This window comes from Camellia sinensis, chromosome 8, assembly GCF_055761805.1.
Source record: "Camellia sinensis isolate YWXY chromosome 8, ASM5576180v1, whole genome shotgun sequence".
Lineage (NCBI taxonomy): Eukaryota > Viridiplantae > Streptophyta > Magnoliopsida > Ericales > Theaceae > Camellia > Camellia sinensis.
In genome coordinates this window covers 187,936,348-188,008,436 of record NC_138968.1, presented here as the reverse complement: position 1 = coordinate 188,008,436, position 72,089 = coordinate 187,936,348, and the positions used below count along the sequence as shown (strand labels likewise).

The 72,089-nt window shown below is 36.7% G+C and overlaps 4 protein-coding genes and 1 long non-coding RNA gene across 7 annotated transcripts; 2 read left to right on the top strand and 3 right to left on the bottom strand.

The window, feature by feature from the left end:
- Positions 1–601: 601 nt before the first annotated feature.
- On the bottom strand, positions 602–1,015 carry LOC145798353 (uncharacterized). The gene has a single exon (XM_082885880.1). The coding sequence runs from the start codon at positions 1,013–1,015 to the stop codon at positions 602–604; it is 414 nt and encodes a 137-aa protein (XP_082742006.1).
- Positions 1,016–4,104: 3,089 nt separating this feature from the next.
- On the bottom strand, positions 4,105–4,638 carry LOC114321358 (uncharacterized). Its single transcript, XM_028268528.2, has one exon. It carries the CDS (start codon positions 4,636–4,638, stop codon positions 4,105–4,107), a length of 534 nt encoding a protein of 177 aa, XP_028124329.2.
- A 3,917-nt stretch (positions 4,639–8,555) lies between these two features.
- On the bottom strand, positions 8,556–10,607 carry LOC114321211 (F-box/FBD/LRR-repeat protein At4g26340). Its single transcript, XM_028268375.2, has 3 exons — positions 9,638–10,607; positions 9,027–9,212; positions 8,556–8,944 (listed from the first exon to the last, which is right to left on the bottom strand). Exons 1-3 carry the CDS (start codon positions 10,502–10,504, stop codon positions 8,690–8,692), a joined length of 1,308 nt encoding a protein of 435 aa, XP_028124176.1. The 5' UTR covers positions 10,505–10,607; the 3' UTR covers positions 8,556–8,689.
- Positions 10,608–46,435: 35,828 nt separating this feature from the next.
- On the top strand, positions 46,436–49,798 carry LOC114275147 (uncharacterized). 2 transcript variants are annotated; one of them, XR_014339077.1, is made up of 3 exons: positions 46,436–47,007; positions 47,597–48,462; positions 48,549–49,798. It is a non-coding gene; the product is annotated as an uncharacterized LOC114275147 (long non-coding RNA). The 2 variants fall into 2 exon arrangements; XR_003633633.2 differs by having other exon boundaries at positions 46,436–47,018.
- Positions 49,799–56,856: 7,058 nt separating this feature from the next.
- Positions 56,857–67,198, top strand: LOC114275130 (AP-5 complex subunit zeta-1). 2 transcript variants are annotated; one of them, XR_003633626.2, is made up of 17 exons: positions 56,857–57,405; positions 57,496–57,636; positions 57,894–57,985; positions 58,136–58,232; positions 58,618–58,661; positions 59,756–59,844; positions 61,348–61,439; positions 61,517–61,663; positions 62,633–62,780; positions 62,927–63,003; positions 64,507–64,578; positions 65,353–65,400; positions 65,502–65,629; positions 65,739–65,895; positions 66,247–66,457; positions 66,604–66,708; positions 66,803–67,198. XR_003633626.2 is itself a non-coding variant. In XM_028217130.2 (16 exons), exons 1-16 carry the CDS (start codon positions 57,298–57,300, stop codon positions 66,850–66,852), a joined length of 1,701 nt encoding a protein of 566 aa, XP_028072931.1. In that variant the 5' UTR covers positions 56,857–57,297; the 3' UTR covers positions 66,853–67,198. The 2 variants fall into 2 exon arrangements, 1 of the variants encoding a protein (XP_028072931.1); XM_028217130.2 differs by lacking the exon at positions 66,604–66,708.
- The last annotated feature ends 4,891 nt before the right edge of the window (positions 67,199–72,089 follow it).

Here is a 72,089-nt window from a genome sequence, read left to right as displayed (position 1 = left end):
GAGTTTTTGATGGCCCCTGCTGAGCATGAGCTCTGTGGCTCAGAAGGCTGTTTGTTCGGTCAGACCACGCTTCATGCCTTAGGAGATAAAAAAATTGTGAAAGTTTTCTATCATGTTGTTCGACCGCTACCTGACTTGGTCAAGTGTTGGCTTAATTTAACCCATCGTAGAGTGTAATTCGGTCCTTCTTTGAGCGCAGATTGTGAATATGGACCGTGCTCCAAGTAACGATACTCGGCACAAATTCCACCAAGTTATACCACCTGGCACCCCGCTCCAACCAAAGGGTCGAGCATCCGGGCTTGGCTTGAGTTAAGACCCGTGGCCAATTTGCTCTACCGAGCATAAATGTACAACACAAGTAAATAAAGACAAATTGTAAAAAAAAAAAAACTCATTCATTGATATTTAGAACTTTTGGTTACATCAAGGCATGCTCTGAGAAATATATTACTGAGAATACTTCATTCTAAGAATCACATCACTGGAAGTGCTTCTTTAGGTTGGCAATGTTCCACAGTCTAGGGATTGTCTTCCCTGCTAAATCGGCCATATAGTATGTGCCATTGCCAAGCGCTGAAGTGACCTTGTAGAGCCCTTCCTAGTTAACACTGAGTTTCCTTTCTCCTGGAACTTTCTCGTGATCCATCACCTTCTTAAATACCAAGTCACCTGGTAGGAAATGCCTCAGACGCACATTCTTGTTGAAGCTCTTAGTGAGCTGTTGTTGGTAAGTCACCAATCGAACGAGGGTAGCTTCCTTGCGCTCTTCGGCCATGTCCAAAGCTTGGGAAATGGCTTCATCACTGTCTGCTAGCTCAAAGATCTCAGAACGGATGGTAGGAAGGCCAACCTCTAAAAGGATGACTGCTTCCAGCCCATAGGTAAGAGAGTAAGGTGTCTCACCGGTCGATCGGCGAGGAGTAGTTCGGTAGGCCCATAGGACATTCGGTATCTCTTCCACCCATTTGCCCTTGGCCTTTTCAAGATGCTTTTTTATCCCATCAATGATCATCTTGTTAGATGCCTCAACCTGGCCATTACCCTATGGGTAGGCCGGAGTGGAGTTTTGGAACTCTATCTTCAAGTCAAAGCAAAATCTCCTGAAGATCTTGCCATCAAATTGTGTGCCATTGTCAAAGAGAAGGACTCTGGGAATGCCAAATCGAGTCACAACATTGCGCCAAACAAACCTCTTAGAGTCTGCTTCTTTGATCTTACATAAGGCCTCCACCTCCACCTACTTAGTGAAGTAATCAGTTGCAGTAATGAAGAACCTTTGATTCCCAGTTCCCCTGGCTAATGGTCCAACAATGTCTAAGCCCCACTGAGCGAATAGTCAAAGACTGATGAGGGGAGTCAGAGCTTTGGCTGGCTTGCTGGTGAATAAGAGGAGCAAACTTTTGGCACTTGTCGCACTTGCGGACATACTGTTGGGCCTCTTTTTGCAGGCATGGCCACCAATACCCGTGTGTTTGGGCTCGGTGTGCCAAGGACCGACCACCAGTGTGGCTCCCACAAATTCCATCATGGATCTCGTAAAGCACATTCTCCACCAGACATGGATAAACACAAAGTAAATAAGGGCCCATATAGGACTTCTTATAAAGCTTGCCAGATGGGGAGACCCAAAACCGAGCAATTCTGTGCCTTATCTTATGCGCTTCTTTTTTGTCCCCAAGAAGGGTGCCATTTTTCAAAAAGGCCAAAAGTGGGTCCACCCAGCTTGGGCCCAAGTCAGTGCAGAGGACTATTTTGACTAGTTGAATACTTGGTTGGGGTACATATTCCACCCATATTTGCGACCATCTCTGAAGTCAACTGAGGAACCCAAGCAAGCTAAGGCATCAGCGTGACCATGTCCCTCTCGGCCAATCTTCTCAACTCTAATGGCCTGGAACTTTCTGATCAAGTTTTTGGCTTGTTCTGCATAAGTGGTCATCCGCTCGTCGCGAGCCTCATAAACTCCAGAGAGTTGGTTGATCACTAATTGGGAATCGCTAAAGACGAGTAGCTCCTCAGCGTTGAAGTGTTCAACACTTCATAGACCGGCTAGTAGAGCTTCATACTCTACTTCATTATTAGAAGCTTTCCAGCCCAATCGGATAGTCTGTTTCCACATGAATCCTTTAGGAGAAATAAGGACAATTCCTGTCCCTGAGCCTTTTTGGTTAGAAGAACCATCCACAAATAGCTTCCATACGTCTCGAATAAAAAGTTTCCATGCTTCGGCTGGGGATTGCCCCTTGTGCTAGACAGTTATAGTGACCAAGGCCGAGCTCCCTTCGGAGGGAACAGCTGATCTCGGAGTGAATTCTGTAACAAAGTCTGCTAGGACTTGGGCTTTGATGGTAGTTCGAGGTTAGAACTTGATGTCAAACTCTCCAAGCTCCACCGCCCATTTTGCTGTTTGGCTTGAGAAATCTGCTCAACTGAACACCGACTTGAAAGAGAATTCAGTGAGGACGTTGATGGTATGTCCTTGAAAGTAGTGAACAAGCTTCCTAGAGGCAATTAATAGGGCATATGCCAATTTCTCCAATGGCAAGTATCTAGTTTCGGCGTCTAAGAGAGTCTTGCTAACATAATACACTAGTTTTTGCTCTTTTCCATCCTCTCTGACCAGCATTGAACTAACAGTATGATTAGAAACAACCAAGTAAAGAAAAAGCTCTTTGTTGGTGACAGGGGTAGATAGAAGAGGACGAGAGGACAAATATTTCTTCAAATCTTCTAGTGCTTCGGAGCACTGGCTTCATCATTCAAAACTAGCTTTCTTCCTTAGAAGTTAGAAGAAGGGCGTCATCTGATCAGAGGACCGACTGATGAAACGGTTAAGTGCTGCAGCCATGCCAACAAGTTCCTGGAGTTCCTTAGCCTTTGTAGGCACTTTGAGGTCTTTGAGGGCTTTGATTTGGTCGGGGTTAGCTTCAATGCCCCGCCTAGTCACCATGTACCCCAAGAACTTCCCTGATCCTACTCCAAAGGCACATTTTGAGGTGTTCAGTTGAAGCTTGTGAGTCTTTAGAATTTCAAACACTTGCTCAAGGTCCCTCAGATGGTGCTCGGCCAACTTGCTTTTGATGACCATGTCGTCAATGTATGCTTCCATGGTTTTACCGAGTTGGTCTTTGAACATTTTTGTGACCATTCGCTGGTAGGTCGTACCAGCGTTTTTCAAGCTGAAGGGCATCATTTTGTAGCAGTAAGTGCCTCTAAGGCTGATGAAAGCCGTTTTCTCCTGGTCAGGGTCGAACATGGGGATCTGATGGTAGCCACTGTAGGCGTCTAGAAAGCTCATATGTTCATGTCTAGCCATTGCGTCAACAAGTTGATCTATCCGTGGAAGAGGAAAGCTATCCTTGGGGCAAACTTTGTTAAGGCTAGTGAAATCAACGCAGACTCTCCACTTGCCATTCTTCTTCTTCACTATGACAGTGTCGGACAGTCACTTTGGGTACTGCACTTCTAAAAGTTTGTCCATCTCTTCAATTACTGCATCGGTGTGTTGCGCGGATGACCGTTTACTCTTCTAAACAACCGATTGTGCTCCTAATTGGACGTTAAGTTGATGACAGACATAATTGGGGTCCAACCCAGGAGTGTCATAGGTCGACCAGGCGAACACTTCGATGCTTTTACAGAGTAGAGCCAATAATTGCTCTTTCTCTCCAACAGTGAGGGAAGTGCCGAGCAGGAAGAACTTGTCTGGGTTTCCTTCTTATACCAAGACCGTCTCCAAGTCTTCTACCATCTTCTCGGTTGGCACTCTACCAACGTCTTCCAAAGCTGGCTGGTCAAGTACTTCCACCATCTACACTTGGTCGCAGACTTGTTTGGTTTTCAAAGCGGCAATGAAGTAGTGTTTGGCTGCCACTTGGTCTCCATGATTCTTCTTTACTCCATACTTGGTTGGAAAGCAAACGAGTTGGTGATAAGTGGAAGGGACTGCCTTCATCTGATGAATCCAGGGTCAGTCGAGGATGGCATTGTAAGGAGATGGGATGTTTACCACCAAGAAGTCAACAGAGACCACCTAGGACTTAGCTATGACATGCAGAGTTATTCGGCTGAGCGGCCATTCTGTTTACGAGTTAAAGCCAACTACAGGGGAGGTGACAGGTATCTGAGGCCAAGCTTCTTGAAAAGTTCATAATACATGATGTTAATTAAGACTCGTTTCACATCAAACTTGTTGGCTACACCAACTGTAATGATGAGGGCGTCGGTATGGGGGTGTTGGATTCCTTCTAGGTCCTTCTCGGTAAACATGACGTTTAATCGTGAAGGCCTGGTTTCTGTCTTGGACTTTTTGGGAGGAGGTCCCACTAACATGACTCGTTGAAGGTGAGTGGCTCGTTGGATCTCGCCTCGAAAAGCATTTTCCCTTTCGGGGTCAGCCATTCCATGGATAACGTTGATGACCAACCTTGGGGCACGGTTCTCTTCAGGAGGGGTTTGGTTTTGTCCTTGCTTTTCCCTCGTCTTATCAACGTCTATCCATTGTTGGAGGTGGCCCGCCGTAACTAAGTCCTCCAAGTATTGTTTGAGAGCTCTGCAATTTTGCGTCTTGTGTCCCTTCTCTCGATAATAGGTGCAACGCAATGTTTGATTGTACTGAGCAGGGTCTCCACGCATCTTAGCGGGCCAGACAAAGAAGGCTTCCCCTTTAAGTTTCTCGACAAGCCTGCATATTGGCTCTTTGAAGACGGTAGTGATGCCTTCATAAGACTTGGCCTTTCCTCTTCGTTTTCCACTATAGTGCGGTTCTTCTAGCCATAGTTCTTGCGCTGCTCATCCCTCCTTGGCTGCTTTGTCCTAGATGGTCGGAGAGATCTAATTTCTTTTTCAGCAACTGCAACATGTATTGAAACAACGTCATCCTCCACACGAGCTTGTTGCTCTATTCGGGCCCTCAGATCTTTCATGGTAGGGGCAGGTCGTTTCGTCAACAACTGTCTTAGCTTGTGCGAAGGAGCTAGGCCTTGCTTGAAGTATATCATGGCCAATTGTTCACTGCAAACATTTTCCTCTAAGTTGCCATATTCCTCCCAATATCGTCGCACATACTGGCGCAGGGTCTCTTTCCTGTCCTTTCGGATATTGAACAAAGTATCCAACTGCTTTGGGACTCTGCTGTTAGAGACAAATCGGGCTAAGAATGCCTTAGAGAGCTACATCCAGTCAGAAATTGAACCAATGGGGAGTTTTTCAAACCATCAAAGGCCAAGTTCTCCAAGGCTAGAAGGGAAGACTTTACACATGAGCACATGGTCGCGGTTCTAGAGGGACATCATCTGGCAGTAATGGCTAATGTGTGCCAGAGGGTCCGTCTTCTCGTCATAGAGAATGAATTTTGGCGAGCTATACTTCCACGGAGGTTCTACAACTTCTATCTCTAGAGAGAATGGGGTGGATACCAACCGGTCTAGAGCGCGACACTCTTGTTGGTGTATGGATTGATCTAACTGGTCCCTTTCCCTGTCAAATCGGTGTTCCTCCTTCCTATCTCATCGATGTTCGTTTTCCCTGCGTAGTTGTCGTGTCTCTTCTCGGTTATCATTCAGCCAACTTCTCAAATCGTACGGTTGCTTGTCGCGGTAACAATGAAGGTTTCAGATAGGCGGCTAACAGTCCCCTGCCTTTTATGAGAATCCTCTCGTGGGTTATTTTTTTGGAGGTTATTTGTCCTACTGCTGGCCCCTTCACTACTTACCGATCGGCCGTCTACGCTCTCTACCAGTAGGGCAACGGCTGGAGTGCTCTTTATGAGGCGGAGGGAGAGGAGGAGTATGTCTCCTTTGCGATAGTCCACCAACGGACTTTCTTAGCTCCGCTGGGGTCGCCATGAACTTCATCAGTTGGGTGCGAAGCTCAATGATCTCCAAACCCATTGAGTCAATGATGTGGTCACAATGGTCCTTCTCAACAAAAAGATGTTGAGACGACTCAACGGCAATGACATTGCGTCACTCCGCCACGTCGGGTGTCTGATCGTCGTGGTCCATAGGGTCATCGTGCGCTGAGGGAAATGCCAGACCCTTATCTTCGGTCCTTTCTATCATTGGAGTCCTCTCTGCTAGCCTAGAATAGGATGTATCTTCGATTCCTATCGTCGGAGTTTGTCACGAAGCGAGCAGTGGTATTTCCACAAACGGCGCCAATTGTGCGGAGGGTGATTTCTGCACTATGAAGAAGGGTTGAACTTCGTAGATGAATAGCGTGGTCTGAGAATTGAAGATCTGCACAGAGTAACAAACGGTGAGGCTGCCCGACTGGGGTTTGGTCGGAAACCCCTCTGATGGTAAAGTCAGGGACTCAGGGAAAGGAAGAAGAGAGAACACAAAAAGTGTATATATGTTAAGTGTGTGGATTTTCGATCCCTTGAGAGTGAATAGTGTTCACCTTTTATAGGAGAAGGTTGTTTGTCCTTTAAGACTTTCTCGCTTCGCAATTTGTCCAATGTGCTTTATTCATGGTCGTCTCCCATTGGATGAGGACAACCACTCCACCTAACACTCGGGTGCAGGTCTGTCTTATTTGTCTCACTAGTGGTCGTCTCTCATTGGAGGAGGACGACCACTTCGCCTGACACTCAGATGCAGGTCTGTCATGTATGTACCTTGTCCCTCTGTATCTCCGTGTCTCCACATTTTGTTCAGACAAAAGGAGAGGAGTAGAGTTGCTTATCTCTTGTGAGCCTAAGAAAGATCTTCAGTGAATTGGTCCTCTTTAAGTTGGTCTACTCCAGAGTGATTGTCCAACCAGAAGGTCCAACATGTTGCTTGGCCCACTTTGGAGTGGTTGTTTGTCCAACATGTTACTCAGTCCATTTCGGATTGGGCCGAGCTACCTCGATTGCGTTGATCGGGAGCAAGTGTTTGGTCACTGGGCCGAGCCCTTAGCTCCCCTACTAGTTCGGGTCCGGCTTTGGGCCGAACACCAAGACTTAATTTTATCCCACTTTAGTGTTAATAGTTGTATTTTAGTTCAAAATTATATGGGAGCATATGACTAGTTTTAAAAGACAAGAGTAAATGCTATTAAGCCATAATGAATTTTACCCAAAAAAATTAGGTGATATTCATATCATATAGGACTCATAATAAAAATAAATAAATAAAATTTAGTTGTGCTAGGGGCCCAAATAATCTATCAAACCTTTTACATGGATGTGAGACCCACACACATATGAATTTGTGTGGTCTCATACCCATGTAAGAATTTTGATAAACAATTTAGTAAATTACTTAAGAGTACATAACATTTTCTAAAATTTTAATGTGTCTTCTTCTACCTACAACGGTTGGTACCCCTCTTCTTCATCCTCCTTTTCCCGTTCCTCTCACAATTTTTTTTCTTATCATTTTACTGCAAAAGAACTTTAAAAGATCCACACATTTTTTTTAGAGTCTTGCATTTTTATTTTGTTATAGAAAATTGTTATATTATATCAATTTTTTGAATTAAAAAAATTCGAAATTTACGGTTTTATAAATTGACATATAATGTAATAATAAAATTTTAGAATTTAAAACATGATTAACTTTAATAATACAGGCTATGTGTGGGTGTGTGCTATCAAACCTATAAGAAATTACAAATTTTGATTTAAATTTAGAGAAAAGTTACTCTCCCAAACATAACTATCCAGACTTTTCTAGATAGTGCGTTGTGGGGGAGATTGAACCTGAATCATAAATTGATATTTCTAATAAAATTTGAGATAAAATTTTTGAATTCGTAATATTACTCTTAAATTTAATTTAATTACATAATTGCAAGTTACATGAGGGTATTTTGAAAAAAAAAAAAGAAAAAAAAGTACACCTAACAATGTAGACTTTATATAATAAAATAGATCATATAGATGATAAATAAATAAATAAAATGATAAGGGTCGCATTAATTAGTGAATAATTTTTTTTTATAAAATCTTTAATGTATAACATTATCTATATTATATATGTTTATTTCATGAATTTTTTAGTTGGAAGATGCTACTATATATTATTGTCTTTCATAACATATAAATTATAAAATACTGTAACTTTTCTTACATATAATTTTTTGTTATCACAAAATAGATATATATATATATATATATAATTTTTATCATAAATTGATATAGCACACCATAAATATTTTTAATTTTTTTTTTTTTTTTTACCAAATTCGTTTCTGCAAATCTGTGACGTGAGAATTATCAAGCCACCATAGTTTACTATTGTTCAATGAATTAGCCCAGATTGAGCCAAAAGTGAACCACAAATAAGCAAATTTTGATTTGGAATGATTTAAATAAGTGTATTTTTGACTATGAAATATGGGTTTGATATGAGTTAGGTCTAAAATGATGTGTTAAAGAGGTGATATAACTTAAATAAAATGATATAACTTAAATAGAATAGTAATTTTTTAACTTTTTTAGATCATGCCAAATATGACCATCCAAAAAAATAATCCATTTTCTTTTCGCACAAAAGCATGCACAGATACCGAAATATAAAAAAAAGAAAAAGAAAGCATGCATCATTACCTTGACCATAAATAGCAATTAAAAAAAATTAAAACTTCATTGGAAATTAATTAAATTTTTAATTTTTTTAAAAAATAATCGAGAACTCGATCTAGCGTGTAAACTCAAGATTTAAAGGCCACTTCCTAAATCTATGAATCGTGCCGAGAGTCAAACCTCAGGTTTTCTAAATAGAAACAAGTTCTTGCAAATTGCATCATTTGGATCTAAATTTATGGAATCAATTGTCAATTTATCCAGCATCTTTGCATTCTTCAACAAATATTCAAGTAGTTCCAACTCTTCCTGTCCTCCCTTGAATCCCACAATCTCAATAACATTGATATTCAATAACAAGCAACTAGGTGCACACTTTTTAGGAGTCCAACATGGTGTTTCCAAACAATGCCAACACTGTTTCGCTTCCTAATGAGAGAAATCACAAGATTAGGAAAATTCAAAAGTTAAAGCATCAAGTATTCGAACATAGCGATTTCATTTGACTGACCTTTCTCAATATCAAAATCTCTAGCTTAGGTGAGTTCTCGAGGAATTCAATCACCAAATTCCAACTAAATCCATGGAAAACTTGTAGTTCGAAACGGGTCAGGTTAGGGAATGAAGGCAGATTCATACCGCAAGCAGAGTTGCTAATATACAGTGAATTGAGAACACCATGTGCAGAGTTGAGAATCTTCAGTGGAAGAATGAGAACGCCATGTTAAATCAGAACAATATATAAAGATGAATATTTATGCCTAAGGGAGTGTATACTTTAAGCTTTTTTTCTCTTCGAGTCGATTGAAGCATATATATCGACAAAGGATAACAAAATCTAATAAAAATATGTGATTAATGTGACGAATTTGAGTGTCATATCATACGACAAATGAAATATAATAAGATATAATCATCCTAACATTATTGTAAAAATACAGCGAAACATAGACGAACCAATTTTGTTGTATGGGATTGCAAAATTATTTGGTGGATTGGGATATGAAGTAAGAGACTGCAATTAATTATATCTCAAAGAACTCGATAAAATGTAACTTAATAAAATGGAGAGAAAAATTCTAAGTACACAGAATCTGATGATAACAGTAATGAAAAACTTACACACATAGTAGTGGCAGATAAAGATAGAGAACTGGTACTAGCCACCGCACAAAGAAGCTGCATTGCGCAGTTTTTAGCTTCGCCAAAGTTACTCACAACAACATCGAGTTTCGCTTTCTTTAAACACGGCATGTCTCTAAATTTGTACTGTGAAAATTCACTATCTTTTATATCAAGACACTCAAGAGCTGGGACCGTAACATCGAATTTGCAATTCTTACCATGTCGAATCCGCATACTTAACCTCTTTAGAGTCGGTACAAAAATCTCAAAACTCTTATTCCACAAACCATGCGACCCATTTAGATCAAACACTAGCACCAACACCAACTCTTCGAGTACAGAGCAACTTCGAGAGAGTGTTTGCATCGACACATTACAAGGATTCGAAATCGAAATATGGAGGACCCTGAGGGATCGGAAACCAGTCCAATTCTTAGTATAGATCTTGAAATTGCATCGAATCTTCAAAACTTGAAGAATTTCACAGTATCGAAAGCTCTCGATTAGATCTTCAGGAAGGCAAATAGGGAGATCAATATCCAACTCGCGAATTTTACGGCCGAGTAATGGAACAATGCGGAACAAGTCTTGTTCAATTCGAGTGCAATGGAAGTGCAATTTTGAGATAATTTTCGAGTTTTTGCAGAGTATTTGATCTGCTAAACTGCCTTCACAGTTCCACCAATCGAGATTATCAAAATGCAGAGTTTGAACAGATTTCCAGAGGTGTCTCCATCTCTGTGATAAGGCACTGGTGCGCACAGAGTTGAGAGTGGGAAGGAAGGAGAGAATGTGGTGGAGAAGATCATCTGTTAAACTGCTTATTCTGTCTTCAACGTCTGAGAATATATTCATTGATTTCATTGATTCTAAAGAACCAAAAAATATATTGATGAAGCAGATAGATCTAGGGTTAAGGTTTTTCTAGGGTTTTGTGGGAAGTTTTTATATGAATGGTTGCGGAACAATGAAGCCATCACTTTGAATAATCTTTAACGCTATGTTTGGTTTGGATTTGTTGGGTGATTTTGAAAAAAAAAATTTAAAAAAATTTGTTTAGCTTGTAATTTTTTTAAAATTACTTTCTCTCTTTTACACATTAACTAATTATTTTTTTCTTTCTTCTCCTTTTTTTCAATCACTTTTTTTCTCACACATATCTATTCAATTACAATAAAATATCAAATCATTTTAAACTCTCATATTCTAAAATTACTTTCAAAATATATAATTAAACAAACTAAAAAAAATTCTAAATTTTCTCTCTAAAATAATTTTTAAAAATTATTCTCTCAAAATCATACCAAACGTACCCTAAATTTTTTTTTTCCTGCAAAAAATCTAGGGATTGAGACAGATATGGTATTCGATTAGGAGTCACTGTATCTATCAATCGCTCAAAAGTATTGATGGAACATAACATAATCGATTGCCTTTGTTTAAAGAATATATTATTCTTGTTTTGCCTCCGCGTGGGAAGTGGGTTGATTTTTTGGCTTTTTTAACTATTTTTGCTTGGGCTTAAAAGCTTGGTTTGGAAAGAGTTTTTTAATTTTTTTGACTTTTTTGAGTTTTTTGTGAGAGAAAAATGTAATGATTATGGGTTGGATGTGATGTTTTGCTTGTTATGACTAAAATAGCCTATTTTATTTTTTGTAGCTAAAATAGCCAAAAAAAACCTGCAAACCCACTTGCCAAACACAGGCTTTGTTTTGTGTATCAATCGCTCAAAAGTATTTTATAGTGTTTTATCAGTAACACTACGTGAGTGTTTGGGAAGTGAATTTTTATATAAAATTTTTTAGTTATAAAATATTAGTAGATAAAAAAAATTTAGTATTTGAAAAGATAATTGTGTTTTTTTTTTGTGATTAGATGTGATTTTTGTGAGAGAAAAAATGAAATAATTATAGAGTTAGATGTGATATTTTGTTTGAATTTATTTTTTTAATTTTGCAAAACCTTTGTCTTTTAGTGATAAAAAATCAAAAAAAAATCTGGTAACTAAGTTCCCAAACATAAATTTATCCTTACTAATTCCGAATTAATTAAAAAAAATTAATAATTCAAATTCATTTTATTCATAAATTTCATATTTTATCAATTTAGGCCAAGCTTGGCAACTCTGAAAAAAGTCAAAAAGTTAAAAAATTACTCAAAAAATTAAAAAATTATCACTATTCACCAAAAAAAAATATTAAAGAAATAATTTCTCACACATCATACAATTCAGCCATCATGAAAAGTTAAAGGGGCTGTGCAGCGTTTGCCCCAAGTATTAGACAATTTGGGACAATTTTCACACACTGTTGTTCAGCCCGTGAGGGCCTATCACGGGTCCCGTTTTGATAATCTGAACCGTTCAATGTGTATAAATCGTCGAGTACTACATGTCTGTAAAAAATCAAATTGATCGGATATCGATAACTATATGATCAAATCAGTTTTGTAAGAAAAATGGATGGTGTTATAATTAACAACTAAAAAAAACAAATCTGATCAGATAGCTATCGATATCCAATCAACATAATTTTTTATAGACATATAGTGCTCGACGAGTTCTACACATTCAACGGTTTAGATTATCAAAATGGGACCCGTGATGACCCCCACGGGCCGAACAAAACAGTCCACTACAATGCTCGAAAAGTACCCAATAATTTCTTACTAAGAATCCGCCTGCCGGATTGTACAGCTGTCATTCACTCATCTCCAATCTTCTCCTACACACTTCTTTATATAATTTTTTAATATACATTTTTTCATAAAAAGTCAAAAAGTTAACCCAAACATCCATATTTTTTTCCTCAAATTTTTAGTTCAAAAAGACAAAAAGTACACTTATTTAGGACACCCCAAACAACGCCTTAATCTCCATCACTTTGTAAATTAGACGGTACTATTAGGCCCTTGGGGCCCATCACGTATCTCATTTTGATAATAATCGTTCAATGTGTAAATCTTGTCGATTACTTCATCTCTACAAAAAATCAAATTAGTTGGATATCGATAACCAATTGATCAGAATACATTTTTATTAATAATTTATTTTTAAAATATTATTTACCATTAACAAAAATATAATTTGATCAAAGGTTATTGATATCTGATCAATATGAATTTTTACAAAGATGAAGTATTCGACAAATTTTATACAATAAATTATTTAAATTATCAAAATAAAATCAATAGTGGGCCTCACACGTCCAATAATACCGTTTTCAATATCATTTCCCTATATATATATATATATATATATATTATGAGATATATAATCTATTCATATTTTACTATCATTAGCAGGATCTCATCAAAAGTCTTCAATTGGAATCTATTTCTATCATAAGAGCTAGGCACATGTTCAAGGCATACAAAGTTGGTGTTTGGGAAGCTATTATTTTAATAGGTTATTTTAGTTTTTAATTATTTTAGAAGGTTAAAATTTTTTTGTAGTTAGATGTAATGTTTGTGAGAAAAAAAATAAAATGATTATAGATTTGATATGATATTTTGTTTTATTGACTATTTTAACTTATTTTATTTTTTAATACTATTTTAGTCCAAAAAAAACTAAAAAAAACTCTTTCCAAAGGTATTGCTTAATACTTTTTAAATTAAAAAAATAACTTTTTTTTTTAAATTTATAATTATTTTGGATACCATTGGGAATAAAATGGCTTTATTCATTGTTCTGATGTTCTTTTTAATAAATAATTGGAATATTATGTGACATTTTAAGAGTACCTTTTATAAATAAATAAAAAAATTATAATATATATTAAGGAATTATTTGGAATCTTCTATAAACGTATACTTTTTTATTTTTTTATCTGTTTTGGGTCACATCATCTCTCTAATTTTTTACACATATTTTCATAAAAAATTAAAAATATATTTATTTACATTATTCCAAACATTGAGTTTTTATTTTTATTTTTTCAATTACCTAAGGCCCCGTTTGTTTTCAGAGATAGAATGGAGGGAATTAATAGTGAGGGGATTGATAGTGAGGGGATTAATAGTGAGGAATTGTTAAATTATTTTTATATACAATAATAAAACAAATAAAAAAATATAAAAAATTAAACATTATGTTTAAAAAAAATTCTCAATATATAAAAAATAAAAAAAATAAAAAAATTTCTAATCCCCTCACTATTTTTCTAATACCATCTCTACTTCCTCCTTACCAATCCCCCTTCCTCCTCCTTACTAATACTAAGAGATTACTAATCCCCTCCTATGACAACCCTCACCACTGATTAGTCATAATCTATGATTAAGTATGTTAATTGACTGACTGACAGAATTACTAAACTGATTGATTGATTGTGCTGGTTTGAATGCAATCATATCTCTTGACTGTTAAATTATCTGTTCATGTTTTATGCTTTAAACTGCAAATTCAAGGCCTTATCAGCAGCCGAATATGAAATTGATTGATGTTTTGTGCTAATTAAGATTTATATGATTTTATGGTATATTTAATTGAAATGTGATTTGGTATGATTAAATTAGATTAAATGTTGATAAATTATAAGAGTTAGCCTTATTTACCAATTTGCCACATTAGTGGCCCACTACATGGGACCTATTGGGATTTGCTTTCATCTCATTTTGTACATTTCATCAGCCACTCCTTGAGCCTTAGCCGACTAGAGAGAGAGAGACTTAGAAGAATTGATTTCATCTTATATTTGCTTGGAGACTTGAAGAATTTGTAAAGGATTTGTGCAATTGAGCTTATATTCTTGAGTTTGATGACCTAAGGTAGTGTGTCCATCCTTTTAATTGTGAATTTAAGTTAGTTCTTTCATGTTTCATGCTAAATTGAAGAGTTGAGTCTTGAATTGGTTAAGATTGTTGAATAGAGGCTTAATTCTTGCATGCATGTTTACATTTTTAAGTTTTGAGGTTGTAGTTCATGAAATCCCACATGCATGTTCATATCTTGAGCTTAGTCCATGAATTCATCTTGTTTTTGAGGCAATTGAGCTCATTTGAGCAAGTAATTAAAGTTTTGGAGTTGATTAAACTAATGCATGTTATGTTTTACATCATGTTCATGGAATTTGTTTGAAATTATGTTTAATTGACTTACCTTTGGGCCTTGATTTTACAAATTGAGCTTTGAATCATGTTAAACTATGAATTTACAAAGTGTTTTCCAGAAAATTGGCCCAAAAGGATCGAATTTGATGCATTCAAACTTGATTTTGAGCTTGAGGTTCAAATCTGGAGATTCCAGATTTTGGACTCCCGCTCGAGCGGGGTAAGTGGCGCTCGAGCGGGAAATTCGTGTATGCAGCACTTTTGTTGTGTTTACAGTTCGCTCGAGCGAGGACTTGTGTCACACGCTCGAGCGGGTGTTGAGTGCCCATCGAGCGTGATTTTCACACATCCAGTACTTTTGCAGTCCGCTCGAGCGAGAAAGTTTAAGCTCGAGCGAATACTTTTGTTTGCATGTACGCTCAAGTGGGAAAACCCACGCTCGAGCGGGAACTCTGTTTTCTAAAAATTCTGAAAATATTTTTAAAGTGCATCTTTACATCCTCATTCCATTCTAGGCATTCTTAGGTCTAGTTTAAGGCATCTTAATGAGGATATTGATGTAAAACCACACCGAGGCAAATTAGGAATTAAGTTATTATTTCCCAACTGTGTAGCTTAGTGTGTGTTCACTCTGTAACTGTGTAGGGTTGGCATCCGAGGACACGTACTAGCTTATCTGTAGCCCAGAACTCTATGAGTAACAATGTTGTAAAGATATGTTCAAATGATATTATTTTCTGAACAAATGACTATACTGCTTTATGAAATGACACTGTTTACTGAATGAATGTTTGTCCTATTTGTGAACTGTATTTGTGGCATCCATAGCAATATACTGTTACTGCTACTGTTACAGAGATCTCTGTCGGTTCTCACGTTTGGAACAATTACTGATGGCCATCATTGACTGCTCGGTCTGTTAAGACCTACTGTACTATTTTGCTATTGGGTGTAACATATGACTATTATAGTTTCTGAATTACTGTGTGGCATGATTTATGAGCCACAAACTGAATGACTGATATACTGTTTAAATGACTGTTTTCAATACTGAAAGGACATTCATTCTTAACCTCTTTACACATATGTTATTCACTAGGCTTTACCTCACTGCTCATATATATATGTAGGTGTACAGGCATCGGACTGTCACTAAAAGCGTTAGGGTAAACTCCAGTTTTGTCGAGCCAACCACTGTGCCTCACTAAGAGGTTCTAAGTCCTTAAAGCTAGGGCTTTTGGGGTGTTTTAGTTTCCCCATTTTTTGTATCTGTTTTGTAATTACTGTATAGACTGAATGATATCGTACTGTACTATTATGGTAGGGATCCGGTCCCTAACCTGAATATCTGTATATGATGTATGTATGTACCGTTTTGTTCTGAATGTGTATATGATATGAAAAGTCTTTTTGCATACAGACTGTCACAACTCATTGGACATCTTTTATTACTGTTTTGGCTTCCGCCAGCCCCTGTACTCTGCATTATTTTTATTACTGTTAAGCAGGCCTTTGGTAAATGTCGGATTACTGGCCGGTTACGATGCTAAACCCATAGGGGCGGGTTTGGGTTGTGATAGAGTGGTATCAGAGCGATACTAAACCACGAGTTATACTGCACACACGTGTCCAAATGAGCTATAGGATGTCCTAGAAAAGTAAATAGGGCATTGCATGAACATTGATAAGTGTGTGTGGCCAAGACATGAATATCTGTGCTAATGTGCTTAAGTATGCAACTACCTATATTTATAATTGCCATAATTGTCTATAATGAAATGGATAACGCAAGAACTACTGATGAATCTGAATCATCTGAGGCCAGAATGGCAAGGCTAGAGAGAACAGTGGAAATGTTGACTGAGGCCTTAAGGCTGCAACAATAGAACCAACATCTCACACCTCCTCCGGTACAGCCGGAACAGAATGTTAATGATGACATCATTACTCTAACACAGAAGTTTAGTAAGATGAAACCGTCATCTTTTCAAGGAGGCCTTGAACCATTAAAGGCCGAAGCGTGGGTGCTCGAAACAAAAAAGTTATTTGAAGTCTTTCCGTGTTCTGAAGCACACAAAGTGCTATTGGCTACCTTCACCTTACAAGAAGAGGCCAGAAGGTGGTGGATGCTAATCCGTGACACCGACACCGTTATGACTTGGGCCCAGTTTAAGGGAGCCTTCTTTGAGAAATACTTCCCACAGTGTGTCAGGGACAGAAAGGTGACTGAATTTGAACAACTGAACAAGGTACCATGTCCGTGGCTGAGTATGAGACAAAGTTTACTGAACTTGCCCGATATGCACCACACATGGTGGACACTGACTACAAGAAGGCCAGGAAGTTTGAAAGCGGCCTTAATGTGAAAATACTAGACAGAATTAATGTTTTGAAACTGTTGAAGTATGTTGATGTTCTTGACCGAGCAATCATGGCTGACTCAAACATCAAGGCATTGAAACAGACTGACACACCATCGACCGAGTGGTGTGGTAAAAGACGGGGTTTTAAATTCAAGAAAGGCAGAAACAATTCATCGAATAAGAAGCAGAATACAGGGTCAACAACCAGTTCCAGTCAGGGAAGTGGTTCCATACCGCCCTGTTCTGAATGTGGTAAGAAACACAAAGGGGTTTGTTACAAACTTTTAGGTGCTTGTTATAGGTGTGGCAAGATGGGCCACATGGTCAAAGATTGCCCTTCCACTCCTCAGGGCAATAGTAAAGCTACACCAAACGCCGCAGCATCAACTGCTCCATCGAAACCCAACCCCAAAGCTACTAGAAAAGAGCCTATGAGGCAAGGCCGAGTGTTCGCACTCGTATCGGGAGACGTACAAAATATCAAGACCGTTGTGTCAGGTATACTCGCAATTTGTGCTCAAAATGCGTATGTTTTGATTGATTCGGGGTCTACACATTCATATGTATCGCATGTTTTTTCGCGAAAATTGAATAGACCATTAGAACCCATGAACTATCTGCTAGCTGTATCTTCACCTGTTAGAGGATCCATGACTTGTGCTTATATGTACCCTGCATGTGAAATTATTGTTGGGGATGTTCATCTGTATATTGATTTATTGCCTCTGAATATTGATCACTTTGATGTGATATTGGGAATGGACTGGTTAACAAAATACCATGCTACCATAGATTGTGTAACAAAACAAGTTGTTTTCCGTCCACCCGGACTGCCTGAATTTGTGTTTAATGGAGTAAGAGTAGTACCTCCCCCATACCTAATTTCATCCATGAAAGCTCTTTAATTGATTAGAAAGGGGTGTAAAGGGTATCTATGTTCTGTATTGACTATACCTACTGATGATAAAACTGATGTGAACAGTATTCCTATAGTTAGAGAATTCCCAGATGATCTGCCAGGGGATTTGATTGACAGGGAGATTGAGTTCACTATTGATGTGATTTCGGGTACACAGCCTGTATCTAAAGCTCCGTACAGAATGGCACCTACCGAATTGAAAAAGTTAAAAGTTCAACTGCAGGAACTATTAGATAAGAAGTTCATCAAGCCCAGTACTTCACCATGGGGCGCGCCAGTCTTATTTGTGAAAAAGAAAGACGGCTCACTGAAACTTTGCATTGATTACCGCGAACTGAACAAGGTAACCGTGAAAAATAAATATTCATTGCCTCGCATTGATGATTTATTTGATCAGTTACAGGGTGCCCAAGTATTCTCCAAAATTGACCTTAGATCTGGATACCACCAGTTGAAAGTCAAGACAGGGGACATTGAAAAGACTGCATTTCGAACGAGGTATGGACACTACGAATTTCTAGTTATGCCTTTCGGAGTTACCAATGCACCTGCCGCATTTATGGACCTTATGAACAGAATTTTTAAACCATTCCTCAATGACTTTATTGTTGTATTCATAGATGACATTTTAATTTATTCCAAAAGCATGGAGGAATATGAACATCATTTGAGAATTGCCCTGCAGACTCTAAGAGAACAGAAACTGTATGCTAAACTGACTAAATGTGAATTTTGGCTTGACAATGTTATGTTTTTGGGGCATGTAATCAGTAAAGATGAAATTTCAGTTGATCCACAGAAAATTGAAGCAGTAATGAACTGGCCTAGACCGACAAATGTCACCGAAGTCCGGAGTTTTCTAGGCTTGGCCGAGTATTACAGAAGGTTTGTCAAAGACTTCTCCAAAATTGCCCTACCATTGACACAGTTGACTCAGAAGGGGATATCATTTGACTGGACCGATCAGAGGGAATCAGCTTTTCAAGAGTTGAAAACTCGACTAGTGACTACACCAATTCTCACCTTACCCTCAGGTACGGATGGTTATACTGTATATAGTGATGCTTCTCACAAGGGTTTGGGATGTGTTTTAATGCAGAATGGGAAAGTTATTGCATATGCTTCCCGACAACTGAGACCGCATGAAAAGAACTACCCGACCCATGATTTAGAACTTGCTGCAGTGGTGTTTGCACTAAAAATTTGGCGTCACTACCTTTATGGGGCTACATGTGAGGTATACACAGACCACAAAAGTTTAAAGTATTTCTTCACACAGAAAGAACTAAACATGAGGCAGCGGAGATGGTTAGAACTAATTAAAGACTATGATTTACAAATTTTGTACCATCCCGGGAAAGCTAATACCGTTGCCGATGCATTGAGTCTGAAATCGATTGGAAATTTAGCCTGTATACTCACCGGACAGAAAGAGTTGCTAGGTGACCTTAAAAAATTTGAAGTTGAGATTGTTTTACGTGAACAAGGTGGAACAATAACAGCTATTTCTGCTCAACCGGCACTGATTGAAGAGATTAAAGAGAAACAGCAACAGGATGACTTCTTGAAGAAGATCATCGAAGAACGGGAATCTAAATCGAGGCCAGATTTCAAATTTGAGAATAATGTATTGAAATTTCAGGGAAGATTGTGTGTACCAAGTAATTCTGAACTGAAAAGAAGAATTCTGCAAGAAGGCCACAATTCAAAACTGTCTATCCATCCAAGAAATACAAAAATGTATCAAGACTTGAAATTAAACTTTCTGGTGGCCGGGAATGAAGAAAGAGATTGCTGATTTTGTGTCAAAATGTCTTCATTGCCAACAAGTTAAAGCCGAACATCAACGAGCCGCAGGTTTATTGCAACCCTTACCGATACCGGAGTGGAAATGGGAACATATCACTATGAATTTCATTGTCGGTTTACCTCGCTCCAGTAAAGGTACGGATTCAATTTGGGTTATTGTTAATAGATTGACTAAATCTGCTCATTTCTTACCTATCAAAACAATTTATAATGCGGACAAATTGGCTGTAATCTATATTGATGAGATTGTTAGATTGCATGGAGTGCCTATGTCCATTATTTCTGGTAGGGACTCGAAGTTTACATCGAGATTTTGGCAAAGCCTGCAAACTGCATTGAGTACTGAATTGAAATTGAGTAATGCCTACCATCCTCAGACAGATGGTCAGTCAAAGAGAACCATCCAGACTCTGGAGGATTTACTGCGGATGTGTGTTCTTGATTTCCAGGGAAATTGGGAAAGTCATCTACCCTTAGCTGAATTTGCCTACAACAATAGCTTCAATTCCAGTATTGGTATGACGCCTTTCGAGGCTTTATATGACAGGAAATGTTGATCTCTAATTTGCTGGGCAGAAGTTGGAGATGGGCCTTTGCGTGGGCCCGAGATTGTACAGGAAACCACCAAAAAAGTGAAATTGATTCAATAGAGACTGAAAATCGCACAGAGCCGACAGAAAAGTTATGCGGATGTCCGAAGGCGAGACAGAGAATACGAAGTAAATGATCATATTTTTGTGAAAGTGACACTGATGAAAGGGCAGACCCGTCGGACCGTATGAGATCATTGAGAAAATCAATCCGGTGGCGTATCAAGTAGTGCTTCCTCCTGAAATGGAGCATATGCATAATGTGTTCCATATTTCAACGTTGTGGGATTACCTTCGGGATCCCTTTTATGTGATTGAGCCTACCCGTATAGTGCTAAGCGATGACTACACTTATGAAGAACGGCCTATTCAGATCGTGAACAGACGGATTAAGAAGTTGAGAAACAAAGAGATTCCGTTAGTGAAAGTTGACTAGCAGGACCATGGTGGCGTTTATGCCACTTGGGAAAGAAAAGATGATATGGTCAAGAGATATCCTAAACTATTCCCACTGAACCCTATTTTCTTCCAAAATGAAGGTAATTCGAGTTTGGAGGACCAAACTCTTTATAAGGAGGGGAGACTGTGACAACTCTCATCACTGATTAGTGCTAATCCATAATTAAGCATGTTAATTGACTGACTGACTGAATTACTAAACTGATTGATTGATTGAGCTGGTTTGAATACAATCATATCTCTTGACTGTTAAACTATCTGTTCATGTTTTATGCTTTAAACTGCAAATTCAAGGCCTTATCGGCAGTCGAATCTGAAATTGATTGATGTTTTGTGCTAATTAAGATTTATATGATTTTATGGTATATTTGATTGAAATGTGATTTGGTATGATTAAATTAGATTAAATGTTGATAAATTATAAGAGTTTGTCTTATTTACCAATTTGCCACATTAGTGGCCCACTACATGGGACCTATTGGGATTTGCTTTCATCTCATTTTGTACATTTCATCAGCCACTCCTTGAGCCTTAGCCGACTAGAGAGAGAGAGACTTAGAAGAATTGATTTCATCTTATATTTGCTTGGAGGCTTGAAGAATTTGTAGAGGATTTGTGCAATTGAGCTTATATTCTTGAGTTTGAGGACCTAAGGTAGTGTGTCCATCCTTTTAATTGTGAATTTAAGTTAGTTCTTTCATGTTTCAGGCTAAATTGAAGAGTTGAGTCTAGAATTGGTTAAGATTGTTGAATAGAGGCTTAATTCTTGCATGCATGTTTACATTTTTAAGTTTTGAGGTTGTAGTTCATGAAATCCCACATGCATGTTCATATCTTGAACTTAGTCCATGAATTCATCTTGTTTTTGAGACAATTGAGCTCATTTGAGCAAGTAATTAAAGTTTTGGAGTTGATTAAACTCATGCATGTTATGTTTTACATCATGTTCATGGAATTTGTTTGAAATTGTGTTTAATTGACTCACCTTTGGGCCTTGATTTTACAGGTTTAGCTTTGAATCATGTTAAACTATGAATTTACAAGTGTTTTCTAGAAAATTGGTCCAAGAGGATTGAATTTGATGCATTCAAACTTGATTTTGAGCTTGAGGTTCAAATTTGAAAATTCCAGATTTTGGACTCCCGCTCGAGCGGGGTAAGTGGCGCTCGAGCGAGAAATTCGTGTATCCAGCACTTTTGTTGTGTTTACAGTCTGCTCGAGCGGGGTTTTGCACGCTCGAGCGAGGACTTGTGTCACACGCTCGAGCGGGTGTCGAGCGCCCATCGAGCGTGATTTTCACACATCCAGTACTTTTGCAGTCCGCTCAAGCGGGAAAGTTTAAGCTCAAGCGGATACTTTTGTTTGCATGTACGCTCGAGCAGGGAAACCCACGCTCGAGTGGGTACTCTGTTTTCTGAAAATTCTGAAAATATTTTTAAAGTGCATCTTTACATCCTCATTCCATTCTAGGCATTCTTAGGCCTAGTTTAAGGCATCTTAATAAGGATATTGATGTAAAACCACACCGAGGCAAATTAGGGATTAAGTTATTATTTCCCAACTGTGTAGCTTAGTGTGTGTTCACTCTGTAACTGTGTAGGGTTGGCATCCGAGGATACGTACTAGCTTATCTGTAGCCCAGAACTCTGTGAGTAACAATGTTGTAAAGATATGTTCAAATGAGATTATTTTCTGAACAAATGACTATACTGCTTTATGAAATGACACTGTTTACTGAATGAATGTTTGTCCTATTTGTGAACTATATTCGTGGCATCCATAGCAATATACTGTTACTGAACTGTTACTGCTACTGTTACAGAGATCTCTGTCGGTTCTCACATTTGGAGCAATTACTGATGGCCATCATTGACTGCTCGGTCTGTTAAGACCTACTGTACTGTTTTGCTATTGGGTGTACCACATATGACTATTATAGTTTCTGAATTACTGTGTGGCATGATTTATGAGCCACAAACTGAATGACTGATATACTGTTTAAATGACTGTTTTCAATACTGAAAGGACATTCATTCTTAACCTCTTTACGCATATGTTATTCACTAGGTGTAGACGCGCCCGCGTGGGCCTCGCTACTACAGTTCGGACTCGATTTGTGTCACGGTTCTTAATCTGAACCAAATAGTCCAAATCTGACAAATCGTTTTGAGAAACAGATTTTTAGAAAAAAAAGTGCCAAACATGGACTGCTTCACCAGATACAGAGTCGCCACCTAAATATTTTTTATGGGGGAATTTAGGAAACCCTGACTCGGTGCCGAAGGCCACATGTCAGTCATCACCAGAGTTGCCTCGGCTAGGGAGCTAGGGTACGATTGGGGAAGGTCAGCTATGAGCACCCCCTCTCGCCCGATCCGAAGATCGGCCTCTACTAACCGTGATATCCGTTTTTGAAAACGTTATGTGTTCTTATTCCGGTTATTAGCCTAGAATTACTATGTTATGCGCACAGCAAACAAGTATAGACCAAATCGCCTAGATTGGAACAAAACATTGCATGTTTGTTTTGAAAATGGTTTGCTACTCGCCGGTAGGCTAAAATGCAGGTTTCGCCACCCTCAAGTGGGCTTTAGAAAAGATGGTTTTGCCACTATCTAGTGGGCTTAAAACTCATAGTTTTAATGCATTATTCCAATTTAGGTAATTCAACCTCCATCCACAGGTATTCAAGCAGTTATATCATATAAGCAGCTAGCCTCATGGTAATCATGCAATTATGGCAACACTCACACGTATGCGACATGCTAAAGCATAAAAACTCACCTAGTACTCCGAGCCAAAACAAAAACTAGTTAGTAATCATATGCATGATCCTAGTTCATGTTAAAATGGCTAATGCAACACATGCAAAATGCGACTAAAATAGGCTCGGATAATCTACAATGACATGTGGAATGCTACAACTAACACGTATTCAATTTGGAATTGAAATACAAATGCAGTTAGAATGATGTGCCGAGCCCGGTGCAGCAAGACAAATGTATTAATGCACGCATGCATAGCATAAGGTATGCTAATTTAAATATGCCCTAGTCTACCATCATAAGCGGGTAAATAAAAGGGAAGAAAGACGTGGGGTTGGAAGACATACACACACTCACCCACACTTATTACAAATTCGCCCTCGCTCGGAGAGACCGAAAGAATAATACAAATTAACTAACTCGCAAGCTAATTAATTATTACAAATCACCTAATTAATTAACAAATTAACTAAGCTAAGGAAAGCAGTAAAGGCCTCGGGAAGAGGATCCAATGCGCGTGTGCTCGGGTTTGCTCGGAAATCCAACGCCATGCACAAGTTTGCCTCTATTTTCCCTGCTCTGCTCCTCTGAGAACTGCCGAAGTCCAAGGGTATGCTCTTTGGATGCTGGGGGGTACCACCGACCAAGTAGAAACGCCACCGGCCGGAGGGTATGATCACTGGCCACTGAATAAGCTATCGGCCAAACATGTTTTGCCGGTCGGCAGTATATATGGCCGGCCGGCCAAAACTTCCTGCAGAAACCTGTTTGACAGCAGCAGAGGGCAGACAAGGCATGGCAATGCATTTTCAAAGCAATGTGTGCACCACCACATCCCTTTTCATGTTTATGACTCAAAGGGGTATGGTGCTCGATTCTCGGACCACCAATCGCACATTTCAATGCGTGATGGCCCAAAAGCCAAGTGTGCAACTTCAATATGGAATGAAATGCACAAAACAAACAATGGGCCCCAACCTCCATCATAATCAATTCAAGAGGCAAGAGATGCATGCTAATGTAATGCAACCTAGGCATGTGAGCTAAGTGTGCAACATGATCATGCAAACAACAAAACCATGTGCAATAGGCACATGAACTAAACAAGTAAGCGTGCAAAAAATATAACATCAATGTTAATGACACACATGCAACAACATGAAAGGCATAACATATGTAAATATGCAAAGGGACTTAACACAAGAAGCATGCCAAATGCAATGACACTTAAACATGTAACATGTTAATAGGCTAAGTACCTAAAAATACAAACATGTATAGCATGCAACAACATGCAAAAGGGATGGTCTTAAACTAATTTGGACAGCTCTCTACTAGATCCAAAACAGTGGCCACAATGATGCAAGTGAGGCAACGAAATACATGGAATGCATGCACAATGCATTAACCAAGCTTAAGGCACAAAAATGCAACTCTACCAAAGCATGGCAAGGAGGAAATATGGCATACAATGGCGCATGTTTCAGATCTGAAATGGCATACCAAATGACTCCAAAATGACCCCAAAACATGAAAACACTACCATTTAAGCATGCAAGAAGCTTCAAAACTCAAAGCTAGGCATGGGCATTGCACTACAAGCATGCATAACAAGCATTATTCGACCATGAGGCATGAAAACAGTGCTAAGGCAGTCCAAAACATGCATGAAATCAGTTCAAGGCATGGCCAAAAAATGTTAGCAAGATGGGCTAAAATAGCATGCAACTTTAACTAGCGAACATGGGTTGTACGACAAGTATATGATGCACATGGAATCTCACCAAACCATCAAAAATTAGTGAATAAAATATGTGAAAATAGGCCCAAATAACCACTGATATGCAACCATGGCATGCAAAAATGATGAGTTACTTTAGAGGGCCATGCAAGGAGTTATTATACACATGCAAGAGGGACACTCAATATGACCAAAACAACTCTGGAAATGGCTTATGGGGGTCCTAAAACCCACTAAAAAATGCCTAAACCAAGCTCAAGAAGTATGCAAATATAGGCCCCTTTGTAAGGCCAAAAAGGGCATCAAACAAAACAACAAGGAGAGGGGATGGCCCTCTCCTTCTTAGGACCTTAAACCACCATCCTCACCACTGAAATCCCTCAAGATTTCAGTGGTGAGGAGGCCCAAACAAGGTTGTCCAGGAGCTCACTAAAAATGCACAAAAATGAGGCCAAACAAGGCCTAAGAGGGGGTAGACAACCCCAAACACAAAAGTGTTCTTAAACAAACTTGAAAAGGAGCTAAAAATAAGACTTTTTTCAGTTATACACTAAGCTCAAAATAGAAAGAAAGATAGGCTAAAAGTGTGTGCAAAAATGGGGAAACTAAAGCAAAGAAGTTACCCTTGAAGAACCTTTGATGAACAGCAAGGCCAGACCTCTTCTTGTGATCAAAACCAGCTTAAAACTCCAAGAACAAACCCTCAAGGCCTCTCAAGTCGAAGTGTGGTGTAATGGTGTGTGTGTTGGTGCAATACTATGGTCAAAACACACTTTAAGGCTCTTAAACACACACAAAGGATGAGAAAGAGGGAGCTATATAGAGAGAGGGTGTATATATATCAGATATATATGCCCTAGGTCTGGTTTTTGCTGAACCAAAACAATGGAGAAGGAGGCTTTCTTATATAGGCAAAGGGAAGGGCTTGAAGCTTATAAGACAAGCTAAAAAGAAAGGGTCAAGGGGGGCAAAGGGGGCAAGGCTTATAGAGGAAGCTAAGACAGCTGGCCAAGCTTCTTGAGGAAGCCAAGACAAGGGGTCAAAGCTTCCTCAAGAAGCCTTGAGCAAAGGGTGCAAAAAGAGGGGTCAAAGGTGCAAAATAGCCACACCCGTGCATGGGGGGACGGGTCTGTGCACTCCAGCTGGCACAGCTGGAATGCACCATGCTTGAGGTATGCAAAAGGGGCATATCGGCCAGAAAAGGAGGTCGTCGGCCAAAATAAATGGCCGGTCGGCACAATAAATTGCCGGTCGGCTAAATAGATTGCCGATAGATTCTGCTAAGGTCAAAAAATGGCCAGTTGGTGTCCAAATTGAAGCCCCGGGAGTTAGCTTTCTGATAGTGGTGGCCCCATAGCTAAAATCCAAGTATGCAGATTAATAAGCCCAATTTAGCGAGGACTGCTCGACTCCCTTCTACCCGGATTCATGCCTGTCTTCTCCTTCAACTTGGTTTCTTCTCTCTTCCCCTCATTTCTTCAACTTCAAACCCCTAAGCAAGGTGTTTTGAAAGATTTTTTTCAAAGATTTCATCTCTCTTTCATTCATTTCCACTTTGTCCCTGCTCGGTTTACCAAAAAGGGCAACGTTTGACAAAATGCGAGCCTCGGAACATCGCAGAAACTTTATTTCAAAAAAGTTTCGAAAGAGAGGGTTTTAAGGTCTAAAAACCATCCAAAATAGCTTTGGTCCAAAACGGGGTGTGAATTTGAGACTTGTCTCTCTCCTTGCCGAAGAAACTGGATCTTTGCCCTACACACCTTTTATCACCAAGTAAACCATCAGTAACGTCCAAGTCTTATGGGCTGTCAAAAATGGGGTGTCTACACTGGGTTTTAACTCACTGCTCATATATATATGTAGGTGTACAGGCACCGGACCGTCGCTAAAAGCGTTAGGGTAAACTCCAGTTTTGTCGAGCCAACCACTGTGCCTCACTAAGAGGTTCTAAGTCCTTCAAGTTAGGGCTTTTTGGGTGTTTTAGTTTCCCCATTTTTTGTATCTGTTTTGTAATTACTGTATAGACTGAATGATATCGTACTGTACTGTTATGGTAGGGATTCGGTCCCTAACCTGAATATCTGTATATGATGTATGTATGTACCGTTTTGTTCTGAATGTGTATATGAAATGAAAAGTCTTTTTGCATACAGACTGTCACAGCTCATTGGACATCTTTTATTACTGTTTTGGCTTCCGCCAGCCCCTGTACTCTGTATTATTGTTATTACTGTTAAGCAGGCCTTCGGTAATCTCGGATTACTGGCCGGTTATGGTGCTAAACCATAGGGGCGAGTTTGGGTCGTGACACCTCCCAATCTCTAAAAAAAAACACCCTATTCTTATTTCCCTCCTCACTACCAAACCCAATCCCCTCCCTACAACCCCAAACAAACGGGGCCTAAATAAATGAGTTGATTGAGTTAGCATATTTCTCTTATAAGATTTTTTTGGTTATTAATTTAAAAAGTAATGTTAGAGACCCTAAAAGTTCTATCAAAATTTTTATCAAATATCTTAAATGAGTGTAGGACCCATACCATGTGGGTTCCATGTGGATCCCATACTTATGTGAGATATTTGATAGAAATTTTAATAGAACTTGGAGATCTTTAGCATTTTTATAATTTAAAATATTACCTAGATAATAATAGGGTAAATTATAAACATACCCCCTGAGGTTTATTTAAATTAAAAATTATCCAATGTGGTTCTAGAAATTACATTATGCCCCTTAAGGTTTTTAATTTCATAACAAATAAATCTTTTTATTAATAAATCATCAAGTTAATTAACAATTTTTAATAATGTCAAAATTTTATTTCAATTAATAATTCAGATAATTTTATTATCGTATAGGTGAACAGTTAAAAATTTCATTTTTTCAATTAATTTTGTTAAATAAAAAATTCTGACAGGGAGGTATTTACAATTTTCCAAACCACATGAGACAATTCGTATTTTAAGCAAATTTCAAGCGGTGTATTTGTAATTTACCCATAATATATTACATGGTGTTCCAAAACTACTAATAATTACCCATTTCAAAATGGGTTGGATAATAGATTCTATATCAATTGTCAATTAGGCCTATTTTAAGAAGTCGGTTAAAAGTTAAATTTTTAACTTTTTTGGATCACATCATATTTCTGTTTTTTATATTTAAAAAAATAATAAAAAAATTTAATTTTTAATCTACTTCCCAAAATAAGACTTAATATGTAAAATAATCAATAAGTCCTTACCAATAAAAAGTCAATTATTCTCTATCCTTTTATGTGTCTTTTTGTAAAAAATTAAAAAAATTAATTAAAATAGGCCGTTCCCAAAACAAATGCATCCCAAAAAAGAAAGGAGAAGTGCCACATCCTATGGCTTTACCTTGTTTTTTTTATTCTGGCCTTTTATCCTTCATATGGCTAACACATGTTAAAAAATTATAAATTTTAATGTTCAATTTAAACGAAATGAGCAAATTGAAATACCACTTAAAATCTAGTATTGACACTTTTGCAAACTACATTTGTGTTGAATTGTTGAAAGGAAACACTAACAATTTTGGATTTTGTGGGGAAGTATTTTGCGAGTGACAGTACATGGCTAAAGTGACACTGAAGTATCAACCGAGGAACCACGTGGCCTGGTCATGCTAGCCGAGATCATCTTGGCTAGGCCGAGGTTATCTGCGGAGATGTTGGAATCCAAGATAAGTGGATAAGGGACAAGAATCTTAAACGAAAGAGGGTTCTAGTTTGGATAAGGATAAAACTCTTAGGGAGTTTATCCCTATCTAGATGGGAGTCTAGGGTGAGCATTGAGCCTGAGTCCACTAAAGTGAAGGTTTTAAAGAGATCAGGTCACTGTTAGTTATAAAAGTAAAGCACCCTCATGGGTCTAAGGTAAGTTCTTTTTGTGAGTTTAAGCACAATTTGCTATTTTTTAGAAATATTGATTACTGACTTGATCATCGGAGTGCCCCCGGTTAGACGAATCACCGTTGGATTCTCATTTTCTCGTGCAGGTTATTGGGCTTAATGTATTCTGCCGATACTCTCCAGTTGAGTTTCTCGTTTGGTTGTGTGGTTGGAAATCAACACCCATAATTTGGCGCCGTTTGTGGAAACTTAAGGAGCATAGATGACCAACAACAGACAGAAACAAAAGATTGGGAATGACATTAACAGTGAGAGTTGTGAACATAGAGATCCTAACGTCGGTAAAGAAAACCATAATGAGGAAGCACAGGATCTGAATCCTGGGGAGAAGGACGTCGACAAAGAGGGGAATGTCTCGAAGAAAGTTGGCCGAGATGAGTACTACAACGAGAGCGACCTCCAGGTATGGAAAGATAGATGCTTGAGGAGGGACGGCGAGATGAAAGGGGTGGCGAACAAGTTGGTAGACCTACAGTCGGTTGTCAATTTATGATACAGAACAACGTGATGCAACTATCGTTCCCATTGCAGGACATGCCGATACCAGTGGCAAAGACTGACGCCCAGTAAGGGAGACAAAAAATAATCCCACAATCCCACAGCATGGCAAGGAAAATGAACGCTTACATCAACCTTTACAGAATGTCAGGCGAGTAGAGTCAATAAGAGGTGAGTCGTAGAGGACACCACAAACCAAGGGGACCTACGTCAAAGAACCTTAGCATATTCAGGGAAGGGACTTTGCTTTGATATAGTGAATGAAGAGAAGTCCAAGAGGACGCATAATGACGTCGGAAGCAACGCGCTGAAAAGGCTGAAATCTGTTGATAGCCGAGCTCCCAGCCAAATAAAGGAGGATCTGAGGGACTACCTCTAGAGGAAGGGACTACCTCTAGAGGAAGCAACTTTACATCAAGGTAACATCCCCCGTCAGGCTAGGAACGTCGTTCTCAGTGGAGTTGGATAGATTTGAGGCCCCAAAGAGATTCCATATGCCGAGATTCCAATTTATGACGGTAAGTTTGATCCGAACTTTCATGTCGAATTATATTTAAATTCAATGGCTTTGTATAGCGGGAATGAGCGGTTGTTGTGCAAGATGATCCTTTTATCCTTTGGAGAAATCGCATCGGATTGGTTCCACAAGTTGCCGAAAAGAACTGTGAAGAGTTGGGAAGCAATGTTTTCAAACCTGGACCGGACCGGCCGGTCGGACCGGTTGAACCGGGAACCGGGCCTTGTTTCGGTCCGGTCAACCCCTAAACCCAGAGTGGGAGTGAAACTGGGAAAAACCGGTGACCCAGTGGTCGAACCAGGAAAACCGGTGACCCGAACCGGGTCAAGGTGGTCGGACTAGCTTGGTTTTTTCCGATTTTTTTATTATTTTCTTTCTTTCTTTCTTATATATTTATATATATATATAAATATATTTCAAAATTTTGACTGAAAATTCTTATTTCAAGAGTCTCCTCTCATAAGGAAGAGTCTTATTGAAAGCTTGAGAAGATTATGAAAGTCTATTCCTATTTATAGGAAAAGATTTTTCAAAGAGAACCTACAAAATTCTATGTGAGATTCAATCAAATTATTTGAAACATATTGATTGGAGGGAGAGTTGAAAATTTCATTTCCCTCCAAAATTAAATCTAGCATTCAATCAATTTGTTTGGAGGGAATGTTTAAAAAAATTAATTTCTTTAAAATAAGTGATTTTTTTTTATCAATTATGACTTTATTAAATATTATTAATAAATACTATGCAACAATTTTTATTTTTATTTGATTATTTATATATATTTTTATTTATTTATAATTTATAGTTATATATTTTTAATTATATAATATTAATTATGACGTCACGGTTCGACCGCTTTGACCCAACGGTTGAACCGGTCACCCGTCCACTCGGTCCCTTTCTGGTTCGCTCACTGGTCTAGTTTTGAAAACATTGTTGGAAAGGCCTGGCTGAAATGTTTGTAGCCAGGTTTGTAACAAATAAGTTGCAGCCACTAAGGGTAAACTCCCTGCCGGCTTTGAACATTAGCAATGGTGAAAGCCTCAAGGCTTACGCCAAACGGTATTATGAGGTGTTCAACCAAATACCAGCATACAACCAGGAGCTGGCAGTCATATCTTTCAAAAATGGCCTAGAGAATGAATGTCTGTTTCAAAAATCGCTAGCAAAAACTCTACCAAAGAGTATGGAGGAGCTCACGGCACGAATTGAGAAATATGCCAAAGTAGAGAAAGACACACATGAAGCGATGGCACCAAAACAGGAGAAGAGAAATGGCTCGCCGAAGTGAGGCCAAGGTAACACTGGTTTTAATATGCAGGAAACAGAGTTGAGGGCAACACAAGCAGTCACCACTGTATTCAGAATCCCGGTTTACAAAGTTCTGGAAATGATCAAGAACCAACCGTATTACAGAGCGCCAAAGAAGATCCCTGGTGAGTTTATGGGAAGAAGTCTTGGAAAGCACTGTGCTTACCATAACGAGTATGGGCACTTGACTCAAGGATGTAGGGCTCTGAAGACACACTTGGAGGATTTAGTCAGACAGGGTCACCTAAAAGACCTAGTAGATGAGGCTAAGACAAAGGAAGAGCAAACAAGGCTACCCCAAGCACCGGCAGCACCACCTCTACCGTCGCCATAGCAGTAAGCAGAAGGATCTCGGGTGATCAATGTGATTCACTCAAAGGTGAATGAGAATGATGTACGATGAGAGACTCAGAGAGTGAGACACCTACAACATGTGTATCAGGTCCAGCAAAATAGCCTAAGACAAATGAATACCAAAGACCAATGGTTTCATTTATTGAGGCAGACCTGGATATGATGCAACATCCACACAACGATGCCCTGGTGATAACTTTGAATATTGAAGAGTGCCAAGTGAGGTGCATATTGGTTGATCAAGGCAGTTCTTGTGACATCATGTATGTTAGATGTTACAATGAGCTTCGTCTTTACCCAGATGACCTGGAGCAATTGTAATAACCCCGATTCACAATTAGCCACTAATCGGTAATTAAGGATGTTAATTAAGTGAATAAAATAAATTATGGGATTATTATGGAATTTTACATGATTTTGGCCTTCTATCTGTTACTTGTAGAAATATCTGTTTGGAATTCCACTTTAATATGTGAATTGAAAGCCTTATCGGCATCTGAAACTGAAATTGATTATGTCAATATGTTATTTGGAATTTTTAGAACCATATGGCATATTTTATTAAAAATTGATTCAGTCTGATTCGTTAAGTCATGTTTGGTTAGCCTAATATTCTAATTAATGTGTTTTAGCACCATAAGCTTATATGAGCCTAATAAGCTCATTTGAGCTCATTTCTTTCATCTCCCTTGAGTGGAAAAATCTGAGAATTCATTTGAGAGAGAGAGGGAGCATAATTCTAGAGAGAGGAAGGAAGAGATTGAACGTTTTGTGTTGAATTCACCAAGATTGTGCTAGAACAAAAGTAATTCAAGACTCTAGGTAAGCTTTTGACTATTAATTCAAAGAGTTATGTGTTATAGAGATGAATTCATGGAGTGTTAGGATCATTGCATGTAATTTACATATGTTGGTCAAGAAGTTGAAAGATTTGAGTTGCAATTCATGCATGCATGTACATTTTCTTACAAATTGGGCATGATTTCCATGAATCCTCTCTTGCATGTTTGAAATTCATCTTCATTTAGGGAAATCATCAAGTTTCAAGTTGTTTTGTGGTGTTTGATCATGTTTTGAGAAGTTTGATACAAAAAAAAATTCATGCATGTTGTGTTCATGAACATTCATCATGTTTTAAGTTGAAATTGTGAGTTTTTAACAAACTCTTGGGCCATGATTTTATGAAATGATCCTAAATTCTTCATGTTTTACAAGTTTACTATGTTATCTCAAGTTTTGGGGCTCAAGAAATGTGTTTTGAAGGTTGGAATTCGAGTTTTGATATTGAAGGTGCAATCTGGAAATCCCAGAATTTGCATCTACGCTCGAGCGTGGGAGTTCACGCTCGAGCGACCACTCTGAGGGCGTGCACTCCGCTCGAGCGACCGAAAGTCTGCTCGAGCGTGAATTGCAAGCTCCCAGAAATTTCATGCCGTTTACAGATCGCTCGAGTGAAGGAATGTGCGCTCGAGCGACCATTCACATTTTGCATGTCCGCTCGAGCGAGGAAAGATACGCTCGAGCGTGGACCTTATTTTCAGAAATTTTGCCTATGTGTTCCAAGGCATGTTTTGGCATCCTCATTGCATCTTAGGCATTCTTAAGCCTTAATTAAGCCATAGTAATGAGGTTATGGATTAGAAACACACTAAGGAATAATGTACTAAGTTAAGAGAATGCAAGTAGGTGTGTTTTAGGCAATGAGCTAAGAATTGACAAGAACCAACGTAATGTAAGCTAAGCCGTGTTGGCCACTTGAATGTGTAATGATAAGGCATGCTTGTGTTATGTATTTTGTGGTTGTAGGTCAGACTTGAGGATTGATTGACCATTTACGGGAACCACTGTAAGTAACATTTCTGTAAAGATATGTTGATATGAATTATGTTCCAAATGAAATATGATAAGTTCTAATTTCTGAAATGATATCTGTTTTCGTGAACGAATATTCCATGTTTGAAATCTATTATGGCATCCATAGATAGTCCCAAGTCATGGGGGACGACATGAAAATGCGGGTCCATGACATACAAGTAATTACGAGATCTTGTTAGCCACTTCATTGTGGTGATATATGTGTTTAATCGGTATCCGGAACCGGTTACTCTAGTCGGAAGACGTTCTGTGATGTGTTCTATGGGATGTACCATTATTATGTTATGATATGAGAATGATTATACTCTGGTCTGTTTTCTACTTATAATATATTCGGATTTTGTTCACTAAACTCTTTACCTTAATGTTATTCATTAGGCTTTAGCTCATTGTGTGTATATATATGTATAGATGAGCATTTTGGAGCCCGAGCCTGAAGGCTTTTGTCTGGATCTGTATTCCGTTGTCAGCCAACCATTGTGCCTCCCGTGGAGGTTCCTGAAGCGTCCTGTGTTTAAGTTCTGTGGTTTTCTGTTTATTTAAGACTTGATTTGATGTCGTTGGCTGTACTTAAAATATTGTGTGTGTGTGGGTATAATGTATGAATGACTTTTGATTATGTATATAAAGTTTTTAAATATTCCGTTTCATATAAGTCAGCACAGCTCATTAGACAACTATATTTATGTAATTACTTCCGCTAGCCCCTTAATCTTGTTAATCTGTTCAGAGGCCTTCGGTAGTCCAAGGATTACTGACCGGTTACGATGCTAAACCTATAGGGGCGGGTTTGGGTCGTGACAGCAATCCAACAGCCTGATGGTTGGATTCAACGGAACGCCGACATGGCCTCTAGAAGCCATGAATTTTGAGGCATGAAGAAGATAAGCACGGAGGTTACAACAATTGATACCCTTTCCCTTTACAATGTAATTTTGGAAAGACTATGGTTGCACGCAATGAGGGTTGTTCCCTCAACACTACACCAGCTGTTGCGGTTCCCAACTGAACATGGAATTGAGGAGGTCAGAGGGGATCGGGTGCAGGCAAAAAATTACTCCACGGTAGCAATGATGTCTAGTTGCAACGTACGAGAGGTAGAGACAGTAGAAATTGAAGACAATGACATGAAGGTCCTAGATGATGTCGGCAAAGAACCAGCCGACAAGAGTGAGGAAGCTTTGAAGAAGGTTCTGGCAAAAGAAGATGATGAAGAATGCTTCTTCCTTCTTGGTTCAGGCATAGCCGAGGAGAAGGAAAGGGAGTTAAAGGCTTTCTTGTGAGCAAACATAGAAGTGTTTACCTGGACGCCGTACGAGATGCCTGGTATTGATCCCGAGGTCATTTGCCATAGACTCAATAGAGACAAGTCAGCTAAACCTGTCATCCAACGAGCAAGAAGGTTGACATTGATTCATGTGGAGGCAGTAGAGGAGAAAGTGGACAAGCTGTTGGAAGCTAAGGCCATCTAGGAGGTGAACTACCCAACCTGGCTGTCCAACACAGTAGTTGTGAAAAAAGAAGAACGGCAAGTGGAGGGTTTGCGTGGACTTTACCAGCCTGAATAAGGCTTGTCCCAAGAACAGTTTCCGATTGCCCAAAATTGATCAATTAGTAAATGCCACTTCAGGGCATGGAAGGATGAGTTTCCTGGACGCATACAGAGGCTACCACCAGATAGCAATGTACATCCCAGATGAAGAGAATACAACATTCATCACCCCGAAAGGACTCTATTGTTACAAAGTGATGTCTTTCGAGTTGAAGAGTGTAGGAGCAACTTACCAGAGGTCAGTAACCAAGATATTCAAGCACCTAATTGGTAAGACAATAAAAGTCTACATTGATGACATGGTCGTGAAGATCAAGGAGCCTGGCAACCATTTGGCCGATTTGAAGGCAGTCTTTGAGATCCTAAGAATATATCGACTCCGACTCCATGCTTCGAAATGTGTATTTGGAGTCAGGTCTAGTAAGTTCCTAGGATACTTAGTCACCGGAAGGAGCATTAAGGCAAGCCCAGATCAAATCAAGGCCATCATTGATTTAAAGAGTCCAACATCGGCTAAGCAAGTCTAAATTTTGACCGGTAAAGCAGTAGCCCTAAATAGATTTATCAGCCGAAGTTCTGATAAGTGTAAACCATTTTTTCAATTGTTGAACAAGGCCACAGATTTCTTGTGGGCAGAAGAGTGCGAAGTCGTGTTGGCCGACTGGAAAAGGTATCTGACAACAACTCCAGTTCTGTCAAATCCAACACCTGGAGAGGAACTGTTCCTATACTTGGCAGTTTCAGACCACGTAGTGAGTGCAGTGGTAATCCGAGAGAAAAATAGAGAGCAAAATGCAGTATACTATGTGAGAAAGACCCTGGCAAGTGCAAAAACCAAGTACTTGCCCTTAGAGAAGTTAACATTAGCCTTGGTGATAGCTTCTAAAAAGTTGAATCACTACTTCCAAGCCCACAAAATTGTAATGCTAACTGAGCATCCCTTAAAGTCCCTGTTGCAACATGGAGATCTGACAAGCAGAATAGCCAGATAGATAGTGGTACTGGGCCAATATGACTTGGAATTTAGACCTAGAATGGCAATCAAGGGTCACGTTTTGGCTGACTTCGTGGCAGCGTTCATCCTTGGTACCATACCATGCCGGGCTCTGGTGAGCTGAGGTTTAAGATGTCTAGGGGAACCAGGAGAAACCCAACTGGGGCAAAGGACCCCACTCCATCAAAATAGAAAAAGGAAGAGAAACAAAAGCCTTGCGACATCTACATTGGTGACTCCTTCCGCCTGTTTGTTGATAGAAGTTCAAATCGTCAAAGAGCGGCAACATAAGTGGTTTTGGTGTCGCTAGATGGGCGAATGATTGAGTAATCTATTTGTTTGGGGTTCAAGGCCTCAAACAATGAAGTAGAGTATGAGGCGTTGATTGCAGGACTAAAACTAGCAGCAGCCACGGAAGCCAATGAGGTGGTAGTCTTCTATGACTCTTAGCTTATTGTGAATCAAACAACGAGCTAGTATACAACCCGAGATGAAAGGATGATAGCATACATAAAGAGGTTGCTAGGCTGTTCACACTGTTCTAGGATTACCGGCTATAGCAGGTTAGCCGAGATGATAATAGCCACACCGACGCCTTGGCTAACCTGGCTAGCGCTATGAAATCAGGTGAGGCTAGGATGATAATGGTTGATTATTTGTCAGGCCCAAGTGTAGAGCCTCTGATAATGGAGTACGAAGCAATGTGCGTATAAATGGGTTCTAGCTGGATGAATGCCATAGTTGTGTTCCTCAAAGAGGACAGACTACCAGAGGACAAAAAGGAGGCACACAAAACCAAGTTGAAGTCGGCTAGATTCTGCCTGTCAATAGAAGGCCATCTATACAAAAGATCCTTCACTAGATCTCTACTCCAGTGTGTGCATCCTTCTCAGGTAAAGGACTTTTTATATGAGATCCATGAAGGAGTTTGTGGAAGCCATGCAGGGGGTAGGTCACTTGCCCATGGAGCCATCTCTTAGGGATACTGGTGGCCATACATGCAAAAGAATGCTGAGGCCTATGTTAGAAAGTGTGAAAAGTGTCAAAGGTTTGCACCTTTGATACATTAGCCTGCAGCAAATGTGAACCCAGTGTCTAGTCCTTGGCCATTTGCCCAATGGGAAATGGACCTGGTGGGACCACTGCCCCAAGCAACTGAACAAAAAAAGTTTTTGCTAGTAGACACAGACTACTTTGCAAAGTGGGTAGAGACTGAACCTCTCGCGAAGATTCGAGATATTGATGTGAAGAACTTTATCTAGAAGAACATAATCACCAGGTTCAGGATTCCAAGAGCTATTATAGCAGATAATGGCACGCAGTTTGACAGTAAGCTGATTAAGAACTTTTGTGCAAAATACAAGATCAAAAACTATTGCTCTACTCTTAGTTTTTTCCAGAGTAATGGTCAGGCAAAAGCATCCAACAAGACCATCTTAGATGGAATCAAGAGGAGGTTAGAAGCAGCCAAGGGAAAGTGGGTAGAAGAATTGCCCAATGTTCTGTGGGCATACCGAACTATGCCGAGAAGATCAACTAGGGAGTCTCATTTTGCCATGGCTTATGGCACTGAAGTAGTCATCCCACTAGAGGTCAACATCCCTAAAATCAGAACCCAGGGTGTGGAGAATGGAACCAATGTGGGATTCTTGGCCCAAGATCTAGATCTGTTAGAAGAAAGAAATGAGAGAGCAGCAGTTCAGCTGGGGGCATACCAGCAGCAGCTTGCTAGGGCTTACAACAAGAAGGTCAACCCAAGAGAGTTCAAGGTTGGAGACCTCGTCCTGAGAAAAGTTGTCGGCAACAAGAAGGATCCTAGGTAGGGCAAACTTGGCCCAAACTAGGAGAAGCCTTATAGAATCATCTCGGTTGCCAACAATAGGGCATATCAGCTTAAAGACACTGATGGCAAAGAGTTGCCACGACCCTGGAACACTTACAATTTGAAGTTTTTCTATCATTAGTTTTTGTTTTTTGAGATTTATGTAATATGCCGAAGTTTTAATAAAGTGCTAGTTTGATTATGTGAATAATTGTTGAAATTTATGCGATAGGACTGAACAGTCTTATGACAATGTTTTCGATTGAAACATGTCAAGTAGCTTAGACTTATCATATGGTAGAGTCAAATTTTACTTGCCATACGATAAAGTTGAATTAAGTTGGCGATGTTTCCGATTGACACATGACGAGTAACTTAAACTTATCATATGGTAGAGTTAAATTATACTTGCCATACAATAGAGTTGAACTAAGTTGGCGATGTTTCCAATTGAAACATAATGAGTAACTTAGACTTACCATATGGTAGAGTTAAATTATACTTGCCATATGATAGTTGAACTAAGTTGGCGATGTTTCTGAATGAAACATGACATATAACTTAGACTTATCATACGCTAGAGTTGAATTATACTTGCCATATGATAGAGTTAAACTAAGTTTGATATAGTTAGATTAACAAAGAACCGAGGTAGAAAACCTCAACTAACCTTTGTTTGAATCAAATGTCGGCAAGAATTGGAGTTGTATGCTTAATGTGAACATAAGTGGTACTTAGGTTCACATTAGGGGGTAGGAAGCAGGAATAGGCTTAACACTTGTTGAAATAATGAGGCTTGACACTTGTTGAAATCTTTTGAAAAAATTTACAAGTTAGAGTCAGCCGAGGTAACCAGATAAAAGGATACCCAAGGTATTTGTTAGCCGAGATAGCCAACCAGGTTGTGAAACTTGGAAAGGTGGAGACTTGCTAGAGGACAGCAAGTATAAGTAAAAAAACAACACTTGTAAAAATATTTTTATATTTTTAAGTATTGACCGAGGAAAACAGTAAATGTTTTTATCTGAGGTGACACTTGTCAGATGTGTTCCAATCCGAAGTGATTGAACAAATAAGGTGTACTTTGAAAATATTCTAAGTATAGAAACATGCAAGATACAGAAGCAATGAAGTAAACATACATGAAGAGAAGCATTCAACACTTAGAGAAAAAGAAGCGTGCACTCATTTAAAGAAAAGACTTGTTCGACTACAAAGCATAAGGCACATCGGCCAAAAAATGAAGCTAACATTTTTCAAGCACAAAAAGATTACAAGTACTGAAAAGAGAAAAAGTTCAAGGAAAAGATGAAAAATCCTAAGTACATGAGATTCTAAACATTTTGCTCAAACTACCCTGCCTCGGCAATTCGAGTCGCGTCGACCTCGGCAGTTAGCTGGGCGAACTTTTCAGCCTTAATTTCGGCGTCAATCTCAAGTAGAGTTTGGTCAAGGCTCTTCTCAGCGGATTGGATCTCGGCCTCTTGGGTGGCCTTCTTTGCAGTGGTATCTTTGGAGACCTCCTCATCATCCTTATCCTGAGTCAAGTGTAGGACTTGATCATTTAGAGTTGGGGATTTGGCCCTAGCAGCTTCATCTTTCTTGGCATCGACCTCAGCGACTGCGTCCTCGGCCTTGTCGTCTTCGGCATCTTCCTTACCCTTAGTCTCATCATCGGATTGGCTTGGAGTAGGAGGGAATGACACAACAAGTTGGCCGGTGTCGTGAAGATGTGAGTCCTTAGGAATGGACAGCTCCTTCAAGGTAGCTACCCACCCAAGGATGTACCCATTGTTGCACGCTCGATTCACTTGCCTCTTGTAGGCATCTTGGACGTCGGTCGCCCTTTCAACATAGGCCTTTTCGTCGGTAGCTTTGAGTTCGGCCTATTTCATAGCAAGTGCCGCTTGAAGTTCGTTCTGGACTTAGGCCTCCTTCTCCTTTACTTCTTTTGCCTTGCCTTGGCAATCTTGGCAACATTCTCAGCCGCTTTAGTACAATCCTCGGCTTTGCTTTAGGCCAGTTATGTAACTTTGGCCTAGTCCAGCAAACCTCGGATAGGAGCCTCAGCTTGATTTAGAGAAGCAAGGAGTTTGGCTTCCTTATTGGTCTTCATTGTCAACTCCTTCTTAAACTCCTCGGTTTTAGCTGCGAAGGAGTGACTGTGGCTCAGCTTTTTCGAACCCCCTTTCGGAAGGTTTGAAAGAAAGCCTTATAGTTCGGACTCCTGTAGTTCTGAATCTAATGTCACAAGTGCAATATGAAACTGATAAACACCAAAGAGTCCAAATCCGACAAATCTTTTTGAAAAATTGATTTTAAATCAAATAATGTCAAAATTGGACTGCTTTTCTAGATACAGAGTTGCCACCTAAATATTTTTTTTTGGGGAAATTTAGGAAACCCATGACTCGTGCCAAAGGCCACGTGTCCGTCATCACCAAAGTTGCCTCGGCTCGGAAACTTAGGTACGAGAGGGGAAGGTCATGAATTAAGCACCCTCGCTCGCCCGATCAAAGATCGGTCTCTACTAATCATGATGTGATTTTTATGTACATTATGCGTTCTTGTTCTGGTTATTAAGCTAGCATTACTATGTGATGCGCACAAGCAAGTATAGACTAGTTTGCTCAATTTGGAACAATTCAACTCATGTTTGTTTTGCGAAAATAGTTTGAATTTGTCACCTCAAGTGGGCTTAAAAAGTTTGCGAATTTGCCACCAAACATAGTGGGCTTAAAACATGATTTGCCACTTAACAAAGTGGGCTTAAAAACTTACATTTGTTGAATCGTTCCAATTCAAACAACAAGCCTTAATCCACAGACATTCAAGCAGTAATCATGGCAACCATGCTAATCATGGCAACATTCACATTTATGCAAGTATGCTAAAGCATAAAAACTCGCCTAGTACTCCGAGCTAGGAAAACATGAGTTAGAAAAATAATGCATGATTCCTAACTATACAAGATGCCTAATGCAACACATGTAAAGAATGCAATTAATAGGCTCGGCTACTAATATGGCATATGAATCGATTTGAACAATATGTGATTTAAACACGTATTCAACTAAGATATTGAAATGACAATGTAGTTTGAATGATGCGCCGAGCCTCGGTGTATGCAATACAAAATGAATGGATGCAAGCATACAATATGCTAATTGAAATATGCTCTTAAACTAACCATCGAAAGCGGTTAAGTAAAAAGGAGAAAGACATGGGGTTGGAAGACATACACGCACACATGCACGCACACTTATTACAACATTACGCCCTCGTGAAGGAGGGTCCGAATGAATAAAAGCTAACTAGCTAGCTAAACTAAGCTAATTATTACAACATGTCGAATGAATAACGAGCTTACTCTAAGCTAGTTAATTAAAACAATTAAATAATTAACTATCTAAGTTAATCAAATATTACAAAGCAAACTAATTAGCTAAGTACTTAACTAATTAATTACAAAGCAACTAAGCTAATTAATTACAATATGAATTAATTAACTACTCTACTTAAATAATTACAACATTAATTATTTAGCTACAACTAACTAACTAATCAATTTAAACAAATAGTCCTGGGAGGCGAGGGATGCCCAATGCATGCTTGGTTTCCACTTGAAGAATGCCCACTGTTTTGTTTCCAATTGCCTTTGTTACACACCCTATGCACTGGTTTTCCTTCTCCAGATCAACTCTGCTCTGCTTGACAAGCTTTCTGCCAAATTTTCATTGGTGGTCGGCAGGCCAAAAGTGGTGGCCGACTGGCCACCAGCAAAGGGTGTCGTCCAACAATGGTGGCCTGCCGGCCAATAGCAATGGTTGGTCGGCCACTGATGATGCTCTTTTTTTTTGCTACAACAGAGAGCAAACGGGGCAAAGAAGAGGCATTGTCACAGGTTATTTGTACTATGTATCACCTTTTATCATCAACACAAGCTCAAAGGAGTGATACATTTGGCCCTCAAAGCATCAATCAAGCAATTTCCATGCATGATGGTTAAGGGACCAAATTGTACAAGTTTAATGAGTGCAAAACAAGACTCAAGTGCCATCACCCTATTATGCATGATCAAGGGCAATGGAGACCTAGGAAAGTGGCACATTTCATCACTTTTGAGTATGAAATGCCCCATTTTCCTTGTGTTCAAATTAACGTCCGATTTGAACACATGCAATGTAACACAAAGAATGCTTATCTTGCCACTTTTACTTGCCAATTTTGTTTACATGTTTTAGCTACCGAATCATCCTTTAATCAATTTGTCCATTTAGTGAGTGTCCTCTAAGATGAAAGAAGTGTCAATCAAGGGATAATGTAAGGCAAGAAAGAGACCATGCCATTGATAATGAACCCTCAAAGAGGATTAAACCATTAAGTATGACCTCAATCTCAAGCTTAAAGGATCCCAAGCTTGAAACAACCCTAAAAAACAAATGAAAGAGTGAAGCAAAAAGGGAGGTTGCAGGGTTTATAGTGTTGAAATGGAGTGAAAAACAGCACTAAAAGATGCTATCAACTCAAACAAGAGATGTCTAAGACCCTAAAACACCAACTTGTGAAGACTATTACACTACAACCATGCAAAATAAGACTCAAATGAACTAACTAGCCTAAAATAGAGCTAAAACAGGTCTGAAACAACCCTAAAACATGCTGGAATTAAGCAAACAAAAGCTAGAAAAATAAGCTAAAACATGGAGCATGTTAAGCTAGTAAACAAAACACAAGAAGGGAAGGCTAACCCCTCTAATTTTGGACTTCAAAAATATTTTTAGCCACTGAAATAACTCTGAAATTCAGTGTTTAAAAACTCAAAAATAGATAGTAAAAGTGTGGGAAACACAAGGGCAAAAGCCTCCAAAACAAGGTACAAAGAAGGATGAACCACCCCTCAAGCTTTAATGGCCTTAAAACCCAAGTTTTAACCCAAAAATGCAGAGTTTTTACAATCCAAAAATAGCCCAAAAATAGTATAAAAATGTGATAGAATGAAAGCTAAAACGTGGAACAATTTAAGCTAATAAATAAACCAAAGGAGAGGTGACTAACCCCTCCATTTTTGGGACTTCAAAACCACTTTTTTAGCCTCTGCAAACCTTTGAAAAACAGTGGTAAAAAGCTCAAAAAAAATTGATGAAAGAATGGGAAACACAAGTGAAAAAGCTTAGAGAATAAGGTTTAAAGAATGGTGATTAACCCCTCTACCTTCAAAAGCCTTAAGCCACAAGCTTCAGCCCATAAAAATAAGACCTCAGCGTCTTCTATTTCGAGTTTTGCCGGTGGGGGCGTTAGTAGGAGCTCGGCGTCGGCGCTAGCGCTGGACTGGAGGAATTAACTGGGAGGTTGAAGTTGATAGCTGATTTGCAAAGTCAGATGTGAAGGCCTGATTTGGCCTTGACAATGAAGTGACTGGCGGAGTTGTAATGGGTAAGGAAGACTTGTTTTTGCGAGGAACGTCGGACAAAGGACTTCTATATGTCGAGATGTTGTTAAGAAGGATTAGAGCCTTACGGAGTTCAATTGGCAAGTCGAGAAGTCGGACCAAGTCTTTGCTCAGCACGTAAGACTAGCGGAAGTTCTTCTCTGGCTGAGGGAGAGCTGCAAAGACAAGAAGAAAACATTAGAACAGATAAACATCAAGATTGTTTAGTAAGGCAGTAAAGAAGGGACTTTGTGGGGGGGGGAACTAAGTCCTTACCTTTGTCATCCCTAAAAACTTCACGACGCAAGGGAAAAAAATGGAGCTCATCATCTATTGTAAACTCCCAATTACCCGAGACAATTAGGTAGTCGTTTGGATTACCCTTATTTGAATCTGGAATGTCGGCTATTAATTTATACTGTGTAGATCTTGGCTTAAGGTAGTACGTGTAGCCAGAGTTAGTCTTGAGGCCACACATTGTGTATCAGTATTGGATATCGAATAGGGTTACTCTGGCATTCTGCCGACATGCCAACTCGGTAATGCCATTAATGATCCTAAAGGAGTTAACGGCTAGTTGCATGGTATTGAGTTTGTAATAACGGAGGACTTCCCTAAAGAGGCTGTTAAGGGGAAATCTAACTACACCCTCAATGATGGAGACTACGAAAAAAGACATGTAATCCTTCCTAAGCATGATAGAGTCATTATCACCAGCCAACCGAAGTTGAATGTTGGTTGGAATGGAAAACTCTTGCCTAAAGTATTCCAGTTTGGAAAGGGTGTCTACCCTCCACATGCCCATTATCTCGGCAAAGGAAACAGAGGTTTATTAAGAAGCTTGGTAAGGGGTTAAAGACCTCAGATAAACCCTAGAGAGCATTGGGGTGAGGGTTGTGGAAGATCTAAGGGGAAAACTTGTTTCGATTCTTCTAAGTGCACAGTTTCTAAACAAATCCCAAGTCAAGAAAACACAGAAACAAAAATTGAAAGCAACTAATCTGGAAACAAAGTGAGAAAAACAGAAAAAAGAGCATGATTCAGAATCAAGAAAGCAGCAAAGATTCAAGAATATGGAAAAATTACAAATCCGCACAACACTGAGTGAGTGTGTGCAAGACATTGTGCAAGAATCACATCAGGAAAACACAATTGACATTTTAGTGATGCAACTTGAAGCACAACAAAAATTCAAGAAACAAGAAATGATTCATAATGGCCAGAACATGAAAATAACAACAGAGTACAACAGATGCGAAGAAGAAAACATTTTAAGAGAATAGTGGAAGGCAAAAATTAAAAAGCAGAAATTAAGAACTCACTGAATAAGGGCGAGGAAACAAGGCCGGAGTAGTACTCGTCGGAGTCAGATGGTGGCAAACATTGGAACAAAACAATGAAAAATTCACCGGAGGAGCGAAACGGAGCACGACTGCAAAGCTTCAAAGGTATGAAAATGGTGGATTTCGTAGAGAGAGAAAATCTGGGCAGAGAAAGAACGAAAGAATGAAAAGTGAAGAGACGAAGAGAGAGAATGGAGAGTTTTGTCAAAAATTCGAAAAGGCAGCAAAACGTAATAAATTAGCTATGGACGACGTTCTTGTTAGGCTAACGTAATAAAAGACGGCAAAACATAATAAATTAGTTGAGGGTCCAGGATGAGCATTGAGCCTGAGTCCATTGAAGTGAGGCTTCTAAAGGGATCAGGTCACTGCTGGTTATAAAAGCAAGGCCCTTGTGGGTCTGAGGTAAGTTCTTTCTTGTGAGTTTAAACACAATTTGCTATCTTTGAGAGATATTGATTACGGACTTGATCGTCGAAGCACCCTCGAGTGGACGAATCACCACCAGTTTCTCATCTTCTTGTGCAAGTTGTTGGGCTTAATCTATTTTGCCGGTGCTCTCCAGCTGAGTTCCCCGTTTGGTTGTGTGGTAGGAAATCAACACCCACAGGTTCTTTGCATCAACAAGATATGCTGCTTGTCTATGATCTCAATAAAAATGTACTCCAGTTTGCCCAGGGCTGTTGATTTGTGGTTTTCCAATTTGATTCTCTTGGCCTTGTATCTCTCCTCTTGTGTTTAAATTATATATATACTTTTTTTTCAATTCTGAAAGTGTGGTGCCTCACTTGTTAGAAGGAAAATGCTGAATAAAGCACTAGTTAGGCGTAAGGTTACGAGACTAAAATAGTAATAAAAAGATAAATAGGTTAAAAAGTCAATAAGATAAAATGTCACATTCAAACTATAATTATTTCATTTTTCTCCCACAAAAGTAAAAAAAAATCATCCCAAACGAGACTTTCTAGTCCCAGGTTAAAATAGTCAAAAAGCTAAAAAGCCAAAAAGATAACCCACATCCCAAACGAACCCAAAACTAAATTATAGTTAAAATTTTGCTGTGGTTTACTGTATGGATTTTTTGTAAATTCATATTTTTCTACATTTTATTAGGTATTTCGGGTTTACTTTTTCTATTGGTTTTTTTGTTAGTAATTTTTTTTTAAAAAAAACTTTAGGCCTTGTTTGGTTTGTGTTTGTAAAGTAGTTTATGAGATAAAAAAGTACAGAAACTTGTTTGGTTTGCCCTTTTCTAAATATTCTCTCTACATGTGTTTCGTTTGTGTTTGTAGGCTAGTTTTTGAGATAAAAAAGTACAAAAACTTGTTTAGTTTGCCTTTGTCCAAATATTTTTTATAAAATAACTTTTGTTTTTGTTTTTTTTTTTTCAAAAGTGGTCTATACAAAACGTGGGCCCCTTTTGTTTTCAATACAACTTCCCTTCTTCCAAATATATTCTACAGGGCCTCTGTCTGGCTTCTCTCTCTTACACAAAACCTTTTTCCTCTCACTTCTATATTATTATGTACAGTCCAATAGTTCTCTCTCTTTGTGCTAAAAGGAAGCAAATTCAACAATTGATTCGAATGATCTGTACTCGTCTTTGGTTTTTCAAAAAGACCCTCTCATCTCCATTATTATTGTGTTGAAGATTTGAGAAATTTGTGGTGCACAACCCTACTCTGTCTCAAATTTGTGGTTGCTCAATATGCAGATGAAGGTGTCGTCACTCACAGAGGGTTCAGGCAAAAGGGGTATCTAACTCTCTTTTCACAATCACTTCTCTCCCTCACAGATTTCCCCAAATCTTCTGCCCTAACTTCTGTATCAGTGAAATTGATTCTTCAAATCTTGAAAAAATCTACCACAATAATATCAATCTCCATCATCTGTGGTTGTTCACCTTTATAAAATGCAAAGTGCCCAGCTTTAAACCCCACCACGACGAAGGACAATGGCATCCTTCACACCAAAAACAGACAGGCCGTGCTGTGGTGTTCGATGTGGATGGTGGGAGTTGCGGTCCACCAAAACCCGGTAAGCAAGAGGTACAAATCTTGCCATCTTTTCTTTACAAACTTCCTAATCTCAGCGTTTCTTCTCTTCACCATGTCTGTCTTTGTATTGGGTGTTTGAAGAATTTCGGTTTATTTGGTATCAATTGGTTTGATTTTATGGTACTTGTTTGTTGTGTTTGGGGTTGTTAAAAAATTGAAGTAAAAAGGAGACCATCATTTTTTATGTGGTTTTCATCTTATTGGGTTCATTGTATGCCGATTACAAATTTTGGAGTGAGATGTATGGGGTTGTGGCAAAGTTAGACAGTGACAGAGCGATGAAGGGGAAGACCAAAAAAAAAAAAAGAGGAAAAGAAAAAACACAAACAGGGCCCAGCAAAAGATACATGGTAGGCTCCACGGACCAAGGAAGACCAAGCTCATTCTTTAATTTCCTTCATTCCTGAAACCAATCCATCATTGTTGAATTAGTACATGGTTTCTGGAAGTTGGCTCCTTTAAGTCAACTGTAATTTTCAATTATTATTATTAGTTTACAAGTTTTGATTAGTTTTTAATTGCTCATTATCTGTTGGTTTTGTTGAAGCAAGTTTCTGTGCCATTTTTAGGCTAACTCCATACTCCTCGGTCGTTGTTCAATACACAAACAAAGAAGAGGAATAGATCTCCTCAACTCTCAGTTGATTCATCCATTGCTGAAAATGATTGTCCTTATCTGGTAAAAAAATCATTTTAAGATGAAATTAAATATTGAAGAATGATGATTTCTTTTGCTTATTAGTTGTGAGATGATTAGTCTAATCGATTACCATTAATCTACAAAATCCTAAAACAAAAATGACAAAAATACAAAATTATCGCTGTGTTGAACAAAACAGAGAACAGTTTTATTGCTCTCAAATTGACAACAATACAAATTATCTTGTTGGTGTGTGAACATATATTGATGTGTTATCTTCCTAAAAACGACTATCCTTATCCGGTAAAACATGATGTGGATTTTGTCTTACACCGGAAACTGATATGTGCTTTTAATATCAATGTATTGTAAGTGTGTTGCAATTGCTATTTTTGTATTACTGAAATGAACAACTTAAAGGCAACTAACATTAAATGTACATCTGTTGCCCTTGTATTAGGCTAGTATGGCTAACGATGTTGATGACTTTAAGATGTGGGGGTCTGACAGTGTTAAGATATTTTTAGAAATCTTGCTCGATGAAATAAAGAAAGAGGGTCCCTGCATGTCAAAGAAAGATAGAAATTTGTCCTAAAGCAATGGCAAACAATTGATGATGAGATGACTAAGAAGCTTGGAAAAATTTTTGGCCAAAGAAAGTTGAAGGGTAAGTACGCACGTTTGAAGGCAAACTACAAAGAGTTTGTTGCTCTAAAAAACCACACGAGATTAGACTGGGATCCAATAACACAAACAGTGACTACCCCAGATGATGTTTGGAAAAATTATGTTCAGGTATTTGTTTTGTTGCATACATTGACGACAACCACGTGTATAGATAATTTTTTGTCTAATTATTATTTTATGTTTACAACTTGTAGGCACACCCAAATGCCAAACAATTCCAAAATAAAGGCCTTGAACATTATGACCTAATGTCAGAAATCTTTGCCAAAACATTTTCCACTGGAACATTTGCCCGTTCTTCTCGTTAGGGTGCACCTACATCTGATAATGAGCGAGAAATGGATGAACTCTTTCATGCATATACCTCCAGGAAAGGTGTAGTAGATGAATCTTGCACTTCTAAAAGTAAGCGTAAGTCTAGTGGCCAAGGGCAATCAAGCAAGAACCCGAGAATGGATGATGCACTTCAATCATGGCAACGTTCAAGTGACGCACGTGAAAGGTTTTACCTTCGAACTAAGACAAATGCTGGGGCAACTAATGCGTACTCAGTTTCAGCCTGCATGGACATACTCAAATCAATGGCCTTGGATTCGAGCTTGTACTTGAAGTCCATGAACATGTTCACATCGTTAGAATGGCGAACCATGTTTGTGACCATGGAACCGGAAATGAGGTACCTTTGGATCCTTAGTTTGTGACAAGCTTGGTGATCCCACAGTTGTGGTGGATGTGAAGGTGGACATACTTTGTGACAAGGCTGGGTGCTTGCAGAATTTGCTTTATTTTTTTTTTAACTTGCCTTTTTTTTTTTTTTTTTTTAACTTGCCTTTCGGTTTAGACTATGGTGGGCGTTGTCCCAATTTTTTTTTCCCGCTTTCTATTTGCTTTTGGTTTAGACTGTGCTAGGCCTTTTTCCATTTTTTTTCTCCACTTTCTATTTTCTTTGTTGTTGCAATAGTATCATGAATTGCGCATGCCAATGTTTCTTATTTCCTACTATTCGGACCATGCTCTTTTACATGTGTTTGTTATGAGTAATACCCAAATTTTATATTATCAAAATTAATTCCGTGATCGTTTTACACTTTGCCATTTAGATGTCATCGTCACGACGAAATGAAGGGCAAGCAAACAATCTGTATGACCCGTATAGTGGCGATAACGAAGATCTCATGGACTACAACATGGTTTGTTAACTAACAAATGACATTCATATGAAACAACCGCAACGTAATTGTCCGTACATTGGTGATCAGTACATACAATTCTTACTGAGTGGAAATCCAAAATCAATCCGTAACCAATTGCGTATGAAAGTCATGACATTTATGCAATTGGTTAACGAGATTGTGCGTAGAAATGTTTTAGATTGGTCAAACATGAGATTGTCATTGGAAGAGTCATTGGCTATGTTCTTATTCATTTGTGGTCAAAGTTCATGTATAAGAAATGTTAGAGATCGCTTTAGCACTCAAATGAGACTATTCATCGACATTTCGTACTTATGATGTGAGTGTTAGGAAATCTTGCGCCATTTATAATCCAACCACCAAACATGGCTATAACCCCTCCTCAAATTCGATATGACAGATGCTACTGGCCATGGTTTAAGGTAACATGCATGGTAGTTGATTTGAATTATTTTATATGGATTGAATATTGTACTTATTTTCTGGCTCATAACCTAACATATTTGGTCATATGAACATAAATGCAACCCAACATATTTGGTGTTCATAAATTAATTTTGATTTCAAATTAAATGAATATGGTCATGATTTCAAATTTAGATGTGAATGTGTCACCTGTAATGTAAAAAATAGTTAAAGGTTATCTTCATTTTACCCAAAATGGTTTGGAAATAAGATTAATGTGACTTTTTATTTTTATTTTTCCGTGTAACATAAAAATGAAAATGATACCAAAGGCATGATCACATATTATTTAAGTTGTCATGTAACTTATACCAAAACACTGACCAACAACGGCCCATTGAGGAAGGCCCTAAAAACTAGGATGAAGCAGAACTTTTCCAAGCTCTGAAACCATATAACATCGAATTAGGTTTTAATCCACTAGAAGGGTCTTGGCTATTTCATGAGTAGATTAGTCAAGTTTCTATTTGTTTGTTTCGACAAATTTTTTTTTGTATTAAAAACATTTTTCTGCAAGAAGAAATAAATATTGGAATTTTGTAAGAAAAAATAAAAAATGGAAATTGATGCAAGAAAAAAACATCAATGTGAAATTGATGCAAGAAATTTGTATTTTGGAATTTTGTAAGAAATACATTAAACATTTTTCTGCAAGAAAAAATAAACATTTTTAATGGTTTGAAAATAGAAAAATAAAAATGGAAATTGATGCAAGAAATTTGTATTTTGGAATTTTGTTTTGAAAATATCAATGTGAAGAAACCTTTCTAATTTTTTTTTTTAATTTTGAAAAATATTTTCACACATAAATGAAAACAGTGAGTGTGTTTGAATTTTCCATTGATTTGTTTACGAAATACGATATGAAATTGGGTCAGTGTTCACATTTTTTGCTAAACAACTATGCATCTAATTAATTTTGGTGTTCATAACCCAATATAGTAAGTCTTATGAACATAAATGCAAACCAACATATTTGGTGTTCATCAATTAATTTTGATTTCAAATATGTGTGCCAATTTTTTTTCCTAAAAAGCATTCAAATTTTAATGAAGTAGGATTGTGTAGGGGCCATAGATGGCACACATATTGCTATTGTAGCACAAGAAGCTGACCAAATGCCATATCGAGGTAGAAAAGTGAATACTACTCAAAATGTGATGGCTGTATGTTCATTTGACATGAAGTTTACATTTGTATACACTAGTTGGGAAGGTAGGGCACATGATTCAGGAATTTTTTTAGAAGCACTTACCACAAGTAGCGCTGACTTTCCATGTTTGACACCGAGTAAGTGTAATTTTTTTTTCAAGCGATACCCAAATATGCCATGATTTGTTCTTATTGAAAGTGCTTTACTGTAGATAAGTATTATCTCGTGGACGCTAGATATACAAATATGCCCGGCTACGTAGCCCCATATCGTGTGCAAAAATATCATTTGCAGGAGTTCAATAGGCGACATCGCTATCATGGTCCAAAGGAGTTGTTCAACCATAGACATTCTTCTTTGAGGAATGTAATAGAAAGAACCTTTGGAGAGTTGAAGCAACGGTTTCCATTATTGAAACACATGCCACAGGATGATATGGTACACAAAGGGCCAATTGTTGTGGCATGTTGTGTTCTCCACAATTGGAGACGTGCGGTGCAAGAACAAGATGAATTTTTCGATACAGAAGAATCAAGTGAAGAAAATGAAGCCGACGATGAAGACGAAGATGAAAGTGAAGGTGCAAGTGAAATTCAGGGTGAAGGTGGAGTTCAAAATGAAAATGGAAATGAAGATGAAGTACTATCTATGCAACAACACAACCATGCCAATATGTCACGTGAACAACTACTGCAGATGGGACAATGGTGAGATCCTTTTGTTGGTACTTTTCATTCTCGTTGTGCTTAAGTAAAATGTCAGTAACCGTGGTTGCAAACAATGGTTGTACTTCAATTTTAATTATGTTAGTTCATGTATTGGTACTAATTATGTTGTAATATTTGGTTTTTTTTCAATTTTTATTATGTTAAAATAAAATTTTATGTTGTAATATTGTCATTCTTGTTGTATTAGTTTTTTATTTTTTTAAAAATGTCAATAACCGTCGTTGTCAATTTTTATTATGTTACTTCATGTATTGGTACTAATTATGTTCATGTATTAGTTCAATTTTTATTATGTTAGTTCAGGTATTGGTACTAATTATGTTGTACTTAAGTAATATTTGTTTTTTTAAATTGTGGTACTAACTTTAATGTATTTTCATTGTAATATTCCCCTTTATATGTTAATTACATATAAAATATGCTTATAACAAATATGAATATGAAAATTATGTACAATAACGACAAAACATAATTACATATATAAATGGCAAAAATGTTGATTACATATAAAATATGAAAATGACGTATTAAGGCCTGGTTTGGGAACCCTCATTTTTAGCCAAAAAATCAAAAAGTTACTAAATTAGCTAAAAAGCCAACAACCCATACCAAAAAGTCAAAGATTATCTTTTCTCTCTACTTTTTGCACATCTTTTCGTAAAAACTAAAAAGTCATCCCAAACACACTAGTTTTTTTTAGCTCATATTTTAGCTAAATCGCCAAAAAGTTACTAAATTAGCCTGTTCTCAAACAAGGCCTAAAAATGAAAAAAATCCGAATATGTATAAAAATGGAAATATCCAATTATGTATAACATTGGAATTTATTTTATATCATTTTTTGTATTTTTGTAGATTTTTTTTTACATTATTGGGGGTGTTTGTATTTTTTTTCCTAAAAAAAACCAGCCAAACGGATTTCTGAGATTTTTTTTTAAAAATGTGTTTGCAAACATGTTTGAAAAGTTATCCTAGAAAAAGTCAACCAAACACATTTCTGAGAATTTTTTTGAGAAAATCTGTTTGGTTTGATTACTCTAAAACATGTGTTTGTAGAGCATATTTCAAAAAAAAAAAATTCTCAAAAACAAACCAAACAGGGCCTTTATGTTTTTAGGTTTTACTTGGCATCACAAATGGAAAAAGTATATTTTTAAAAAATTTGAAAAAATATAGAAAAGGCAAAAAAAAAAAAAAAGAAAAAAAAAAAGAAGAAGAAGATGAAACACCAATAAATTTCAGTTTGTGAACTAGTTAGTTTTGTCTTTTTTTTGTTAAACTAAAAGTTCCTAAAATAATTAGATTGACACATCGGTCCTCTTCCATGCACGTTTTTATGTGTTTAATGGGGGCGAATGTGGAATTTTGTTGTGGGTGAAATTACATTTGTGAACATAAAGCACACTATAGGCATTTTTTGGTTTCCCTCTTTCTGATTGAATGCTTGATCTGTATATGGAAACATTGTCAAGAAACATTTTCACATTAAAACATTTCCATGTTAGGGGATTGGAACACTATGTGATTGAGGTTTTTTCGAAGAGTTGTTCCCACAAATTCTACATTTGTGTTTTCGATTGAAACCCCTAATTAGAGGAACCTCTTTGCCGACGGGTCACCTTCAACAATAGCTGATCAATCTTCGCCGGTGAAGGTTTGACGTCGTCGTCTTCGGAGACATAAATACAGACACAGTAGACAGTGTTCGTCATTGTACACACCGATTACACCATTGCCGTAATTTCAAACGTCGACAATGAAAGGCGAAGGTGTGTAATGTTTGACACTTTAATTGTTGATGTGTGTTACAATTTGTTACCTTTTATTTGTATTTGATTTTGGTTTTGTGGATTGAGTCGTTGCTACATGCCCTAATTGGTTGATGTAATGTACAATATAATATTTTGAGTAAATTTAACATTGTGATTTTGATATATGACGATTCACGCACATCAAATGTGTATGATTAGAAGTGATGTTCGTATGGTTTTAATGTTATGGTGTTGTGTATTAAATGTTAATAGTCAGAGTTATCTATTAGTTTATGGTGAAAGGGGTATGTTGATATTGTTGTGTGTATTTATAGTCGAAATAATGCCCTGTTTGGATATAGGATGTGCATTCTATTGTTGTGGTAATTTATACGTATGGGTGTTATTAATATTATCTATTCAATGCAGGCAATAGGGTTTTATGTTCTGACATTGATTGTGCATGTTGGTTTTAGACTGAGATCGGCGGGTACATGGTTATGTTTCCCGTGTGTCGTACCAATATGTTCAATGTGAAAATATGTTGCGTACTATAAATGTGTGTCTTGCGGTATGGTATTTCATTTCATAATGTTTGTAATTTATGTTGGACACGTTGTAGTGTGTGATGTGGTATGACTTGATATTTTCCGAAGAAAGCAAAATTGATTCTCACGATATAAGAAAACAATATCAGCAATAGAAATCTATCCACCATATATCATTCTACAAAAATCAAACATACAAAAATAAAAATGTAAAACGGTACCCTCTCAATCATTACAAATGAGTAAAAAGAATCCACCAAAATTATAATAAGGGTAAATGTATAAACTCCACTAATGTCAAATCAAAAGAAAATATTCCTTACCAATAAAATAGGACTAAATGGTTCATAAAAAAAAAATAGGACTAAATGGATCATCATTCCCTAATTTGAGATTTATTAATAATTTCTCAAAAAAAAAAAAACCAAAAATAATTCTTTTTGAGTTTTTTTTTTTTTTTTGAAAATTTTGGTTTCCTTTCACTTTTAAAATTTCTTTACAAGACGGACATAAAAAAATAAATTTTTTGACATCATTTATAAAAAACAATCACTAAATATAATTTTTTTATTTTATTTTTATTTTTTATAAAAATGTGACGCATTTCGATATTTCGAAATATCTAATTGTAATCAAAACACATGAACATTTTTGCACCACGGTGCAATTAAAATTGTAACAATATTTACTAAATATAGGGGATCAACCAATTTTGAATACAGTGATTTTTGCATCATCTATTGCAATTGTCAAAAAAAAAAAAAAAAAAAAACTTTAATTTTTATTTACAATAATGTTATATATATTAATTGATATACTAATTAATACACTAAAAAATGATATGATATAACTTTAGAGATTTAAATTTTTTATAATTTGTATAATGAATGAGATTAAAGACAATGCTATATGTCCAAAATTTTCTACCAAATGTCTCACATAGGTGTGAGGTCTGCAATGTGAGACATTTGGTCATTTATTTGGTAAAAATTTGGTATCCCTAGTATTATTACCTAATTTTAAAATGGCAACGTCATAACATATATTAATATACTAAGAATAATGTTATATGCATCAATTAGTGTACTAACTAGTATATCAATGGATGATGTGTCATAATTTAAGAATTTTTAGTATTTGTAATATAATTAATGAGTAAAGTCAATAATAATATCATAATTAGTGTTGATATATTAATTAATACATGTAATATCATCAATATACTAATTGACATATCAATTGATAATTATAACACTATCATTTAATGTCAAGTTTAGTCTTTCATTTATAAATTTGCACCTTAAAATTTATTATTTGGGTTTAATTAGAGGTGAGCAGTGGATATACCGATCCGCCAAAACCGACCGAACCGAACCAATCCGCCTCATTTTGGACGGATGCGTGATGACGAGTGAACGGTTGCGGATTGATTTTCTCCAATCCGCCAATTTGGCGGACGAATGACGGATTTGAGGTTCCTTTGGCCGCAACCGAACTACTAAACCGCGTGCACCCTTAGTAATTTATAAGATTTTGTATTTTAAATTTGTTTAAATATTTTGTTTGTATTTTCAATTGAAAAAGAGTTCAAATATTCTATTGAAAAGAAGTTTTCAATTTGAATATATTTTTTGAATTAAAAAAAATAAAGGTATTATTTATCTATATTTTTTTGTTTTTAAATCAAACTCTAAAAGTAATAAATAAAAAATATGATATATACTGGTTGGTTTTTATTTTCAAAAACATATATAAATGTAACAATACAGAGACATACACAATCTCTACTATTGCTCTGTTCATGATTTTGGTAGTTTGAATTATTTTTATATTTTAAGAACCACAGATTGTAATACTTTATGTGGATGAGGCATACTGTGATTGTAATATGTGCATGAGGCATGCAGTGATTGTGATATTTTAAAGTTTCAAGCTTTCTTTATTTGGATGATGCATGCAGTAATTGTAATACTTTTTTAAGTCATTGACTGTAATACTTTATTTTTTTTTTTTTTAAGAAATGCACAAGTTGAATTATGTTGAAAATTTATAAAATTTCAAACTGCCAAACCAATTCGTATCCATTCGCCAATCTGCCAACCCTCTCAATAAGTTGAATTATGTTGAAAATTTATAGAATTTCAAACTGCCAAACCAATTCGCATCCATCCGCTAATCTGCCAACCCGCTCAATCCACATCTGCCAGATTAGCGGACGGATGCGAATTGATTTTCTCCAATCCGCCAATTTGACGGACGAATGACAGATTGGAGATGTCGTGACCGCAACCGACCCGTACCCACCCCTAACCAGGTTAAGTTTAGTCTTTCGTTTATAAATTTGCACCTTAAAATTTATTATTTGGGTTAATATGCCAAGTTTAGTCTTTCGTTTAATTTGTCTGTTTTAAAGGTTATATATAATTATTATTAATTTTATTTTTTATTTTTTTAAATTCATAAAATAGATATATACATAGACTATTTAATATATCTTATAAGAAATATTGGGTATGTTTGGTTTGAGTTTTAGAGATGAGTTTTAGAAAAAAATTTCCAAAAAATTATTTGGTTTGAGATTTTTCTCAAAAAATTTTCAAAATCATTTTCTCTCTCTTACACATCAATCAATCACTTTTTCTTTCTCCTCTCTCTTTCTTAATCACTTTTTCTCTCACACACATCTACTCTATTACAACAAAATATCAAATCATTTTAAACTTCCAAACTCCAAAACAATTTTTAAAATATACAACCAAACAAATCAATTTTTTTTTTTTAAATAACTCTCCCAAATTCTTTTTAAAAACAACTCTGCCAAAAACAAACCAAACCAGCCCATTCTCCTTAACACCTACGCAATATAGCACCTACAGCGTATTGCAACAAACTCCACCAAAGAGTATATTTCCACTCAACCAACCGCCTCTTGGTATCAATTTTGTTTTTTGAAATAGTAATTTGGAACGCAATTTTTTTTGACAAAAACAATTGCACAGATTCCACTTCTCTCAAATCCTCTATAAATCGGGACTGATCAATAAATGTTGATGATCTTGTATTGGAGAAGAAGAGAAGAAAATTAGGGTTTCAATTCGGTTCGAAATGGTTGATCGAGACAAGCAGTGGGACTTTCACCTCAGAACCTTATCTGCTAGTGCCAGAGATTCAAATTTCGCCGATCCTGTTTCCGATCCGTCTCTTTTGAATTCGGTCCGTTTCTCTCTCTAATTATATCTTTGAACATGAAGATTTTGGATATTTTTTACGGTTTTGTTGATGCGTTGTTGTTTATATGATCAGGTGAAGAAGCTTCATGAATTGTGTAAAGCTGAGAAATCTGAAGATTTGATAGCTAGGGTTTATCCGCAACTTAACAAGATTTTTCAACGCTCAGTGGCTTCGATTTCTCAATCTCGAACCTCTAGTGGTCTTCTTTTACTGGTATTGATTTCTCTTTTTAGTCCTTTTTCATACTTCTCGTTAATAGTTGGAAATTACTTGAATGAGATTAGCCATTTTTAGTTCTTTTGAAAAAAAGTAATATGTAGAGACAAGCAAAAATTGAAAAAAAAAATGACAATGAATTGATTGCAGGTGTTACTATTTATTTGGAATATTGAAGTTTTTTTGTGCTTGACATTTGCCTTACATGTGTGCTGATGTAGCCATTTTTTCTTTTATTCTACTGTTTTACTCAGGAAATTCTTCAATTTTTTATTGATTTTGGAGAGGTGGTTCTACATGATGCTGATCCTAGTATGAGGACCTTCTTTCGTTCATGTTTGAGCCGGTGAAATATGGTTTAGTTTGGTGTAGTCTTTTCCAGTAATTTATTTCTGGCAAAAATATCATGATTTCATGTAACAATTATTCCCTATTTATGATGGCATTTCATATGATAATTATATTTGAAAATCACTCTTCCAATGTTTGATTGCAGTGAATTTTCAGACCCTGTTGTTGCAGAAGCAACACTGGATTTTCTGAATCTTAACAAGAGAAAACTTTTAACGAATTTCCCGGCATTACTCCCTCAGGTATGATTTGAGATTGATTGGCTTCATTCTTTGCTTAGGTTTTAGTTTCTTAATTTGATTTATATTGGAATTCCCGGACATTTATATATATACATGGCTTGAGCTTATTGAATTAAGATCAGATTTGGACAATTGATTTAATTAATATCAGAGAATCTTTCCTACTTTTGGCAGTCTCTCTCTTCCATCTCCTTCTCTTTCTACTTCTTTTATGTCCTCCCCCCTTTCTCTTTTCTTTTATCCCTTATCCTTTCAAGCAATTTCAGTCGCTAATGGATCTGAATTTATACATTTAGAAGTAGAAAAGAAAAAAAAAAAAATGAAACATGGATATCAAATATTCTTGATAACTTATTCTCCTCTAACATCACTCTTGCATTTATAGTTTTTCCCATTAATGCTAAAGCTCATTGCGTGGAATGGAGAGAAGTAAGTTCCTCATGTCATCCCTTAGTTCTCTTCTTGAAAGATATATTAGTAAAGCAGATAAAAGATTTTCAGTTTCATTTATTTTATTGGAATGATCTTAGTCTTAATTGGTGTAATTTACGACAAATGCTAACAAGTGCCCTAGGGATTTTGTTTAATATTGAGATTGAAATAAGAAGTGTCTTGAAAATAGGCAAAATAGTTAAAAGTTGCATTGAATTTATTGAAAAGCATCGTGTGTTTTAATTTTTTTTTTTTTTTGTCTTCTTTTTTTGCCCAGGGGCACTTGTTAACAGACAGTTCATATATTGGTATTCATAATTGTAGTTTTATTTTATTTATATATGTTGAGCTATGTAATATATATGAGTCTATTTGTATGTGCATCTGTTTCTTTTTTGTCAGCACCTATATATATCTGCTTATATGTGTATATAAGCAGGCAAATTTGCACTTATATGTGTATATATGTCAGCACCTATAAAATGTGTGCCTAGATCCATGCCCAGAGACATGTCTACATAAGTGCAAATTTGCCTGCTTATTGTGTATATAGCAACATGTTCTCGGCAAGGAGAGAGACCATGGATTATTTTCTTCAAATTTGCCTGCTTATTGTGTATGTAGCATACATGTTCCCAGCATTATTTTCTTACATTTAAGTGGATATTATTGGGTTTCCTATACCAACTGTTGAGGGGGCTGGCTGACATATTGGCAGAGTGAAGGGTATTCACTGCCAAGTGTTGTAGAGGCCACTGCCATCCTCCTCGAGTTTGGTGGAGAGACGCTTGGTTAAGTTATTTTTTGGTTATTTTTTTTTTCCTCCTGGAATTGTGATTTTGCTCATTTGTTTTGTGCCTTCTTGTGTATGTTCCTTAGTTGCAGAATTCTTCATCTTTGTTTCATTTGCATTTCTTCCTCGCGTAGGGAACAAAAAATGGTATAAAAATTTTGTACTGAAACTAATTGAGCTTAATGGAAATTTTGACAACTAAACACATAATGCTTTAGAGATACTGTGGACTCAATTAGCAGTTACTGACTTTCGTACATTTTTTTTTTTTTCTTTTCTCTTCTCTTTTTTGATGCAGATTAGAAAAATCCTTTCTAAGTGTGTTTCCCGCATTGATGTCTCTTGGGTCATTTCTTCCACTATTCCCATCTCTCGTTGACTTACCAAGTGAGTTTGTTTGTTTGGATTCCCTACTAGTTACATTCTGCTCTTTTTCTTGTTGCCTCATTTCACCAATTGAATTTCTGCTTGCTCTATTAGCAGCTGGCCCATGTTATTTTCCTTCCATTGATTTCTTGATCTAGTCAAATAGGCCGTTTCAAGATGCCTCAATTAAAAGAGGTCGGCAATTCAAAATCTACATGCTTGGGAGTTTATTACACTTGTTGGAAATCTGAATTTTATTATTTTGGATATAGATTATGTTTATTGGTTTTCCTTTTCTTGGCTTCTCTGGCACATAGGCATTGTTTGTCGGGCTTTTTTTTGGGAAGTATTTTAATACCACCAAAGAGGATTTACAATGAAGCTCAGGACATGCCAAAGGCTTCTCTAGAAGAGAGCAAGACATGCCTGGCCTGCAGAACATTTAAACCTCTCACAGGGAGGCTAGGCAAGTCACAGTTCCAGCAGTTGGCATTTTACTGTAGATATGTGTTTGCTTCACAAATCCTTAGAGCCTGGTGTCAAGAGAAAATTGAGAAACTAATTGGCATGAGTAGTATTTTAAGAAGAAGGAAAAGAAAGAAGTTGGCTTTCTTAAAAGGAAAAAGATAGGAAAAAGGGGTTGTAATTTAATTTCTCATATTTTTTTCCCCTGAACCAGTATTTAGTTTTACAAAATAACTTTCTACTTGACAAAAAAGATGAATCGGATAAAAGATTTTCTTCTTAGCATCATATTAAGTTGGGCACCTGCTTAAATTTGTTGATATTAGTTGTGGTAGTATCATGTGTTAGTATTGCTCCTCCTCCCTCAAATTTCACTTAATTTCATGGTAGAGATGTGTGCGCCTTATTATATTTTACAGTTGTTTGGATGGTTTTCAACATCAGTAAAGCGCACTAAACTTGTCCATGAATCTTACAGTAAAGCTTGATTTTGAATGGAACACACAATAGTTTTGGGGCAATTGCTTCATGATAAATCAAAATGATATATTTTTTTCCCTATGTTACCAGAAAACACTAATACCCTAGCGAATTACGTATTGGTACGAACGTTCCGAAACATGGTACACTTTCATTCCAAAACAATAAATCTAGTGATCCGAAGTGATCCCAAAAGGTTTTTCTAATATATTTCCTTAAATGTTTTCTCAGGAGGAAAAAAAATCAAATATACTGAAGTAAAATCTAAGATGAGTTAAGTTTTTGACAAGACAAAATATAAAAAATGGATCATAATGCTCATAGCAATATTTTGCTACATGAAAAAAAAAAAAATTACATTTTATTGGATGCCTAATAGTTTAAAAAAAAATTACTCTAGAAGTACGTTAAATTCTTAAGTGTAATATATACAAGTCTACCCTTATTGTACCATATTTTAGAGCATGTAGCGTACCACGTTCCTGATCCGCGTACCGGAACGATTCACGTTCCAGGTAACATAGTTTTTTCCCCTTTATATATTGGTGCGACTTTGACTTCCCCTTAAATTTGTGCCAGTATTGGTAGTGGCATTGGAAAAGGTGGAGCGGAGCTCAGGATCACTGATTGGCAACAGCATAGCTTCACTCCAGAAGAGTACGGCTCCTGAGGTTATTTTTGGAACTTTAGAAAATATTTTGGGGTGAAAAAGTTAGCACTTTTAGTACATACTCCTCTCTGGATGCAGATGCTGCTTGCACTCATGGACGAAGCATATACTGGATCAACCATAGGGGATGGAGGGGCAGACTCTGAATCTGACGATAGCAATACAATGGCTGTAGCTGATCCTCTGTTTCTTGAGCTCCTTAAGGATGAGAATGATGGCCTTGCTGTATGGCCCCTTCTGTATATTAGCTTTGATATTTCATATTTGCACCATGCAATACAAAGAGATCAAACATGACTGATTTATTGAATGACACCATTGTTGGGCTCCTGGGCATAATAAGATCTAAATTATGAATCAGTGACATTATAATGTAGGCAACTGTTCAATGTTTTTAGTGTGTGGATTTGACCATTTTTGTCTCCAATTAATTGAAATATTCAATTGAAACTCATTTTAATTGCAATTTACTTGGTGTATGTCTCAATTCTGTCAGTTCTATGCTTGTTTTTCAGATTTAATTAAATTTCCTATGTTAAACTTTTGATATCAACATGACCTAGATAAAGCATCATATGTATTGACCAATTCAATGATTTTCCTTTTCATATAAAGTTCACCACTGATGCCCAACCAAAACATATTGAGGCGCCATTTGTTTTCAAAGGTAGAATGAAGGGGTTTCATTGTGAGGGGATTAATTGTGAGGAGATTGTTAGTGAGGGGATTAAGTAAAATTGTATTTGTTTTGATGATAGTTGTTAGTGTAGGAATTGTTAAATTATTTTTATATAAAATAATAAAACAAATAAAAAAATATAAAAAATTAAACATTAATATTTTAAAAAAAATTCTCAATATATAAAAAATAAAAAAATTTCTAATCCCCTCACTATTTTTCTAATATCATTTTCACCTCCTCCATCTCAATTCCCTTTCCAACCTTCATCTATATCACCTCCTCCATCTTAATCCCTGCCCCAACTCTACAAACAAACACAACACTAAATAACCCTATCGCCATCCTAATCTCCTCCCATCTATTTAACCCCAAAACAAATGGTGCCTAAAAGGCTTGAACTCTTGAAGCTTTTAATTAAATAATGACTTTACCTTCTTGTTTGCTTTAGTCAAGATTAATGTTTGTTGCTCAGACTTGTAACTTGATGCTTAACAGTCTGATTGATATTTCAGGAGCGCCATTGGACTTCTTCTGGGATGGCTGCAGCAATGCAGTCCACAATAAGTGCCCCCCAATCTGATAGGCTGAAGCATGCACTCAAGATGACACCTAGACTCCTTGATGTGTATTTTGCTATAGCAGTGCGTGATGTCAATGATTGTATGTTAGCTCCCAACTCTATTTTTAATGCATGTCACAATCTTTTCATTGTGAAGGAAGCTTGCCTTTTCCAACATGCATATATCTTAAGTAATGAAATGCCCTGCACACTGGTTGGAAATTTTGAAATTCATATTCTGTTGCAGCTTTAATATGTGCATTGGTTCCCCTACTTATGGCGAGAACTTCCACTCTATTTCCAGACAAAATTTTCTCTTACGAGGTAAAAAGGTTCCTTCTAGTAATTGAGTTTTATCTTTAGACAAGTTCTTGTTTTGGTATTCCTCTGAGGCTTCTATTGAAAACCATAGCTTGGAAATCAAAGCATTCCAATGTATATTGTCATGGCAGGGTGCAGTGATTGTGTTCTCCTGTTACATAACTTGCCTACATCTTTGCTTGTGTACAAATAATTTTCACTTCTACCGCGATGGATTTTATGTGTTGTATCCTAATGGCATCATTTTAGCCATAGAAATGCAGTTCCCATTAAGGGGTGGTTTGGGATGATCTAAATAAGTACATTTTTTGACTTTTTATGAAATATGGGTTGGGTATGGGTTGAGTTTGAAGTGATGTGGTAGAGATGTGATGTGATGTGACTTAAATAAGATGATGTGACTTAAATAAGATAATGACTTTTTGACTTTTTTAGATTATGACAAACAAGGCCTACATAACGTTGCTGCTCTTTTTCTTTTTTTTTTCTTTTTTTCCCTTCTTTTCGTGACACCCATGCATGTCCCCTATTTTACATCTTTTCCATTGTTAAAAAATGTGTTTTGTTTTTGTCTCATCTTATTTAATTTTGCTTTACCTCAAGTTCAAAGCTCTACATACATGACAATTACTGTTATTCGAGTCCAAGCAATTTGGTTGACATGTTGATGGAGATCGAGGAGGAGGCAACAACATAGATTTTCAGTAATTTAGAAGTTTAAGGAAGAGGATGGATAGGGATTCTTGAAAAATGACAACATTCGTGTTTATGTCTAGTGGTGTTTCAATTTTGCATCCACCACTACAGGGGAGGGTGAAGTATAAAATGGTGGAAATGCATATAGGTGGTATTCCTTCTATGTCAATACCAGCACCTATTCCTTGTCTTCCACCAATTCCACCACAGCATGAAGTCTGAATTGACGATGTTCTTGAGACTCCAGTTATTGCTTCTTCTCTTGATGGTTTTTGGAGATATCTTGTGCATTGGAACTGATGCCACTCCGATTGTTAAGGACAAACTTTGATACTTCAATTCTGAATAATTTGAGTGTTATCTTTCTCTTTAATCTCCAGATGGGAGTTCTTCTTAGCGGGGAGAATTGATGAAGATCGGTAAGGCAGCAATAATTGAGAGTTTGAGTTATTTAGGAGTTTAAATCTGTTCATGAGTTATTTTGAGTGTATCTGTTTATTTTTATTCGTTAACCATATATATACCTAGTGTTGGTGTATGCATTTTATTAGATTTTGGCATAATTGAAGTTATTAAGAATTTTTGTATCTCTCTCTCTCTCTCTCTCTCTCCATTAGACACTGTCACCATCTCTTCTTGTCTCTGCTTCTATCCCCTATCTGATTCTCATTCTTCTTCTCCCTTTTCTCTGCTGCTTCTTTCTCTATCTCTACTTGTACTACATCACATATCTTTGCCGGTTGTTATCTAAATGCAGAAATTATTGTTGTACTTGAAACATTCACAATACATTGTGATTTATGCATGTAGGTTCAAAAGAGGCTCTTAGAATTCATGCTTGCTGCATTCCATCGATCTCCTGATTTTGTTGCACTTTTGAAGGTATTCTCCTGACCAAATTATGCCTAAACTTTTCAGTTGCAAGTCAATTATGTTGGAGCTTTATTGATTACTTACCTTAGTATCATTGTCACCTGGTATGTCAAATGTAATTCTAGATCTGGAAAATGGAAAGTAGGAGTGCATATAAATTTTTATTTTTTAAATTTTAAACAGGAATGGAGTGGAAAATTTTGTATCTTCCATTTTCTGGCTTGTGACCTGTTTTCTTTGGTATAAATTTTACAAATTTATTTGAATATGTTTTTTTTTTTCAAGGCATTTTTGTAAAAAATTTTAAAGGCATTTTTGTCATATGGAAGTGTGTTTTTAAAAAATATTTTTCATATCAAAATTGAGAATTGGTTCTTTAATAAGTTTTTTCTATCTAAGAATTTCCGAAGGCACTCTCTCTAGTGAATATGTTTTTTCTATCTAAGAAGTCTCATAGAGATGTTTGCGTATCTAGTGATGTGCAATAGATTTGCAACTTTAAATGATGCTTTCTCTAGCGAATATGTTTTTTCTATCTAAGAAGTCTCGTAGGGATGTTTGCCTATCTAGTGATATGCAATATATTTGCAACTTTAAATACTACTTTCTCTAGTGAATATGTTTTTTCTATCTAAGAAGTCTCGTAGAGATGTTTGCCTATCTAGTGATATGCAATATATTTGCAACTTTAAATGCTACTGCTCAAATTTTCTTGCATAGAAGACTTTGATCATGTATTTTCATCAGCGTTTTGACGATATATCTGTATTGAAACTTCTGCAGAAGCCTATAATTGACAGACTTGGAGAAGCTTATGACAGTCCTGCAAAGGTCGGTAAATAATAATAAAGCTAGAAAGAAACAGTTGTTTTCCTTATTGGTAGATGCCACAGTTACACATTGAACAAATCATTTCCACCACTCTTTTATAGACAGAGTTGGCCTTACAATTGTGTTGGGCCATTGGGGAGCATGGAGGGGGTGGTGAATCTCACAAAGATGCAGCTCGGGAACTTTTCGAGAGTTTGGAACTACTTCTGTATGAAAACCTTTCATCCAGGTACATTTTATGTGACAGCTATAGCTATTTGCATGGTCAGAGATTTGTTTTACGATGGTTAGTATGTCATGCTGACTTCTAGCTTCTCTTTTTGTTATTTGTTTGGCAGTCGTCTTGGTCTAAGGGAGTCAGCTCTTAGCTCTGGTAGTATGACATTCAGAAAATCATCACAGTCAAGACTGCTGTGTTTTGTTGTGACAGCCATAGCAAAGCTTGCCACACATCACCGCGAATTACTTCCAAGGGCTCGGGTATCCTTAGCCAAGGTTTGTCTTGTCATTTTCGATTAATATCATTGTCAAGGAAAAAAGTGCTGATGATGATTTTCGCTCACAAGGGATTCATGATGAAATTAGTGAATCAAAATGTTGATCCCAATTCACAAATAGAAGAACACAAGAACTCGCATGGTTGGGAAAGTTGCGTACAATAATAGAGAGAGATTACTAGAAATTAATTTATAAGAAATGATATCAATGATGAATGAAATGATTTGTAACCCTAGTTCATCATCCACCTATCAGTGATACAAGAAATGATCTGTTGTGATGGTATGTTACCTAATATTTCAATACATAATTTTGGCCAGCATAAATTAATTTGGATTTGCATAACAGGTGGCACGTTCTCGAATCTCAGATGTGAGGGTCTGGAGGCGTGCTCGTGATTATTTGGGCTTAATGAATGAACCTGCTATATGTTTGTCGGTCTTGGGTCCTTCAAGACCTTCATACGTATGTAAGCAGAGCCCAGGCACGGTCAATTGGAATGAAGGCGCTTCAAAAATGACTGCTGATATTCCATTTTACATTCTAGGTGAACATCAAGGTAAAGAATAAAATTGTCTCGTTTAACTTAATAAAAGTTGTTTTTCTATTTCTTGCATTGTTCATACTTGCCTTTTTAAGTAATATCTCAATGGGATAGATTATCGTGTTTTGTTACATGCTTTGTATATTTATTTAATAAACTAGGCAATGTTATGGCATGGGCACCCAATCTTTCTGCATTCAAAATTTCCTAATGCAATATTTGAGATGCCATCTTGGTGAACATTCCCAATATATATATATTCAAAGGTGTGTTACCACTTATATTTAGGTTCATATAATACTGTGTGATTTCAATGTTTTTTCACTAGCAAGGAATTAATTTTTCACCAATTTGCTGCAGGCCCTCCTTTCCATGATTTTTCATTCTCAGACATCTTTCCGAGAAGATAAGGAGAGATAGGTTGGCAGGAAGAATCGCATCATCAAACATAAGGAGAGGTTGTCCTAATCTTTGCAGGAGATGGCTTTTTCAGGTGCTGCTGCTACGGTGATTAGTGGCCTCTTCTTTGGTGTTCTTTCAGCCTTTGGCCTCTTCTATGGTGTTCTTTCAACCTTTGGACAGTGATTATGGAATTCTGGTGTTTGTGAGGGTTTTTTTGGGTCAGGTTTTTTTTGTTTTGGTGCTGCTGTTGGCCTTTTTGTGCTGTTTAGCCTTTTAGCATTCTTTTTGTTTACTGCTTTTGTTAAATCATATCATGTAATATCTTTTATGCAATGAGGCTTATTGATAAATTCATTATCCAGGACTCATATTGATAAATTTATTATTTTAAATTTATTCATTAGTCATATTAATAAATTTATCACTGTAAATTTATTATTCATAAGTCATTGATAAATTAAGGCATAACATGTTTTGCTTTTGAGGTTTATTATCCATTAAATCATATTGATAAATTTATCACTCTAAATTTATTCATAAAAATAAAAGAGATTGATAAATGTATCAATAGGATGTAATGGGTAATAAGTTTTAAAAGCAAGATTTATTAGTAATTTACTCAAAATAAAAAAAAAATCGAGACTTGGAAACATGGGCACAGCTATGCACGAAGTAGTGGGTTGAACCACTGAATTTTGAATTTTTTTAAAGTATGTAGTATCTATATAAGATGGTGCAAGGATTTTTGAAAATGTTTCAAAATATATTAAGAGATACATTTGATTTCAACAGTTTAGTTTATACTTATCAACTAATCTATGGTTCAAGATAAAATTTTTATTTTTGTTTCTCCTGTCTAAATATATGACTTCACTTATTCTCTTTCTTTTTCATGTTAGATATACATTCATCTCTCTTTTCTTACATACTCTAACAACCTTTCTTTACCTTCATTTTCCTCTCTTCTCTCAAGTTTTAGTTCTACAATATTAACAGGTAACACTTTTATGATCTTCAATTATGGTGATTCTCTCTCTAATCTTTGTTATTTGTCAAATTTATTTGTTTATTGCGAGACTATTAACAGTTTCAATCTTCTCTTCAAACTATAAAATATGATGTCCTCTCTCTCTCTAACTATTTCATAAAATTATTGAGTAAATGGGTATTTGAAAATGTCATCTCTCTCTCTCTCTCTCTTCAAATGGGTTTCTCCCTAACCCTACAAAATGAGAATTTATTTTGGTTTTGTTCATAAACTACCTCTCTTCAAATGGATTTCTCCCTAACCTATGAAATGCGAATTTATTTTGGTTTTGTTCATCAACTACCACATCTCTCTTTAAAAGTTTGTGGGCTTCATCAACCTTTAGATTTGGGTTTCATCTTTTTACACAATGCCCCCCCCCCTCCCTCCCTCTTCAAATGAGTTTCTCTCTCTAAGCTACAAAAATGGCCATTTACTCAATAATTTTCTTTTGGTTTCGCCCTCTAACCCACTGCCCTCTTCGTCCTTTTACATTGATGATTGAAAATGTCCTCTTCAAATGGGTTTCTCTCTAACCCAATTTGAAAATGCCTCTCTCTCTCTCTCTCTCTCTCTCTCTCTCTTCAAATGGGTTTCTCTCTCTTCAAACTATAAAATATGATTTGGATTTCATCCTTTTAGTTTTGTTCATCGACTATCTTATCTCTCTCTAAAAATTTGTAGGTTTTATCAATTTTTTGATTTTAGTATTATGATTTGGATTTCATCTTTTTATATTGATAAATCGATCCTATTTTTATGTTGATGAATTGGTTAACATAGTACTGTTTCTCATTTTCCTGTCTTGGACAATAAAAATTACACAATTTGATTTTTTTATTATTATTTTTATTTAAAAATGAAAATCAAATTATCAAATTATCTGTAATGTGATCACGCCATTATTGTTTCCAATCACTTTGGATCATGCTAAACGCTGTTTGGATGGCCATCACAAGATTACTAAGTGGTTGTTTCAAATTCATTTTTTTTTAATATTTTTTTTTTAGTTAATGCATTTAAAAAATTATTTTTTTAGTGAATGAAACATGCTAATGTGATATTTTTATTTATTTATTTATTTATTTTTTTTTTAACTAATGACAACTGATTTTGTGGCTTTTAAGTTTTTGACTTTTTAGCCTATTACTAAACGCATCCTTAATTCTCAACTCACATCATTAGTTTTGTTTGATTTCTTACTTCTTTTTTTTTTTATTCTTTTTTTTTTCTCCTTCAAAGCAATAGGTTCTATGTACTTAATATTTAATCGTTTATATTTTTTAAATTATCTATTTAAGGTGATATTATTCATCGATTTTTAGGTGGATGACATAAATTCTACAACGGCGAAGCAAGTTTGAACTAACGGTATTATGTATATTGCTTTAGTTGACTTCATCAAATTTATTTGTGTGTATTCAAATTTATTGCTTCATTGTGATGGTTGTTTGGTAATTTTATTTTTATTTTTATGTCTTTTGTGTATAAATTTCAATTTCAGTTTGGATTCTCCAGGTAATAAATGGAGAACATAATTTTGGATTTCAACTTTTTATGTTGATAAATTATTGAATTTCATTGTGTTCTTTTTTAAAAAACATAATTATTATTAATGATCATGGCATGTTTAGAAAAAAATAATAGATTTTGCATAAGTGGAACTTTTGTTCCTACTAAATATGAGTATCTTAGTGTTTCCCAAATTCATAAATAACAATTTCCCTACTCTTAATGTTTCTATTTTTATAATTCCCACCAACCTTCTCCCAAAAATTGCAAGGTAAGCCCTTTTTTTGTGACAACCTGAACGTTTAATTAAATACTATATAAATATTTATAGTTATATATAATAATAATAATAATAATAATAATAATAATAATAGTAGTGGGTGTGGTAGTAAAATAAATAATAAATTTTCTATTGGTATGCAATAAAGTGTAAATTAATTAGGAATTAATTTGTTTATATAGTTATGTTAGAGAATTGGGCCAAAGTGTAATTATCATAAATTTTTATTAAGATAAGTATAAATTCATGGTGATTTATGATCAAATTTGAGGAGGGATTTGAGTTGTGCCATTTGTTGGCCTCAGGGTGCTTTTACCTCCCTACATAGGGAGGAGTTGATCAAGATCTGTGGAAAGAAAAGGAAAAAAAGGAGAGGCACACAAGATACTGGAGAAGGTTGTGATAGTGGAAAGTAAGGTTAAGGGTCAATATTAAGGTGAGTTATATTATACCTTGAGTTACCATAATATATTTTACGTACGTTTTGTCTTACCATAATTTATTTTATGCAAGTCATATTTTATAAGTTATATTAATATTTCAATTACGTGGATTAATTTCTGAACTCTATTTGTTTAAAATGAAACTCATGGATATGTTTGTTTAATTTTTAAGAATATTTGATTATGACTTTATAAACAATTATGTTTTGTAAGTACCACTACAAGAGTCCCACACCTTGGAGGACTTAAATAACCATTGGCCTCTATTTGGCCAATTTGTGATCCTCTGTTTCTAATGAATCCATTGACCTCTGTTCTGACTGTCACTTCTGTGACCTCTGTACTATTATGTTATGTACCGTAGTTATGGTTATTTATTTATATAATTTCTGTATTTCAGTTTCTGCCACTTAATTAATTTATTTATCAAATTAAGTTATGTAAATATTTTGGCTTAACTAACTATCCATAGTTATTTTGTACTCCCTATACTCTTGGTATAATATTTCTCACTCTGCTGTGTGCTTATAGCTGTTATCCTTTCAGGTGATGAGATGTAAGGAAGGCCCATAACCTCATGTAGTGAAATATGTGCAAGAAATTGATGCGGATCTGCTAATTTGTTTTTCTTTTCTTTTCTTCCTGTCGTTTTTTCTGATGGCTGGTCGCTGCATAATAAAATAATAAAAGTCTATGGATGTACTTTTTTTAAAATAATAGAATGAAGTAACTTTTTGTTTAATTATTTTTATTTCTGTTTGCCTCCACCTGCACTATTTAATTTGTTACAATTAGAATAAGTTAGTAAGTTGCGATTCTAACCCTAAGCCCCTGGGGTTGGGTCGTAACAAATGTGGTATCAGAGCAATGGTTCATTAAAAAAAAAACATGTTATTTTAATTTGATCATAAAGTTCGAAAAGTTATAAATAAATTTATAAATAAAACTATGTAGTTAGATAAACATAATAAAATAAAAAATAAACATTCACCTGCGACATTAGTCCTTTTATGCTAAATCTTACATTTATTCTGGTGATATAGGAATGTTCGAGATTAACCTTGATGACGCGTTTTGGGATGAGCTTGGGGCCATTAATTTGGATAAGATTTTAGCAGAGCACCCCGCCCTCATCTCACCTAAAGGATGGGGAGATTCAGAAGATATAATTAGAGAACTGCATCCAAGCCTTGGCCAATTGATGGGTTGGCCAATCTATATACAGGATGATCCTACTGAAGTCTCATATTTACTATGGAGGCAGAGCCGTGCCCATACGTACGGACATTTTCTTGAACCCACTTGTGTCCTCGGTATTGCTCCGGGATATGACCGCCTGCACTATATCGTAGGCCCTTTACCCTAGATTTTGTGGCAAACGTGTACCCCGAGAACTATATTTTTACCACCGTCCCTAACCCGCTAGAGATTATTAATATTCAAAATGTTGACTTTAGTAATGACCTATCATATATCGAGACACCCGGTTGGATTGTCGATCGAGCATTTTTGGGATACACACAATCCGTCCCCATTTTCATAGTCTAGGCAGCATGGATGTGTTTTGGTGTGGTCTAGTTAGGCTGGGAATTTGAGCTTTTTATGCAACACTACTTTCCATGGTTATTTGGCCCATTTGACCCACCACTCTAGATTTGGTAGAAGAAAACCTTTTTGTACGCTAACCATGATGTGTTCTAATCCTTTTTTGTTGTCTTTTTTGTTTTTGTTTTGTTGTATCATAGGGATGAGACATTAACATATTCTGACTTTTGAAACAAAGATGTAATATTAATTGTAAAAATAGTAAAGTTGGTATTTTATATAGATATGGATTGCGCTACACATGCTTATATATATATATATATATATATATATATATATATATATATATATATATATATGTTGCATTATAGATGTAATGCCTCGTTTATTACCTTGTAGAATGGCCAATAATAGTTACAAAAGCAAGTCATCAGTTAA

What these genes read in the sequence shown, in the direction of transcription:
- LOC145798353 (XM_082885880.1), bottom strand. Translation starts at nt 1,015, where the DNA reads ATGATCATTGATGGGATAAAAAAGCATCTTGAAAAGGCCAAGGGCAAA.
- LOC114321358 (XM_028268528.2), bottom strand. Translation starts at nt 4,638, where the DNA reads ATGCGTGGAGACCCTGCTCAGTACAATCAAACATTGCGTTGCACCTAT.
- LOC114321211 (XM_028268375.2), bottom strand. Translation starts at nt 10,504, where the DNA reads ATGAAATCAATGAATATATTCTCAGACGTTGAAGACAGAATAAGCAGT. An exon ending in TATCTGCCACTACTATGTGT is followed by an intron (nt 9,213 to 9,637) that starts GTAAGTTTTTCA and finishes CTTCCACTGAAG; the next exon opens with ATTCTCAACTCTGCACATGG. An exon ending in AGATTTTGATATTGAGAAAG is followed by an intron (nt 8,945 to 9,026) that starts GTCAGTCAAATG and finishes TTCTCTCATTAG; the next exon opens with GAAGCGAAACAGTGTTGGCA.
- LOC114275130 (XM_028217130.2), top strand. Translation starts at nt 57,298, where the DNA reads ATGGTTGATCGAGACAAGCAGTGGGACTTTCACCTCAGAACCTTATCT. An exon ending in CTAGTGGTCTTCTTTTACTG is followed by an intron (nt 57,637 to 57,893) that starts GTATTGATTTCT and finishes TGTTTTACTCAG; the next exon opens with GAAATTCTTCAATTTTTTAT. An exon ending in ATTTTGTTGCACTTTTGAAG is followed by an intron (nt 64,579 to 65,352) that starts GTATTCTCCTGA and finishes AAACTTCTGCAG; the next exon opens with AAGCCTATAATTGACAGACT.